General features: G+C 41.9%; 1 protein-coding gene across 1 annotated transcript; it reads left to right on the top strand.

The window, feature by feature from the left end:
• Window positions 1-27,698: 27,698 nt before the first annotated feature.
• On the top strand, window positions 27,699-66,999 carry LRFN2 (leucine rich repeat and fibronectin type III domain containing 2). The gene is made up of 2 exons (XM_009961426.2): window positions 27,699-29,071; window positions 66,081-66,999. The coding sequence occupies exons 1-2, from the start codon at window positions 27,699-27,701 to the stop codon at window positions 66,997-66,999; spliced, it is 2,292 nt and encodes a 763-aa protein (XP_009959728.1).
• Window positions 67,000-72,089: the final 5,090 nt, after the last annotated feature.

Genomic DNA, 72,089 nt, shown 5'->3' with positions numbered 1-72,089 from the left:
TGCTGAGCAAACTGCCTCTCACAGTTTTTATGGCTGGTGATATTGGCATTTTGTGTCATATTGAGGTTTATGGCTCTGGATGGGAAACAGACAGCAGCGTGAATGGGCAGCCGAGTGATGCTGGTGTGCCTCAGGGGAGGAGTAATAGCTCTGCAGGTCAGATTTTCACCATTTATGATATGACATTAAAGAAAGATAATTGAGCTGTGAAGCTAGAAATCATCAGCTCTTTTGCTTCTTGATGAGAATTTTAGTGCTGCTGAAAAGTGAGTCTGGAGTCCTTTTGTTTATCAGAGGGCAGGTAATGTATGAACAGCACAATGCGGTCTTGCTCTCCCTGAAAATTTCCAGGAAGATGTGCCTGCTTGCTTACAGTCTTTTTCAGTTTCTTTATTTTCCACTGAGCCTGCCTTCAGGGTGGTCAGTTTTACTGGTGATTTTTGTGTGTGCATTGAGTGCATAAGCTGAATTTAGGCAGGCCAGCTCCAAAGCCCACTGGTATGGATGGACAATTCTTCATTGATATAAAAGAGATTTGTCTGGAGCTCTATGAATGATGATAAGAATCCTTCAACTTATGGCCTGTAAGCTGCCCAACATCCATTTGACAACATCATCATCCAGCTGTGATTGCTGTCTCCTGAAGGGACCATAACCCAAGCACACTATCTGGCCTGCTGTCTGGTCCATCGGAATGACTCCTCCTTTCACTTGTAAATGATCACACCATATGCCTTCTAATCTCCCTTAAACGATTGCAACGCATACCAGTACCATGAACTGGCCACTACTAAACCATTGATGCTAACAGATAAAAAGTTAATTCCTGAAAGTCTTCACCTTTCTGGAATTGCAAGTAAGAGCTGCCAGATTCCAAGCACCATGAGCACGTTCTTTGCCTTCAGTTATTTCCCTTTATGTATGTGAGACACCCAGGGGATCGGGCTGCAGCCATCAAGCCCAGAAATTTCCTCTTTTCCAAGTGAAATAACAATGTAATAAAAGCCATAAGTATGTATGACTTTACTAGACACCGATTTTTTTAATTTTATTATTTTTACGGAGTAGTTCACAGAGAAAGCTGAGAGACGTATTCAAAATAACTTGCATTTTGCCTTTCCAGACTAAATAATTATTTGTTATTTATTTTGTCGCTTGGAAGGGATACTTAGGCGAATGAAGGCAGTGTCTTAGAGAAAAACCGCTCAGTCCAGTCAGCTTTATTGTGCCTAGATATCAACATGTTAAGCGTATGCTGTAAACCGATTGCTACAGTTTCCTCCGTACTGCAAGTCAGGCACCACAAAGCCTTGTCCATTCTGTCTTTTTTAATCTAACATGAGCTGAATCATCTGTAGGAGATGCCTGTTTGCTTTTTGTTTATAAAAATAGCTTAGTCAATCAGCTCTAAACCAGAGGCTTTACTTTTAAGCGATCAAAATTCGGTGACATTCTGGGGCCCTAAACACAAGAAACACTTGGACCTGTTGGATACTGTCCAGAGGGGGGCCACAAAAATAGTCAGAAGGATGGAACACCTCTCCTATGAAGAAAGGCTGGGAGAGTTGAGGTTGTTCAACCTGGAGAAGAGGAGGCTCCGGGGAGCTCTGACAGCAGCCTTTCCGTGCTTAAAGAGGGCCTATAACAAAGATGGAGACAAAGTTTATAGCAGGGCCTGTTGTGGTAGGACAAGGGGTAATGGTGTTAAACTAAAAGAGATAGATTTAGACGAGATGCAAAGATGAAATTTTTTACAATGAGAGTGGTGAAACACTGACACAGGCTGCCCAGAGAGGTGGTAGATGCCCCATCCCTGGAAACATTCAAGGTCAGGTTGGATGGGGCTTTGAGCAACTTTTTGTAGGTAAAGATGTCCCTGTCCACTGCAGGGGGGTTGGACTAGGTGACCTGTAAAGATTCCTTCTAACCCAAATTTTTCTATGATTCTATGGCAACATTCCTACCCTCAGTGTGCAGTATAATCGTTAACATGTCTAATAATGACATCTAGAAGCAACATTCACCTTCCTTGGCCAAAGTTGATGTAGTTGATGTACAAAGATTTGCTTTGTCTGAGATATTCCTGCTCAAGTGACAGAAGGAGACTTCTGCTTCACAGGGGCTAAATCTCACATCTTAGAGAACAGAAAAAATTTACTTAGAAAACCTAAACTGAATGAGTTGATTGATAGGGAACCACTTAACTTATTGTAATACATCCCTTTCTCAGCTGTTTCTTTCCAACTGCCATAAAATGAAGTCTTGTTGTTGACTATGGCTTTTTTGGTGGATTTTTTTTACTTTAAAAAAACTTTTAACTTTATAAGAAGTGCACACTTCAAAGTTTGTATGAAAATTTAAAGGGTTGTTTCGGTGTATCAGAACTGTGCGGCTAATGTTTCCTTGTTTTGGGTTGGTCCTTCCTGTTTGAATTAGGGAGCTTAGATCTTCTATACCCTCCTGAGAGTGAGTGTTTAGGTATTCAGAGAAATCAAAGTTTAAAGGATTCTCAGGGATTTCGAAAATGGACATTTCCTAAAATAATGAAGTCCTGAAATCATTGGTCAGAATTATGGGCTAAAAAGCAAAGGTAGGCTGAGCATAAAATGAAAGAGTGAAAGAAAAGAATCAAAGTTTATGCACTTGTGAAAAAGCCTCTTAGTATTTAAGGTCAAAACTCATCTGTTTTTCCCATCAGCTTAGTCTCAGTAATAGAAATAACTAAAAAAAAAAAAAAAATCATAGCAGAAACCTCACTGCTCTGATTTAGAAAGAGTTAAGAAAGGTTTTAATCCACTTGGCTTGTGCGTAAGTATGAACATAACACATGCTTTGAAGGATCCTTCATGTTCAAAATATAATCCGGTATCTGGACAGCAGAGCCACAAAGACAGAAGCTGAAAAATGTGTTACCAGTTAGTCATCTTTTCTGCCCCTTGTTAGAGCAAGACCGTTGCTGGCTAGTCATTGAAAACCTATTTTTCCTTGTTATGTATGACAGACCTCTTTCCTTTTCCTGAGAAGATTTCTATAATTTAATTTTAGAATTTTAATGAAATTTTTTATTCATTTTATTATCTTTTCTTCTTCATTGGACCTCTTATTACAAGTTCTTTTACCCTTACTCTTCAAGTCCCTGTAGACAGCTGCCATATTCCTTTTCACATGATGGATTTACATAAGACGTTAAGTCTTTTTTTTTGTTTGTTTTACTTAGTAGGATCACTTGTAAGGTGCCTATGGACTAACTCTAGGAAAAACAAACTGGAACAGATTACCTAGAGAGCTGGCAGATGCCCCACTCTTAGAAACATTCAAGGTCAGGTTGGATGGGGCTCTGAGCAACCTGATCTCGCTAAAGATGTCCCTGCTCACTGCAGGCGGGTTGGACTAGATGAGCTTTAAAGGTCCCTTCCAACCCAAACCGTTCTAGGATTCTAAGTTTTACCTTGGTTTATATACAATAATGTGAAACATGGGGATGTGTGGAGGGTAGCATGAGTTTCCTTCACTTCCTGATGCCTATAGTGGATTTCCTCAGCCTCCAGGTTATATTACATTTTGATGCCGCATGATGAAAAGTATGTGGATGGAATCCAGGGCAGGAAATCACATCCCAAATGCAGCGCACAGAGCTCTGTTTAAATGCAGAGACTCCGAATACTGAGGAATAACAGTGGATTACAGAAGTAACACAGCTTTGTCTAGGGTGACAGGAGGGGAGGGTGAAAAAGAGGAGCTAGCATTACAGTACCAGTAATACTGTACATGAGGTATAGTAAGTTTGTGGAAAGCTGGATCCTACTTCAGCCTCAAGTAAGCACTGCATCTTTAAGCAGTAACATTTTGGCTGAGACAACAAGAAAAAGCTGTAACACAAAAAGCTTGTTTTAACCAGATTTTTGATTAGTTGTTTTGGTTTTCTACCAGGCAACTGGCTTATCACATGCCAATGCACTAAATTCATTGGGGAAAGTACAAATTCATTGGGGAAAGTACTTAGTTCCAGAGAAAAATAACGTATCAATTTACAGCTTGATGAAAAGCCCTCTTTTTCTACCTGATTGCCACAGATGCAGCTCCACTATGATGGCAGGAAACAAAGTGAAGAACGGTGGAAAAGTGAACATATATATTTTCCTCTTTGCTTTTTCCTTAAGTGCTTTAAAGCAGGATCTAATACCAAGTTCTGGTGTAAGGGTCTCCTAGAAAGAGCACTGGCTGTCAGCCACTCCATAATAAATCGACCTGTTCAGCTATCACTTCAAGAAGGTGTTGACAGCACTACAGTGAATTTAAGTGGCAAATGGTGGTTCTGTTCATCTGACTGACTTAATTTTTAGGACTGTCCCTAACAATGTCCTAGAGATCTTAAACTCCCTGAGGAGCAATATGTTGAGCTCCTACCTACCAGATCTTAATGCTCAAATTGAGCTCTGGGTGGCAATGCTTGTACAGGAGACAATCTGTCGTTTGTTGTCAGGCAGAGTGACAGATCTGAATACAAAGTAAAGAATAGGAGGGTGTGTGTTTCTTGAGGGCTTTTTGGCTAACGTAAAACACTGATTCTGATTCTCTCTAAAGTTCTGTGTGGTTTTTAAAAACTTTTGGCTTAAGATTGTGGTGGACTTAACCTTGCACCTGTCATTATTCCAGTGTGCTGCATATAACTGTGTTTCTACAATGCTGTTGGGAGGGGAGCAGAGTCGTCTTGTGAATGTAGTGTCAGGAGGGAAAAAAATGAAAATTAAATCTTTTTCACTTTTTGTTGAGTGTTGTAGTTACAGCTCTACTGGCCTGTTTTGCCAGTAACTATGGATGAATATAGTTCATCCTTTGTATGTCTAGATTTCAACCAAAGGAGTCAACAGCATTTGCCTGCAGTCTCTACGCTTGTATGTGCAACCTCAAAACTGTGCAGTGTGACTAGAACTGAAGAACACCCAAAATGACCAGAAAATGTATTCAGTAAACAATTCACAAAGTTTTTATGAAGTACTGTTCAGATTGCCAAGCTTTCACTAGCGAGATATTCACTACAGCAAACTTGATGTGCTTCTTGCTGGTAATGTCCCTGGAACTAAACCCCTTCGTAGGCATATTACTTCCTGCAGATTAGTGAAATAGTTAATTTGAGACCTCCAGAGCTACTTGAATGAATCTAGCCCAAAGATTAAAATCTCGCTGCTGGAGCAAATTCTGTGCCTCATCCCATACTGACCTAAGTGATAATGTACTAACATTATTTTAATGGATAAAGATTGTACTTCAGGGCAGCTGGCTGACATTTTCTCATCCTTTTGGGGAGAGCATAGTCATTTATGAAGGACTTGGCCTTTTTCTACTTGTTTTATCTCCCAGTAGGAAATAGAGGATCCCTTCGCGTCTAAAGTGGACAGTGCTGTTGACTAACATGAGAGAGGAGCCACAGTTCTTTTCCCTAGTAACTTCAGGAGACTTAAATGTAAAGGTCAGAGCTTTCCTTTTATGTTGAATTTCTGTAGCTTTTCAGTGGACTCTTGAAGGATTCACTGGCCAGTTCCTATCTCTTAATACTTAAGTCAAATATACACACCTCCTGCTTCTTTTCTCAAGGTCAGGCAGTTCTATTCAGGGAGCTACACAAAGAAGTTCTGCAAAGCCCATTTTTATATTAGAATACTGTCCTGCAGCTGCTCTCTCTGTTCAGTAATCTCCCTGAAGCAGAAAGCCACTCCTAGTAAAGTTGTGGGCAATAGTGTAAACCCATCAAATTAAAATTAACTTCAATTTCTGCAATTAAAACTGGCCTATGGATCTGTAACTTTTTAAGATAGTAGGTGAGGCAGTTAGAAGGCCAATATTTTTGTGTTGCCTATTAGTGTTGCTGCTGTAAGAAGAAAATAAAAAGTGTATATCCTGGGGAAATGCCTCTTTACCTTTTGCTTCCCTTTACTTGGACAAAACAGTCAGATCTGGATTCATCCTGTCTAACTTCTGGCAGCTGAGAGCGTAGTAGTCACTTTAGCCTATGTCTGTTGTCAAAGGATGGAGAGAAACACTTCCCGATGATAATTCCATTTTGAGGTGTGATGAAAAGCCCATCTGGTTCCACTGAACACTGAGAGTGACCTTAGACTTACTGTGTGTTCAACCTGACTTCCTCCAAAAAGTCCCAAGGGTTAGATGGAGTTATATGGATTAAAGCCAACAAAAGTTTCACCCGGTGACAAGAATAAAACAAATGGTTTTGTTTCTAGATATGCAATTTCTTTGCATAAATGAGCTGGGGGAAAGCTGAGAGAATGTTTTAGTTCTGAACGTGAATTCCAGTCTTCTGTCTCCATTGGAATTGCTCCTTGTTACTTGCACTTGAAAATAGGATGGGTGGGGAGAAAAAGAGAAAGAGAACTCAAATGCATCAACAAAAACACACAGGAAGTTGGATTTGGAATAAAATGTAATGGAAAACCATTGTGAACTGTCACTGAACTACTGAAAATTGATAAACAAGCCATATTTTTCTTAAAAGTGTCATGGTTCTTCCCCTCAGACAGTTATCTGCTATTTGAAACTGCAGGAACAGATCTGACCAATCTTTAAAAAAGGTGAGAACTCATGAAGTAAAGAACTATTAATAATAAAGTCTTGGTGTTCAGTAATCTGAAACCAAACCACAAATACTAATTTTTGAGAAGTCAGAATACATCAGTCAGTCAGAACCAATACTGGTGGCATATGAAGACTAAAGGAAATGTAGCTGCAGGTCTGTCACAGGAGGAATGAAGAGATGGCCTGCAAAAGTGGGAAAATAAGGAGGCGGTGTGTTTTAGTCAGGCGTCTGATGTTCTGGAGATCAGAGCTACAGAGAGATGGCAGCTACTGTGAGACACTGCCATGGGACTGGTGTTTGCCCTTCTGCCAGACTTGGCGGTAATGGGAAGCACTGTTGGTCCTAGCACACCAATAAGCATTGACAAAGTCTGATTTCTCTGAGGAGAGGGCAGGGTGGTTCCTGCCTCCTTGTCTCCTCTCTGTCTGCTAGAAATGTGGCACTGTCCATGTCAGAGACTGCTGCCAGACCCTGAAATAAGCCAGCAAAGCTCTCACAGTGACTGAGGGCTCAAGAGGACTCAGTTACAGCTCACGCCTCCGTATTTACCGTGTCCTCCTTTCTTTTAAAAGCTATAAAGTCATATCTGCGATGTTGTACTTGCACGCTAGGTGGCTTATGGACATGGAAGTCCATATCAAATAGAATTGCTCAAAGTAATTGTAGAAACCAAACCAGTTTTGTCATCAAGTGCTCACAGAGAGTTACAGACTTAGCGAGCCCCACCTAAAAAGAGAAGCTTTTCAAGGTATTCTGCTGTGCAGCGATAGAGACGGTGGTAAATAGCATTAATGATGACTGACAGCCATGCTCTCTTTTCTCCACATCACCCAGCTGTGAGGCAGTTGCCTTTATTAGGTGAAATTTTCCTTGGACTTTGCATAAACCTGAATTTTGGGCTGAATTAAGCGGTGCATAGTCAGGGGTGGGGATCTATACCTGTTGAGGCAAATGGGCTGGAAATTTCAGGTTATGCACATACACAGAAAAGAACAGAAAGAAAAGGAAGGAGCATCTGTGAAATCTGGCACACACACGATTTGTACAACCAGACATAATCCATAGAACAATCACGAGGGGAAGCGTCTACTTCAGTGAATAAGCTACTTTATTAAAAATGTAAATGGCACTGGAGCTACAGAATGAGTGCCAGCATTCCAGCTTGATTGGGAAGATGACAGGAAAGTATGATTGACAATTTTTTTCTGCAGTTTAAGTTCTCCTTTTTTCGCTATCCAAAATATAAAGCTAGGGGCTGTAGAAAGTGTTTATTAAACCTAAAAATGAGCTATTAAGACATTTGCATGAGCCACGGTACAGTGATAAATCAGGAAGAATTGAAATAACAGCAGTACCAGTGGTGGTAGTACTCTTTTCAGAAAGGATGAAAAAGGGCATTGCTTCTATGATCTTAAATATAGGGGTTGTTGTGATAGATAAACACTTGAAAAGTCATAGTATGAAAGTGTAGGTGGCAGAGCTGACGGGATTAAATCAGTATTTGATCCTGTACCTATGAGATACACAATAGAAAGTCTAAATAGCTGATGTGATTCTTCTATGTGTGTACATAACTGTGGGTGCACTTCTCTGTGCAAATAGCTTACAGACGCTTTGAGATATTCCATGATTACTGCCACTAAATAATATGAGCTGTGATTGTTATTAATCATTATTTTATTACTGTTGTAGTAAAGCTCTAGAAATAGACACATCAGATGTAAATCAGCACTGCTCTGTTGACTTTTAATTTGGTCGTGCTGATATACATCACTGAGGAGTAGTTCAGTATTTGGACAAAGGCATAAGGGCAGCAGAGAGAAAATGTTTATCTTTTACCTGAGAGATATTTGGATACCGCCTTTTCCCTCACCATTTTTAAAATGTGTACAACGAAACAGATATTTACCTGTAAAATACCAAGCATTAAGTTAACATAAATTCAAAAATTAGCAGGTGGTAAAAGTTAATTAAGAGTAATCCTGGTGTGTTGTTAGTAGATTTTATTGTATCAGCTTTCCTGCCTGATAGCAGGTGCTCTGTAAAGGGAAGATAATAGAAGCATAAAGTTCATCTTTGTTGCAAGAAAACGCAGTTTTGATTTTCCGTAAGAACGATGTGGTTTGTGCTGTGGTTTTGAGATAGTTGATCAGACCTGGTCAGATTGCTGCTCCTCCACATTGGGGAAGCCTTGCAGGGAGAGGGATGCTGTGCCAGGCAGGGTGCTGCCAGGATGGCAGGTGGGAGCCCCCATACACGCCAGGGCTGAGCCAGAGCCTCCAGAAGGCTCCAGGGCACCTCCTGCAGCAGGGTGGCTGTTCCTTTGGTGAGCCCAAGACGCCTTCTGCAAGGGTAGGGCTCACAGCTCCCATTTTCTAGCAGATTCGAGCTCATCTGTTTGCTTTTTGCTCTACTGAATCTCTCCATACAGTTTCCATAACAGAGCTCTAAAGACACGGGGCATTTGGGGGGCTTGGTGTTGAGCCGTCAGAGGAACAGCCACCTGTCAGTAAGGGGGCTCAAAGTTATTATTCCTGCATACTCAGTAGCTGCACTGCCTGGGGATCCAGTTCTTCTGGATGAAAAGAGCTATAAATGTAAGGTATTATTAGCACATGGCTTTGTAGTGAGCCACCCTCAGGCCACATTAAAGTTTTTGATGTTTCTCAGTTGCAGCCTCTGAAGGGACCTTAACATGATTTCAGAAAAGGAAAGAAGAAAAATAAAGAACCTTCAGTCTCTTTTTAAATTTTAAATAAAAATAAAAACAGTTTTATTTTGATTTTCATTTCTGTTTGCAGCTGATACTTTGTTCAGATGCAGGCTGAGCATCTTGACTATTCTCTTTTAAAAGTGACCTTGATCTTTTAAAAGTGTAAATTAAAATAAAAGATCTGGTGACCTTTTTATTGAGGTCTCCAAAGAGCTGAGAGGATCCATCCCTGTCTCCTAGTGTTGCGGGAATACCTCCTGCTAAGGAACACAATATCAGGCTGTGTTAAAAATGCCCTAAGGGCCGTATTGATGAGGGGAAACTCTCTCTCCACGGCCTTTTTAACATTCAGCAGCAGTGTAACTTGTTTGTTTCCTCTGTGTTGGAAATGTCAACAAATGTCACCCAAGTTCTTTGCTTTCCTTTCTTATCTTTTGACATATTATTTGATATGTGTGTGAAGGTGTAGAGTACATTAATAAAGGAGTTGTTTTCTCCAGTGAATTAACAGAAGTAGTATAAGGCCGTACTGAAGAGAGTTTTCTTCCATTAGTTTTGCCATTAGGAAAAAAAATGATGCTCTACAAAGTCTTGCTGAAGAGAGAGATCAGAAGAAGACCTGTTAGCTTATAGTGGTCTATCCTTCTTCTAGCATGGAGTATCTGTTCATTACTCTAGGATTTTCCTTGTGAAAAATTCTGAGTGCTTTGTCCAGACCATTTAAATATGTTTTTTAGCAATTCGACTCCCATTGCTTTCCTGGGAGACTACTTCGCAGTCAAGACTTCTGGGATCAAAGTTTCAGAAGTCTCTAACTGTCTTTTGTACCTAAATAAAGATTTCATAGATTACTTAGTTCCACAGAAATGAGATTCCCAGAGGTTCTCAATGATACCCAGGGTCTGTAGGTGCTTTAGTTGCTTTTGGAAATACGGCTGCAGCTCCTAAAGCACTAAGATTCTTTGAAATTTTAGCCTTTGCCTTTAATGAGTCTGCTGATATTCGGGTTAAATTATCCTTTGAAAACAGTAATTTATTATACATTATAGTGCTAGGTACATAATATAATCAGCATAGGTAGAATATGACATTTAACATTTATAAAGCACTTTTTGTACTAGTATAATTATTTAATTAGGGCAGTGCTGAGAGGCCCCCAAAGCAATTATAATTTGCACATACTATGTGAACACATAGAAAGAAACAATTTCAGCCCAAACTGCTTTACGTATGTGTTGACAGGACAGAAAAACTATGAGGGGTGAAAGTCTCCGTTTTCATTGTAAGGACAGAGAACTCACATAGAAAAATATTAAGAGACTTTCCAAAGGACAAATACCAGTTGTCTGTGACAAAGCCGTGAATTTAAATCCCTGTGCATGACAAGATCATCTTTCCTTTTCATCTTCAGCTGTTTTATACACAGTAAATTCTAATGATTTATATACCTCTGCAATGTGTTAAACAATTCTTTTTCATCTTTAACAGTCAGATGTTTCAACTCTTTGTAAACAGTCATTCCTACATATATTTCAGTTTTGTTTTGTTTTGTTTTTTAATTCCAATCTGTTCTCTTAAAAAAAACCCAACATAGTTCTGCTAAAATATCCCTGGATCCATCTGTGAAATGAAAATCCTGTAAAACATTTAAAGACTATGTACTAAGGATGTGCTTTCTCCTCGCTGAAATGTGCTCTGACTGCAGTTTTCAGCAGCCAAGGCGGGACGTGATGGCAAGGTGAACCTCCAGGCACGCAGCTGTGCCACTGGCAGCAATCCCCAGTCCCCTGCCTTTCTTCCAGTTTCTAGCCATGGAAATTTCCATGGAAGCCTCACAAAAGCAAGGCTACGAAAGGCCTAATACATACCTCGTCACTCCAGGATTCCTAATATCAGGTATCAGGAATCTCCTGGAAGAAATCGATTCTTGAAGTAGTATAACTTTAAACAAAGGGTGAAAAACCTCACAGGAAAAATAACAAGTTTTGTATGAGGAAAAACGTGAGGAAAAACTTCTTTACTCTGAGGTGTTCCAGAGCACTGGAACAGGCTGCCCAGGGAGGTTGTGGAGTCTCTGGCTGTGGAGATATTAAAAAGCTGCCTGGATGCAGTCCTGTGTAACCCACTCTAGGCAAACCCGCTTTAGCAGGGGGGTTGGACTAGATGATCTCCAAAGGTCCCTTCCAACCCATACTATCCTGTGATTCTGTATAATTCTATGTTCTATTAACTTGTGAACACTTTAAACCACTCTCTTAAAGCCCCATAGTTAACTTTCACCTTCCTTTTGCACTACAGGAAGGAAAACCTGTTTAAAACTTTATATATGATTAGGAGACTCAGGTGAGAAATCTCATCTGACCTTAATTCTGATGATCAAACTTTTCTGAAATGGTGGAACCAGTACACATTAATTTTTTACTGATTATTTCAAACGTAGAATGATAAACAAGGGGTTAAATGCTGAAGACTTTAACTGATTCCAGTTACAGCACACGTGCCATTGAGGCACAACTACAGTGAAGGAGTCCCCTGTTCTTTGCACTTTTTTCTCCATGTTTACTCTCCCAAACCTATCATTCAGCTCGTTTCTGTACAAAGAGAGTGCAGGGCAGCTTGGTAAAACCAGACCTGTCACCAAAGAATGTTCTCCCCATGCCAGCAATCTCTTGCAGAAATGCTGGAAAACAGCGGATAAGGCACCTGAAATGAGATAGGACCTTTTGCATTTTCTCCCAGCTCTTTGTGCTTTGATTAATTGTTTGCTTGCATTTTGATAAGCAGCTGCACCGTGTGAATGTAGCCGAACCTCGAGATGCTTGTATTATTTCAGTGTATTGCATCATCTGGGAAGCAGTTTCCAGATGCTTCCTGACTCGTATTGGTAAAGAAGTAACTCACGCTTTTACTGGATTTTAAGGGTGGTAAATTCCTAGAAGCCGAAGGTTCCTAAGCAATAGACACTTTATTAAGAGAAGTTAGATTTCTTTCATGCTTCAACGAAACAGCTGTGTTTGTCAGGTTATGAACAGTTTGACAGAGGAATTATTTTGGCAGTAAGATGGCTTTGACACAGAGAAGCAAGCTTTCTGTATTTGGGATGAAACAGGCTGTAAATACTTTGGGCTTGTGTGTCACTGCAGTGATATCTACCCTGTTTTGTTCACAGGGCCTCGTGCACTGGAGACCAGTAAAGCAATTCATAGGTGTTCCTACAAGCTCCATCAGTGATTTAGGGTGTGCCTTTCTGTTTGCAGGATTCCCCTGCAGCTCTTCTCTACCATTTTTCATTGCAGTGTCTGACCATGCTCTTCAGCGTGAGCTGTGGACAAATGGAAGATAACTTGAGGGCAATATTTCCACGTATCTGATTAGGTTCAGTCTGTTTTCTGAATGTGTTCATGTCATCCCTGTATTCTGTGTCTCTTTACATTGTGCCAGACAGGTATCTATCGCTGGAGAGGGAGCTTTTCTTTAAATGTTGGAATTCCTTGTGTTGTAGTCAGCACTTTTTCTATAAGGACATTAATATGCACTATTCCAGATGATCTTTAGTCTTCATCTTTTGCCAGAGAAGTTTTGCATGTTCAGGCAAGGCACACTGCTGCAATGAACCGTCAGGCCTGGAAAGATGAGAAGTCAGGGCAAGCCAGAGAGACTGAACTGCCTACCTTATCTCTGTACCATAATGAAGCCTATTTTATCACTGTTCTTGCTTTCCCTCCTTAAGGTGATCAACACAACCCTCCTTTCCTCGTCCCCCCTACACATTTCACTCCCACTCCTATGATAGGCTCAGGAAAAAGTGAGATGATGACTTCATTTGCTGCCACAATTTACCTAAACTGAAAAAAAAAAGAAAAGAAAAGAAAAGAAAAGAAAAAATAATTTAAAAGGGTGTAATTTAAGTTGATTTCCAAAGTGGGCAATAATCTCAAAAAAAGGAGTCTAGGACCGTTGCTTCCCTGACCATCATGTGGTTGTAATCGTTCTCAGTCATTTTAACAAAGGATTGATTTCTAACAACGGCTTTACCATAATTTATCAAACAGTGCAGTCTGACCCCCCCTTTGTGTCTGGAATATTGATCCATGAAAGCTGACTCTTCTCAACCCCTGAGCCAGGACTACAAAGTGTGATAGATGGGAGAAATTGTTAGCTTGTGTTCTGGAGAGAAGTATTTGCTATAATAAGAGCCAGTTTGACAGAATCATCTTCCTGAGAAAATAATTTCCTTATGAATAGAGTTCGTTATTGTAGAATTCACTGGTCTAGTTACTCATCTCCATTATGTTTGCAGTTGCGTGCGAGAGAGGTGATGCTGCAGACAGCACAAGGGCAGAAGCTGTTCTGGCTTTGCATCCAGATCAGGAATGCCCTTTAGGTAAGCAGCATAAAAATATGCAACCAGTTTACACCACAGAATAGTTGAGTTTGGAAGGCCCCTCTGGAGATTATTGAGTCCACCTGCCTGCTCAAAGCAGGGTCAGCTAGGAAGGCTGGCCAGGACTGTGTCCTGTCAGTTTTGAACATATCCTAGGACGGAGACTCCTCAGCTTCTCTGGGAAACCCCTTGGTGTTCAACCACTCTCATGGTAAAAACGTTTTTTCTTATGTTTAAGTGAAATTTACTGTATTAAAATTTGTGCCTATTTCCTATTGTCCTGTCACTGGATACCACTGAGAAGACCCTGGCTCCATCTTCTTTATCCCTTCTCGTCAGGCATTTCTATGCATTGATAAGATCCCCCCGGAACCTTCTCTTCTCCAGTTAATAGCTCTTAGTTAAGGTGACAGTGTATATTGGACAGGATATTTTTTGCCATTTTTTGGTGTCTTTTTTCAAGGAGTCTGTGACTCAGAGGTCCATGTCTTGAAGTCCTTACTCACATTTTACTCAGGCAAACTTCCCACAGATTTTGAGACCTCAGACCTCAGAACTTAATCCAGAAAAAGGAGGGCACAGATCAGTCTCCAGAATTCAGACAGACAGAACATCTTGCCTTGTGCCTGTTGGCTCATGGAGCGTGAGTGGGAACATATCAAGCAGAAGCTGATCCCTGCAGGATGGACTCTTCCCTCGGCCTTCCCATATTGAGTAGTCGTTTCAAGGATGGGCGTGTGTTTGTAGACCTTGGTGTGAGTGAACTCAGAAGTGGGAGAAGGAGTCGGGTGTGTGTTGGGCAGATAAGTTTCATCAGGAAACCAGGTTGTGCTGGGGTGTTATAAAATATTTCTGAGACTGAAACCTGTTACGCTGTGAGTTGCTTGGTTGAGGTAAGAGATGTGCTTCTTCAGTCATTTAAACGTATGTAGAAAAATCAGTTGGAACTGTGAGATAGTAGGACAGATAATCCAAGAATTATTTTTTCTTTATTTCTGAATTATGATTATCTGATTGTTTTAATCTCTTCTTTTATATGAACATTGATCTCCTGGGAAGAATTTCTGTGATTACTCACACCATGGGGTTATAAGCATACAGATAGCATATGGAGGAGCATATTCTCCTATATTTAAAATGAAAAACTCAACCCAAGCAATAAGTCTTCCATCAACGTGTAAGGCAACGTCTCGTGATGGTCATGATGAGGAAGGAGAGACTGTCAAGAATTCTCTGGATTTCAGCATCTCTCACATTAAAGTCCAGGTGGCAAGTGCCTCTTCTGTGACGGCAGCAGATAGGCCATCCCAGTTTCAGCCTTCTGCTTTGGGGAATGGGCGCTGTGAGCCTGAAGCAGCTCTGGTTTTATCCAGAGGCTCAGTTTCCTTGACACTTTTCTGCCAGGGTCAAGTGTAACGGTTGTGCTGAGCTCATTCAGGCTGTTAGCTTTTGGCAGCAGGCGAGGATAACGCGTTCACGCTGGTCTGCTTAGATTTGGCATCATCCTGGGGTGGAACTGGACAAAGTGGATTGAGGCATCTGTAGATCCTGTCAAGCACAGAGCTGTGTTTAATTAGCTCAGTCTAATTCAGAGAGACCTTTGCCACACCTCGTGCTCACTGAACACACGGTGACACAGTGCTGGTACTGTGCAGTTGTCACTGAGCTCTGCGTCCTTCTGGGTCTTCCCTAACTGTAGACCCTATAGAAGCAATGAATAGCAGCAATCATCATGGACATTTTTTTGCCTTTTCTTGGCTGGAATATTGCAGTTTTCCCTCCCTGGGATAAAAAAAAAATTATATTGTATTTCAGTTTTCCATAGATTGTTCTGCTGCAGATAGGAAGTTTGTACTGCTCTACTGAAGAATGCAGATGTTTGTTTGCTGTATAGGGGAGTTTTTCATGTATGTCAGACTGGTATTATTTAAACAGAGCTAGCTTCTACCCACTCTGAGTGCCATTAAGACAACGTGTTTTGCTTTGTAAAAGTTTTATAGGACTCCTGTTCTTTCTTGAAACCATACATTTGCCTTTCTACCTCAAAGCTTGAAAACCTTTCTGGTTATTTCCTGAATGGTGGCTGACAGTAGGAGAATTTAAGAAGGGAATGTCCAGTAGTGTTGGATATTGTTTTCATAATAGCCCAACAGAAATTAAATATACAGACCTCTGGGATGTGTTGCAATTTACTGAAAAATGCAATATATTCTTTGAGGACGCTTATGAACAGTGAAGCAAGCGCATCTGTTGTAGCATGAGAATACCTCTAATTGTTTCTCCTTGATTTTGTCTTAATGCATCTAGACCTAAGGGCAGGGAAGAGTGTATTGTATCCACTGCAAATAAATCAGTGCAATTGACTGCTGATATATGCAAACTGACCTTGAGAGCTAATACATGGCTGCTTCTGATATCAGGAATCTAGTTTAGAACAGGCGGTACAGGGATCTGGCCCTGGATCAATAAAGGAAATGTCTTGAACAAATTGGGACCACAGAGGTCGGTCTTCTGAAAAACATAATTAAATTGAGCCTGAACTGGAAGACTCGCACATCAAAGAACTGCACTGATCAAATGATTAGGGGATGAAGGAAGAGGGGAGGCAGCAGAAAGGGAGAAAGGAACAGCAAAGAGTGTATGAGGCAGCAGCTTTAGAGATGGTGTTTGAGAAGCAGAGAGTGTTTAGAGGTGTAAAAAAGGAAATTTAGTCAAAGGCAGGTTAAGTAAAAAAGCCAAAATGTTTGAAACCTATACCAGGGTGTGTTGGCACACATTAGAAAGCAAGGAGCATGTAAGGAAATGAGGAACAATAAAGCATGCAGAAAGACAATATTAGGAATGCAACGAGAAAATCCTTGGGTAATGGAGCCTGTTGTTTGCAATATAAATTTAAATGCAGCGTATAGCAGCTGGCCGCTCTTATCTGATAAGACTGTCATTCTGTGAGTAGTTGGTGAGCAGAAACTGCGAAGTGAAGCAGAATATATATTTGAAATATTTGGGACTTATATGTTTTATTTTATTGCATGTTTTCCCTTCATTTTAATTTTAAGAGACTTGGGTTTTTTTGCTGACTTAGTGCCAGTGAAAGGTGTTATATGGAGAGCCCTGGGGATTGGAGGCTTTTGTTTCCTCATAAATAAACATAGCGAGTGTAGCAGAAAAGCAGCTATGCTCATCTTGCCTTCCACTCTAGGCTCACCTGGAGGACTTCCCATCTTTCCTGGGACAATGTCTCTGCAGACCAGTCAGAATCTGACAGGAAAGTAGCAGTGTCTTCTATGGTTTGACATTTGAAACCTTCAGCCTCATCAGCATGACTGAAACATCGTGATACACTTGTACTATTGTTATTTATAAAGTAATAGACTAGGGATACTTTTTGTTTACCTTCTATCTGCTTTCGTGGTGCTGTTTCCCTGTGTGTTCATTTGCACTAGTGAAGTTTTCTCCACAGCCAGGAGAGTTAGAAACACACTCCACTATGTGTGAACTTATTGCGGGTGAAAACTGAGACTCTGAACTCTGGTTAAGACATTGAAGGAGAAGAATATGAGATGTCAGGGAAGCAGGTGAAGCTGTGCACAGGCATCCACCGCCTCTGACTTCTGTTGACTGCCAGCCTTGCGATGGAAATGAACCAGTGACCCAGCTAGGGGAAAGGCTGTAAAAGCTGCCTCTCATCTGCCATCTCCCTTCCTGTGCCATGACAACAGACTTCCCCATAAACGGTCTTTACACACACACAGAGTCTCCAGGTACCCTGCAAACAACTGATAAGTAGAAGTCAATAGGTGTATTTATCTTTATCTTACAGAGGAGAAAGAAAAGCTAAGTGAAACTCATCCAAGGCTGCAGATTAAGACAATGGTAAAGTCATCCAGGATTTAGCGTTAAGGCCAGATTTCTTCCCCAGAGATGCAGGCACCACAGTCTCTCCTTTCCATGTAATTATGCAAACCCTATCCGTGACACTAGATTTTTATTAACAAATTCTGCAGTGACATGCCTTACACGTGGAAATGTCACTGTGCAAAGAGAATGTATGAGAGTTGAGAGAGCTGAGTGTTCCAGGAGGGACTTGGTGAATAATCTTGGGCAGGATATTTGAGGCAGATTGTGCCTGTTCTTACTCACCTGTAAAAGGGAGGTAGTAGTAGTTGCTTCTGTAAAGTGCATTAAGAACCTGATATGAAAGAACAGGTACTACCAGGAGTCCATGCCTCCTTTCTCTTTCCTGCCCAGTGACACAGCAGTTTGGAAATATATAACTGCATAACCAGAGGTGACATAGTCTACAACTTGGAAAACCTGCTGTCACACAGTAGGAATAATGGGAGTGCTAAGTGCTCTGGAGAAGCGGTCAGTTATCCTCCTGCATGGGAATCAGAAAGTGAGAGTGACTAGAAAAAGAAATTTAACTGACAAATCTAGTTCTGTCCAAACTAAGTGAAAAGTAAGAAAATACAGTAAAAAGTTTACCACGCTGACAAAAGAGCCCAGAGGCTGTGGAGGCCTTGCGTTGTGTCATGCATCAACATAGTAGGGGCCTCACATTTCCTTCTCAGACCTCTAGTAATTCCTTACCAAGCCACGAGCCAACCACAATGATAAAGCGTTGGGGCTGTATTCCCTGTCACAGCGGACTTCGGCCACCGAATGTCCACGCTAACATGCTTAGGAATCCTAATCTGGGGCATTCAGCAAAAGTGACTTTTTTTTTTTAGTGTGGAATTCAATTTGCTTTGCCCATGTCTCAAAGCATCCCCAAGTCTTTGCATGTGACTTCCTGTGCCCAAGTAAATTGATGAAAAACACCAGAAAATGATCTTTTTGTAGGTATGCCTTGTTTTTCCTACCAGTGCCTCTTCGTATGTAAGTTGTACATGAAGGGAAAACTGCAGTCTGTATTGCAAATAAAAAATACTTCCTAAGGAATATTGGACAGAGTTTGTCTCTAAGGCTAAATGAAGGGTCAATAAAAAAAATGTAACAAGCCCAGATAAAGAAGAGAATCCCAATTTAATTATCCCCCTTTTCCTTTGATGTGGAAGGAAATAAGAATATATCAAGGCTTTTATAAGAATTAAAGTAAGCTAGGGATAAAGAGCTAGCTGAGGAGCTGCAGTTATGGCTCAGAGATGAGGGGAATTTGGATTCAGATGATGAGAACAGGCCTTCAATTGTATTTACAGAAAGCAATAGGATCTGTTGATGGACATTAGTGTTTCATACCATAGGCAATATCTCTGAGAAAGCTGCTTCTTAGTACCTTTTCAGCCTCCCTATGTGTTAAAAATGAGCAAGAGATGGAATAACTGGTAACTTCTCTATTGTGCTGATAAAGCAAAATGCAGGATTGCTGTAAAGAATCAGATAAATAAATTAGCTGGATGGCTAAAAATAGCAAAGAGTCTCAGCTTAGCTGACTCATGAGTTTGTAGATGAAATCTGATGGAGACTGGCACACAGCATTAAAACAGGAGGCAAAGATAAATGTTGGGAGGCATTAAATGAACAAAAAAAATGAATGGACCTGCAAAAGGTCTGGGGGAAAAAAACAAAGCAGCCCAAGCCATTTCTAATTAGTGCTGTTGAAAAGGCAGTTCTGCATTTCCTATGTCCCTCTCATTGGAAAGTCACCATCCTCCACAGACGTGGCTGCACTGGAAAGTTCCAGGAAACAGGTCAAATAGACCTGTCGTTGATGCAACACACTCCCGTGCCTGGAGGAATGGATTATTTCTTCACCTGGCCAGGAGCCACGGGGTAACTGCTCAGCTGCTTCCAAGCTTCTCTTACCCCTCACCTGCAGCTTTTCATCAGTTGGCTCAGGCAATTCAGGTGTCTTGCACCTGAGGAAAAATGACACTTCATGCAGCTGCAGTCACCTAAGCCTGTCCATTTATTGTCTGTCTACACTTGCATTTTCTAAACGGCCTCTTGCTCTTTGGTTTGGTTTTGTATGCTTACACGTAACTGCCTGCATGTTTAAATTTTGTGCCTATTCAGGTAGCTAAGCAGTTGTTTGTCCCAATAAATCAGGTGGTTAAAGCCTGTGCTTTCCAGTCAGTGAAGGTAGAATAATGCAAGTGCAGCTATTTTTACTGGTAAAATCACATCAGTCAACAAAATCTGACTACGATTATTAAGGTTATAATGTGTCATTCACAAGTTCTGGCTCGAGCTAGATAATCTTTTCTATTTGGCCAGAAGTTTTGCCCACTGATATCAGTCCATGTTGACAAAACCTATTTATGAGGTGGTTCAGGTTTCATGAGACCACTTTAGCAAAGGTATTAGATGAAGCATTCAAAATATTTGTTTCTAGTGTTTCTGAAATGTAATGTTTTCATTTTGAAGTGACGTGTTTTGTGTAGGTGTTTGCCTAAAGTAGCATGATTTTTAATGAATGAGTAAATCACACATGCCTATTGGATTCATCACACAGGCCTGAATTAATTTCATTACTACAATCAGTATTCAGGAACTAAAAACTGAACCATAAGCTTCAGGACAGATACAAATGAAACTGACCTTGGCATTGAAGGTAGACATAATTTTAGAGCAAAAATTTCCATCTTCCTCAGCACAAGAAATTTAGGCTAATTGCTAAGTGGAATTTTAAGCTCACGTCTCTTTTACTCTGCTCTCTGTGTGTGCATGAAGGCTTTTCAGTCCGGGCTTCAAGTGGCACGATGCCAGATCAGACAAGGTCTAGAGATTAGTTATAATGAAGTGGTGGCACCTGTTCTCTTTGGGTGGAAACTCTTATTTTGTTAACTAGATCACTGAATAATTCTCACACTTGCACGTTGTGTTTGCAGAAATAGCAGCCCCCACCAGAACAGCAGCGTAGCTATTTTCACAGAACGGTGTTGCTATCTAGAGCCAGTTCTTCAAAAAAACTGTCTGAGGAACGTGGACCTTCAAGGCCCATTGAAGTGAACTGGCCTGCAGAGTTTTCCAGACCTGCATCCACACCAGCATTTGGAACCCTGAGCTGTCTAGAATGCGCTTTTCTGTGGAAACTGGTAGAAAATCTGGCTTCCAATGGATGCGTGTCTCTGAGTGACCTGCTCCTGAATTGTACTAGGGCTACAGAGTGAGCTACTGCTTATTAGACACTGGAGAATCTGTTACAGCTCAGAGCATCTTCACAGCAGAGTGGACTGCCTCGTGTCTAAAAAGGCTGAACTCAGGTTAAAGCCTTTTCAGCAGCCAGGATATTAATAATGCCTCTCTTCCATGTGGGTTCGCTGATGCCCCATAAGAGGCAGAGTCACAATTTCCTTTGCAGAAGTCTAACAAATATAGTGAAGTCTGTCTCTGCTCTCATGAATCTTACTCTGTATTCTTGCAATGTGTGAGTAGAAAATATTTCTGAGGCTTCTGCACTTCAGATTTTATCTGAAGTGACGAAAATGTCCCAGATGTATTGTGGGGAAGTGCCAGACAGGCAGATGCTCAGAAGTACAGCGAATGTGTTCACTAAGTTTTATTTTCTCACAAAACGGATCTCAAAGCTTGACTAATTTTGCACATTTCTTAAAACTGAATGTCTTATATTAATGTCTTCATTTCAGCAAAATGCTCGTAAAAGCGAGGTGGGATCTAACACACAGAGATTAGTGTGTACACACAAACTTACAGGTTTCCTCTTAAGATCTCTTGCTGCTTTTCCTAGGAACTAGGATGCAAGCACATCCTAGGACATAAGGGCTCTAGGGTCACTGATGCTATTAGACTCACACGTTGTCCAGCAGCCTGGGGTCCACATCGTTGGCACAGAAGTATGTTTCTCCTGGATCAAAGCTACTGTGAAAAATGAAAATCCTCATGCACGCACATAGGTCAGCACATATACTTTTCCATTAGTGCTCAAAATTCCCTTTCCAGGTGATGTCTGTATGCTGCAGGAAAGTGACTCTAGGAAGGTAATTTGTACCATGCAGTCCAAGAGCTCACCTAAGCAGCATTTGCTGATAGTTTAGCTGTGTCAAACAGAAACGGGGTGCTGATATTTTTGACTGGCTGAAACTCATCTGATAAAATTTAGCGTTACTATTGTCTTTCAAATATTACAAGTGTAAAACCTTGATAGAAGTGTCCAAGGTTCTTTTTTTGGCCTAAGTAACATGAATTGTGAAGAGAGGTTGTAATCGCAGGGGTTAACTGTGCTGGAACATTAGCATATGGATTTGTTCTTTTAAGGTGTATGGAAAGTATTGCTTTTAATGGAAGAAGTGAGATGTCTTAGTAAACTAGGAGACAATAAAAGATGAAAACATTCACCTGCATTAAAGCTGTGAGGCTCCTGTGCCAGATACCATCGGTTTTATAGCCCTGTACTTCAGCAGAAAAGCTGCTGTGAGGTCAGATCGTCCCTCACCAAAACCCCACAGTGAATAGAGGTTTGTGGTGTGTAAAGAAATGTATGTTCCACCATGCTCGTAACTTGGTGATGCAAGGATGCTCGGGTTGTAAGCGGATTACGTCTGACCTAGCTCTGCACCTGGCTAGCTGCATTGGTAATTCGGGCTTTTGATGAACGCATTGCTTCAGTCTTGGGAATAGGGAAGGAGTTGGGTGAAGTTAGTGCTTAAAAAAGAAATAGCATGACTAGTGTCAGGGAAAGATTGGGAAAGCATTACAACAAATCAAAAAAAGCTTCCCAAAAATGGACACAACTAGACATGAGTTTTGCCAATGAAAGGCCTGAAAGAGACCAATATCTCTCTGTGTGAGGTGGCCCTGCCTAAGAAAATATTGGGTTATTTCCTTGGGGATCTGTTGGATGGATAAAATCAGACTTCACAAAGTGAGCCCACTTGAAAATTGTCTTTTATCGATTATCCTCACCTCTGTTCTGGGTCCAGTTAGAACCAGTTCTTTAACGACTGCAACCATAACAGAAACGTTCTTCCATTTAAGATCATCCTATGAGTCCATGTCATTTGGAGGCATGCACCTCTTTGGCCTGCCTCTTCCTAAACACTAACAAACTAGGACTGCTTCCAGGGCTGGGGAGCACAGAGCAGTTAAGACAGACCCCCAGCTGCTTGGGGAGGTGAAAACAAGAGAACAAGACTCAAATGAAACAAACCGCATAAATGAACTTCATGATGGTACAGGGGTAATGAAATATTTTTGTTTGCAACCTTGCTACAGCTGCAGTATTCAGGAAGATATTGTACAAAAGGTGATGAATTTCTTACACTTCACCCAGAGTTCCTTTTGTTCTGTTACTGTGGAAGCAATATCAGCCAAATTAATATGGATGCAGCTTAGTATAGATAGCCACAAATACTTGGAGATATGTGTGCTTGTAAGTGTTCCCCCTCTATGATTTACAAAATGTAAAGGGCTGGAGAAAGCAAGCACTGTTAGAGTTATTAATTCTTTTCAATAAAACCAGCTCCTAAAAAGGGCCAGCCAAAATCTAAGTGGCGCTGTACATGTGCACACCTGCTAACGAGCAGCTTTACCTCCAAGGACTGCAGAAGCCTCGGCAAACACGAGACAAAATTTAAACAAAAGTAGTGTTCGGTGTCCTGAGTTTGAGCCTGCAAGCACATAGGTACGTAACTGACTTTAAACACCCGAACAGCCTCACAGATGCTCACAAAGCTAGCAGTGGCTTAACAACCAACCCGTGTTCCAATGTATGTAGTACTGAGGACAGATTCAGATGCAGAGACATTTACTTTCCTTTCATTGTCATTGCTGGGTGATTTAGGCATAAACTACCTGTATGGATCAGGGAGAACATGAGACCTACCTTTCCCATGCAGTTTTTGGCGGTGCAAGGGATTAAGAAGTAGTTTTTGTCCTGACACAGTCCCATCCCGTTTTACACATTGTAGACTAAACTGATTCAGAGCATATGCATGAAACTTCACCCTTGCTGCAGTCCTTCAAGCTTTCCAGCTGGGGGGTAGATTTTCTAGTCACAGAGGTTCACTGAAAACAGAGATAAGAGAAGGTTAAGAAAACGGAAAAGGGCAGATCCCAGAAAAGAAAATCCAATTCCTCCACCTGCAGCACTTACAAAGCTGAAGAAAAGTGCATTAATGCACCTATACGGTCCCTGGAAGTTGGGGCCCAGGGCACTCAGAAACAGTAGGATCAGAGCTGCTATCCATCCACCTCTCCTTTTTAATTTTTTTTTTTTTTTTGTCTGGGTTTTTTCACAGCCTGTAGGCTGCAGCTATAGCTTACTTGTCCGACAGTTACCTTGTACTTGGTGCTGTGGTACGCAAAGGTTATTGGAATTTATATGCAAAGCTCAATGAATATAGGATTAAAAAATGCCTCAGAGACATTCCTGAAATGAGATGCCAATCTCTGAATTTGTATCTTTATGAGGAAAATTTGAATACAAAACACCAAGGTTTATGACTCCTGCACATATTAATTCATACCTATCCATGTTGTAAGAGGACTAAAGGGGCTATTTTTCATCTTGGGCTTAGACAGGAACTCTGCCAGATTTACTGACTTGCTATGAGAAATCTACTTTATCCAGCTGATAGATACCTTTAAAATGTAAATCAGAACGGTGAGCTTATCACAAGCCTACCGTTAGTAGCCCATAAAACGCTTGGTGTTGCAGGTCACAAGAGACTTTGGGAACAAGATGAGCAAACTGGTCAGCAAAACCAGACCCTAAACTTGACACTTTATTTTATGTCTTACATGAAAGTTAACAGAACTGAAATCAAAATGATTTTTATTATACATGCATCCCCTTGGCAACTAGAAATTACCATGACTTTGTGGGAGAGTCTAGATTTTCAAAGACACTATTATAATTGTGCAGACTCAAGAGTTCTTACCTCATCTGTGGCCCAGGTGCTTTGTCTGTCTGGAGAGAAAAATGGAAAACCAGCTACCCTGTGGAAAACCTAGATGTTCTCCTTAAGGAGCCCTGTCCACCTCTGTTCTCTCCAACGTCCTGTAGGTAGCCCTTTGGGGTTTTGCCCTATTTGTTGCGTTGTGAACTGGTCACTTCAGGATTACACTGTGGAGAAACTCAAGGCTCAGAAGCTTGAAATACCTATGCTGGCAAAAGATCACAAAGGCTAGAATTTTCCTCTGCAGGCACACAACGTTTACATTAATACTTTCAAATGCATTCAACAACAGGAATGACAAGCAGGCATGATATTTCCATCCTAGTAGTGTTGTTACTGATTTGTCCTCCTGCTGGTAAAAGCACATATTGCACTCTCTGTGTCTTTTTCATGCACACATGCACACATGCAAGCACACACAGGCAGATGATGTGCTTTCAAGCCATCCACAGATGGTTTCCCCAGCAGGGTATACTTTGCCATTTAGACCTCCTGCTTCACTGCCTCCTCTCGGTGTTGCAGTCCCTATTTTCTGTAATTAACTTCTGTTCCTCCCCCTATTTTTTTTTTACAAACGCTTTTCACTCTGATGCTTAGAGTCAACCGTCTCCCCAAAGCACTGTGATATTTAACAGCATCCGGAAAAAATGTGGTTAGAGAATTGGGACACTTAAAGGAGACACTGCTTTCGTAAGTGTGCATTCACATTCCTGAATAGATATTCAGAGGGTGGGAATGGAGATGAGGGAGAAGCTATGAAAGGGCTTATTACTAATTAACTGTATCTATTTCTCCCCCTTTTAGACTGCTTTTTGTTTATCATTTCAGCTGGTAGGGTAATACACTAAATTAAAGCTGCAGAACACAATTATAATTAAGACTCAAAAAGCCAATTGCCTGTTAGTAAACTACCAATTGATAATAACATAAGGGATTTTTATAGCTCTTTGTTAAGTATGCCACAGATTTGCATCAATAACATACTTGGTAATCTCCAAACATTTTATTCAGTAGCCTTTTATTTACTATTGAAGGTAAGATTACTCTTCTCAAGCCATCCTTTCTAAAAGTATCTCGCTTTCATCTTGTTTGCAGAGTTCAGCAAACACAGATGCTTCAGTCCTTTCCTCTCCTATGAAATAGTAATAACAGTGTATAATTACTAACATCACACCATACAGAAAACCTTGCCATAAAGAACTTACTATACATAGTTCAGCACTCGTAACATCTTGCATTTCTACAGCTCCATGTTTCTGTGTCATCTCACAGAATTTCTATAGAGGAGAAACCAAACCACCTTACCCAGGAGAGGAATCGGCCACCTTTGGGCAGAGTCCCAAACATAGGACCCTAGTTTTCATGCCTTTCACAGGGAGGTGGAGCAAGACCAATTTAAAGAGTTAAAAAAAAAATACTGATAGATTTTTGTGTGTGTGTGTTTGGTGTTACTGAGGGACTAATAACTTTTATAATTTATTTAATTATTACAAGACATCTGCATAACTGTCATTTCAGCTGCCTGATGAAGTGTAAATTATTGTGATGTGACTTTTTTGTGAAATGCGCTTCTTGCGTCATATGTTTGCTAAAGTTTGAGTGGCCTTGTAGTGCTAATTACTGGAGTCACCAGTACAGCGGTGAGAGAACCAGCTCAGGCACAGGTGACTGTCTGCCATCCACTGTTTAGGCACAGGAAGGGCAATTCACAAAGCATGAGGATGTCTCATCTCTTACTGTTCCCTGACTGCTCTCGAAACATGAGTGCCGAAAAGCTGCTAAGTGTACGAGCACCTGCATGACTGAGAAGGGATACGGGGTATACCAAGGCCCGAGGACAATGATGCAAGGTTATCTGGTGGGGTGATGTAGGTGAAATAGAGGCAAAATGGCCACATTGGAACTTATAGCCCGAATTGTGCCTGTAGCTGCTGCCACAAGCGAGGGGCTTGGAGACCTGAGCACACCATCCTGGCGAAAACCCTGGGAGATCCTCTACAAAAATACAGCTGCTTGTCAACCTGCCTCTTTCCTCAGAGGGAGAATGAGGGTTAGAAATGGATGATGTGCCCATTCCTCAGCTCTCCTTGATAGCAGGCTCTAGGCAAGGGAGAGACAAAGAAAACAGATTTACCTGTGTCTTGCATGTGTGGGAAGAATGTCATCAAACCTAGGTAAGAAGATATTCCCAAACCTGAAGCAAGGCTGCAACTTCTCCTAGACACAATGTAAATACATCTTGTTTATTCTTCGAAGACATATACTTTACAGCTTAAACTGGAAAAGCATGTGAGAGCTGAAAAAAAAAAAGGGAGATAATGGTGGAAAGAGAAGAGAGCAGCATGCAAGGGAGGGCTGTGGATGCAAGCAAGGGCTTCGCTGTCGCTGCAGCTGAAGGGGTTGCAGGATGGGAGCACGAGGTCATCAGAAAGCTTGCCAGGAGCCTAAGATACCACAGGTTTGCCCTGCATCCCTTCTTTTCCCGTAGGCTAGCTGAGTGCAGGGTGATCCCAGGTGACAGTTATGCAAGTGATTTCTGCTTCCTATGCTGCCTATCATGAATTTTATTATGGGTGGGAAGTGAACTGACTTGCCCCAGGAATGGCCAGATAATTACATGGTCATTACTAACCACATTACTGAAGGGTAAATATGAAGTTATTTTTATCCATAAAAACAGCTCTTTCAACCCTAAGACTAATTCCACATTATTATGCAGCAGTATATAATTACTATAAGACAGCTTCTCCCCTCAAAGAAGTAGGCGGTATTCCAAAGGAAATCTTTCAGAGTTTTAAGTAAGCCATGTAATATGATGGCAGGATTTGTCCTCTACCAGCTAACCAGTAAAAATTATAAAACTGTAACTAGAAATTAGGTAGTCACAAGACCCTATTACCAGGCAGAAGCACTAACAATTCCTACCCCATTCAGATTTGGAACCAAACCCACTTTTTTTTAGAAAGAAATGCATTATATGGGGGAATATGTTGCTATAACATTTAACCCTCCCATCCCAGAGTGCTGATCGCTTTAGGTGTGACTCTCTGGAGGCAGATGTAACACATAAGAGGAAAGGTAGTTATGTCATAACTACGGATGTTCTTGTAACTCTTTTCATTTCTTGCAGGTACTGTTGCGTGATTTACCATGGAAAAATTGCTCTGCAGCATCCTGGTGTTTGGAATGGCTGTCATGGTCAACGCTTGTCCCAAATATTGTGTCTGTCAGAACCTGTCTGAGTCACTGGGGACGTTGTGTCCCTCCAAGGGTCTCCTATTTGTACCGCTAGACATAGATCGAAGGACTGTTGAACTCCGGCTTGGGGGCAACTTTATTATTAATATCAGCCGACAGGATTTTGCCAATATGTCTGGACTTGTTGACCTTACTTTGTCCAGAAACACCATCAGTTACATACAGCCCTACTCTTTCACTGACTTGGAGAGCCTTCGGTCTTTACATCTGGACAGCAACAGGCTGCCTGACATTGGAGAGGATATTTTGAGAGGCTTAATTAACCTTCAGCATTTGATTTTAAACAACAACCAGCTAAGCAGCATCTCTGATGAAGCCTTTGAGGATTTTTTGCTGACATTGGAAGACTTAGACCTTTCCTACAATAACCTCCGAAGCATTCCCTGGGAATCTATAAGGAAGATGATAAACTTGCACCAGCTCAGTTTAGATCATAACCTGATAGATTATATTACAGAGGGGACGTTTGCAGATCTTCAGAAATTGGCCAGGTTGGATCTAACATCCAACAGACTTCAGAAGCTCCCCCCTGACCCTATATTTGCCAGATCTCAAGTAATTCCATTAGCCGTTACCCCATTTTCCCCACCTTTGTCTCTCAGCTTTGGGGGCAACCCGCTGCATTGCAACTGCGAGCTTCTGTGGTTAAGGCGACTTGACAGAGACGACGATATGGAAACTTGTGCTTCTCCTCCAGGTCTAAAGGGAAGGTACTTCTGGTATGTACGGGAGGAAGAATTTGTTTGTGAGCCTCCTCTTATTACACAACATACTCACAAGTTGCTCGTTTTAGAAGGGCAAACTGCCACACTGAAGTGTAAAGCCATTGGGGATCCCACCCCCATCATTCATTGGGTGGCCCCCGATGACCGTCTCATCGGGAACTCTTCAAGGACAGCTGTCTATGACAATGGTACCTTAGATATCCTCATCACCACCTCCAAGGACTACGGGACTTTCACGTGCATAGCGGCCAACGCTGCCGGAGAGTCCACTGCAACAATTGAGCTCTCAATTGTTCAGCTCCCCCATCTCAGCAACGGCACAGGCCGAGCGGCCCCACCGAAATCCAGGCTCTCGGACATCACCAGCTCCAGCAAGTCTAATCGTGGAGAAACAAAAGGGCCACCAGAAAGGGCTGTCCTGGTGTCAGATGTGACCACTACCTCAGCTTTGGTCAAGTGGACGGTGAGCAAGTCGGCCCCTCGCGTAAAAATGTATCAGCTGCAGTATAATTGCTCGGACGACGAAGTCCTGATCTACAGGTAAATGCAACTGCTGTTTGGTCCTCTGATGGTGGCAGGGGGCAGAAAGTGGGATATGAAGTCTTTAACTTTGAGGTCCCTGATTTGCCTTTTGAACTGAGGTAGCACACCACCAGTAGCATTAACGGTGTCTGATAAATCTGCATTGTGTCTGTCAATTTATCTGTTGGTGTGTTCATTGCTTTTCTGTCTAAGTCATACATTACAAATCTCTGTAGTATTCCTTCTCTAACAACAGCTGTTTTCAGTAAAATTTCCAATTTAGGAAAAAATAGTACTGCAGTTGGTAGCCTCCTTACTAGGCTTAACAAAGAAAGAAAAACTTGACAGGCTAGAAGTTTCCCTTTCCACCTCCTGTAGGTGGGACTGAAACATACTACTGAGAGAGGAAGCAATGTGGGAGGAAGTTTGTGCTGTCTACCCATAACACAGGCTCTAATTATTCTGCGATTCAAGATTCAGGGCTGTTAGCAGGAGATTTTTTACCTATATGAAAGAGCTCGTTTCTTACTTCACTAACATCTGTTTTACACAACTGTAATGGCTGACAACTTTGGAACATTTAATGTTTTATATCGTATAAAATATGAGAAGAGACGGAGATAATTTCAAAAGCAAGACCTGAATGCTCATTATGTTCCTCCAGTTCTACAACTCCTCCGACTTTTAATGATATAGAGAAAGAGTCGCTCTTGCAGTGAAGAAGCAATAAATTTTCAGGATTAAAAATGAGTAGGAACAGTACAGGAAAACCGTGTTACTGCTTTTTCCTTCTGTCTTGGAAGAATGATTGACACTGTATGTTCAAGCTAGTGATGAATCCCTAGAAACCCCCCTTTCCTGCCTTTTTATTGCAAAGGCAGCAATATCAAATGCATTGAGCTGAAGTCTCCCTTTGGCTGTATGTGAGCTACCAGCAGGAATCAGAATCTCATGGCAAAGTGGAACCAAACACATAAACTCCTATAGCTTTATAAGCATCCCGAAGCCAGTGGAGAAAAATTGGATCTGGTAGAGGAATAATGGGATTTGGGTTTTGACTTTAATTTGAGAAAAAAACTCTAGCCAAAACGTAGTCAAAGCCATTGATTTCCTCAGGAGGCTTAGGGCTATTATCTACTGGACTGCAGACTGCTCTGTCCTTCTCCTAGCTGCAGGGAGAGCTGAGGCACTAATCAAGTCACAGTACTCAGCCTCCAGATCCCAGAACAGACCTTGCTATTTTCTTCATCATAGCATAGTTTTCTTTACCCTGAGAAAGTGAAAACAAGGGGTAGTAAATGTTCATGTGATGTTTTTCGCTCACCCTTCTCCTCCAATGAAAAGTAATTTTAAAGTTTTCTCAGAACAGAATGCTTAGTTGACATGACTTTTATCTCAATCGGTCGCAGAAGAGAAATAATAAAGTGATTTTTTTAGCTACTCCAAACTTACTCACTCTTTGACAAAAGTAGGATTATTGACCAGCAAGTCCAAATCATATTTTTTTTAAAGGAATATTTATTCAAATACTGAAATAACCTCAGGAAATTCAGTTCTGTTCACTTCCATTCCTCCATTATAAAAATACATTGAAATTATCAAATCAGCTAGCAGGTGGAAATGATTTTCCTTGTTCTGGCTAATATCCTGTGGAACTGGTGTGTTGCAACTATGTGGAGTTAAGTAGAATGAAAGGATAAGATAAAACTAAATATTGATAGAGTATTGAGAATAGAATGAAGGAAAATATGTTAGTGTCAATTTTTCCTGAGGCAAAGCTTTTGGCAAGAACTCAGCAGTATTTAAGATCTTGAGCCCAGTGGAAGTCTGAAAAAATACTCTGAAGGATGTGTATAGTCATATGACGCCGTAGAGTGAATTTGGCCCAGTGAACAGGAATATCCCTGCAACTAGAAAGAGAAGTTTGCACAGGGTGTCAGGTATTGGAAGCGGTATTGGTCGGGTGTGTTGGTTTGCTGAGGAGGAGGATGGCCAGGGTAAATAAAACAAACACTGCAGAAGCAAACACATGCAATCTAGTGGCTGGAGGGGTGAGAATTGAGTGCCGTGAGCAGAAATGAGAGGAAGACGCTGTTTTGCCAGCTGTCAAGGTGTCAGGCAACCCTAAACTCTTATCCCCTTCCCGCTGCTGCCTCGCAGTGAGATTTTAGCCCTCTGTGGCTTTACTTGGTTGTGGCTCAGTTTTCCAGAAGCACAGCGAGGACCAGTGCTATTTCCATAAATCCCCCGTTGGGCCTTTTTGAGGATTCATGGATGATGCATAGCTCTTTTCATTTACAGCTCTCAAAAACCCTTCACCAAAGAAAACAAATTTTATTTCTCTGCATTTTGCACCGGGGAAAAATGAAGCATAGAAAGATGAAGTGAATTGTCCAGTGTGTGAGAGTTAATCAGTGGCAGTCATAATACTGAAATGAGCTTTTATGATTTTCAGTCAGGGAACCACTCAGTCCCTTAGAGTTAATTAACTAAAACTGTTTTGCTTTAATTGGTCAGATGCATATCACTGCAATGAGCATGCAGAAAAACCTAAGGGAAAAGGATTTCTACAGCGCTCTGCTCTATAAAATGCTGTGTATGTGCTAAATGGGATGTGACACTGCTTAGCTGCTGAAATGATGGGCACTTAATATATGTTAAGATACGTGGGTATGCCAGGACTGGGGCACACTGGCTGTGCTCAGCTCGAAGGAATCCTGCCTCCCTAGTAAGAAATGTGGGCACAAAAGACAAAAAATTTTCTGCATTCTCTGCATTCATTAACATTGTGCTCATAGTGAAAGAGCAAAAGCAGAAGTTCTTCCCTCGCCATTGATATTAGCATCTCTTCTGGTCATTACCTAGGACACCAGTCCCATTCCCACCTCCCTCCCAACTGGGATCTTCCACTTGCAGGAGCTGCAGATGGTGCAACAGGGACAGCGATGGGGTGCAATGGCCCCGTGAAAATTCAAAGGTGTGGGAGATAGTGGCAAATGTTGTCTGTCGGATTTCAGTGAGCTGAAATGGTGTCAGACTACAAAGTTTGGCTCTGGATACACCAGTGCCGTCATAACAAGGATTAGCAGGAGGAGCACTGTCTGCTTCCTCCAGCTGACCCTCCCTTGTGTTTGTGGTCTCAGGTCCATCGTTGAAGCTAGCAGCAGGTTTTCATCCCTTTCAGTGGATTCAGGATGCATGTTTCTGGTACTCATCTAATGAGCATGGTCCTGGATCAGCACTCTGTTCCACATGGCTTCCCAGAGTGAGAAGGAGAAGCTGGAGGGAAGGGGGTGATAACTTCTGCAAATGTCTCAAAGAGGCGTCTTGGTCAATGTCAGCTTGCAAAGCTGACTGTCCCTGAATTGGCACCAAATCAATAACCTGGGGTGCTCAGAGGTGACATGCTATATTATCTTGTCCACATCACTCACAGAAGGGAACGTTCCCTCTTTAAGCATGCACTTAACTCTCAGTGGTATGTCAGAGCCTCCTCTTTGTGCCTTGACCAGTGCTCATATTGAAAAAGATCCTACAACAGGAGCCTGCGCTGGCGTTGTGTGTCACACGCAAGAGAACACCATTGCTTTGCTGATCTGTGTGTGCTCCCAATGAGCTCTTTCTCTCTCCCTGACTTCTCCTTGCACAGTTTTTAGTAATCCTGCAGTCAAGATAATGATATTGTTTCACCTGGAACTGAACCAGGATGCCTCTTTTTCTAGGCAGAGTAAGAGGAAAGCTTGTTTTGCTTTTTGGTTTTGTTTTTTTTTTTACTTGCTTTTCTTGTTCTTTTTTTTTTTTTTCCTTGTTTTGTATTTTTTCCCTTTTCTGATTTATGTTGCTTATTCATTCAAACTTTTCTTTCCTCTTCGCTCTCCTTAACTGTCCTATTCATCTTTGTGCTATTCAAGCCCATGTTACCCTGAATGGAGAAAACAGAAATTGCTGGTAACATCATGAAGCACATCATGGTCAGCAAGTGCCACAGAGAGAAGTTAATAGGTTGCTATCTGTGTCTTCTGCTCATATACACAGGTTAAGAGAGCAGGCCCTTTCAAAGTGGAAATTAAAAGTTCTCTGAGAACTGCACGTGGTTTTTTTAAACTACTGTCACATAATAAGGTCCCTTGGCTGGCAAATGTATCTATGGTTCATGCTGCTCAAATCCAGAAAAGTGGGCACTGATGGGATGCACCCACGAGAGCTGAGGGATCTGGATGAATGTCAGTGCGAGGCCACTAACTTTGAACAACTGTGGCCCTTGGGAAAGATACCTGAGGGCTGGAGGAAAGCATATGTCACTCTTATCTTCAAAACAGGCAGGAAGGAGGACCCAGAGAACTATGGGCCAGTTAGCCTCACCTTGATCCCTGGGAGGTGATGGAGCAACTAATCCTGGGAACCCTTTCGAGGAATGTCATGTGCAAGAAGGTGATTGGGAGTCATCAGCATGGGTTCATTCACAAAGCCATGCTTTACAAACCAGATAACCTTTTACAATGAAATAACTAGGCTGGTTCACAAGGTGAGAGCCGCAGTTGACTACCTTGTCTTCACTAAGGCTTTTGCCACTGTCTCATAAGATCCTTGTAGAGAAGCTGATGAAGTATGTGCTGGATGAGCAGTGAGGTAGATTTAAAACTAGCCAAATGGCTGAGCCAGGAGGGTTGTGATCAGTGGCATGAAGTCTAGTTGGAGACCAGTAACTAGCAGTATAACCCAAGAGTCAACACTAGTCCACAACCTATTTAACATCTGATCCTATTTAATGTCTTTGTTAATGACCTACATGATGGCACACGGTGTACCCTCAGCAATTCTTCTGATGACACAAAACTGTGAAAAGTGGCGGATAGACCAGTGTCATGCTGTCACCCAGAAGGACCTCAACAGGCTGGAGAGATGGGCTGAGAGGAACCCCATGATATTCAAGAAAAGGTAATCCCAAGTCCTGCCCCTGACGAGGAGTAACCCCATGGACCAGATATATGCTGGGGCCACCTGGCTAGAAAGCAGCTTTGCAGAAAAGGATCTGGGGATCCTGGTAGACACGAGATTGAACATGAGCCAGCAACATGCCCTTGCCATAGAGAAGGCTAGTGGTATCCTGGGCTGCATCAGGAGGAGTGTTGCCAGAAGGTCGAGGGAGGTGATCCTTCCCCTCTGCTCAGCACTGCTGAAGCCACAGCTGATGTATTGTCTCCAGTTCTGGCAAAGAGCCACTAAGATGATTAAGGAACTGGAGCACCTCACATATGAGGAGGGGCTAAGAGACCTGTGACTGTTCAGCCTGGAGAAGAGAAAGCTCAGTGGGGAACTCATCAATGTGTACTAATATCTGAAGGGAGGGTTTAAGAAGACAGGGTCAGGCTTTTTTCGGTAGTGCTCCGTTCCAGGACAAGAGGCACCGTCTGAAGGTGCACGAGAGGTTCCATCTGAGCATCAGGAAGCACTTTTTTACTGCGATGGTGACTGAGCACTGGCACAGGTGGCCCAGAGAGGTGGTAGGGTCTCCGTTCTTGGAGATATTCAAAAGCCATTTGGACATGGTCCTGGGCAACTGGGTCTAGGTGGCCCTGCTTGAGCAGAGGGGTTGGACAAGATGATCTCCAGAGGTTCTTTGTAACCTCAACCATTCTGCGATTTTGTAACCCTGAATGCTACTCAGGTGAGCTTGTCATTGAAAGAGAAGATATTTGTAACTGTCCCTCTAGAAAAGTACAGTACAATTTGCAAAGGCCAGAGCCAAGGGAATTTGGGTATGCTTAGATGGTTATATGGGTTTTAGTGCAGCAGCTTTTCTATTCTTTCATCCTTTTCTGTAGTACAAACCACCCTTAAACACACACCAATGACAGTAAATGTGTATTGTACCCACCACTTTTAGCCAAGACAGAAGTTTGTTACAAAATGCACTGAAAGTCACTTCTTACTTGAAGGAAAAACATGCAGGAAGAGTAACCGATGTCCCAACAGAGCAAGGGATGGAAGAAGACTAGAGGTCTGCAAAGTAGTGTCTGTCCTTAGGCTCAGGGTTAAAGAAGCAAACACTAGGAGACCTGCTCTATCATAGGAATTCTACCTGGGAAAGTTAAGAGTACATATTTCTCAGTCTAGACCCCCCTTTCAAAAATGTTTTAGATGTTTGAGAGCATCAGACTTATGATCAGTGCAACTTAGGCACTGACATACCTAATATATTTTGAATAAGTGACGGAACTGAAATATAAAAATTCGGAAGAGAGTATCTTTAGGCCTCAGTTTCCCATCATGTAACCTGGGGTGACAGCATTACCTTGTCTCCTAGGCATAAACACGTTAGAAAATACTGTGAAACCAGGAGCCCACAGGAACGAATATGGAGGCTGTTGCTTTCAAGTCGTCGTACTGTCTGCAGAAACAGGGATAGTCATGAATGATTCAGGTGGAGCATCACGTAACTGCGACACTTGAATTTAAGTAAGGCATCTGGGGACAGAGAATGTGCCCTTTTTATGTGTAGAGCACCCTACATGATGTGGGACCAAATCTCAGTTTTGGCCATTGGGCATTAATGTAATATATAAATTCACCACTGTTTCAAAAGATGAATAAATCTGCAAGTGTTTTGTAGAGCTTCCCAGGCCATATTGAGCCTGCTGGCTGTGTTTTGAATTAAAGCAGTGATGCAGCCACTTAAAAATGTGCATCTGAAGTGCGACACTGCCATTAGATTTATGAGAGATTTAGGTCTGTTTTATTTTGTGGTATTTCATACTAAAAGTGATAAAAACAACTGTACAAATTAAGAATTACTGTAGCACTATAGCCTCCCTAGCTTATAAATTCAGCACGGGAAAAAAAAAGTATTTCATATATTTCTGAAAGCTTATTTTTTCCGTATATATTTTATGTAGCAGGCAGTCTAAACATTAAAATATGAATAAACAGCCCCACATCTCCAGCCTATTTAAACAATGGTGTCGTGGATTTGATTACTTAAACAATATAATAAGGATTTACATGTACACCGCTCCTTTTTAGTGCAAGTGCTTTACAGACTGGCTGAGCAGGGATCACTCCACCAACCACTGCTCTCCTGTCACCTCTCAGTTAAATCTTAGCTGCAGTTTGTCAGTCAGGTGACAGTGCAACTCCATTTTATGAGCAAAAAAACAACTCCAGCATTTGCACTTATGGATGCGTTAACCTAGGTCGGGAGTAATTAACTGAGTTGGAATTTCCCCACAGCAGAGTGGGATAAATATAGCCATGCACTTTTCTAGTCAACCGTGTGTCAATAAGGAAATGCTTTATGACTAAGGTGCTGCAAAATTCAGAAGTATCGAAGTTGTGAAAGGTTGTTCTCTCAAACAGCAGCGCTGCACTGAACACCAGGTCACACACCAGAGAGGATGCTACTGTCTAGATTGCTAATGCTTCTTGCAATGAAAGCCTATTGTGTGGAGGTCTACCAGCTAAAAGAAAGGAAGCCCTGCCCTGTTGCTGTTAGGGCAAATAATCTCAACAGCCTGACGCTGTAGCAAAGTGTGATTTTCTCACTGAGGGAAGTTAGAAATACGTAGTCCTGGTAATTCTAGAAAAGGTAGGGGATTAATTTATTCTCGAAGGCCTGAACATCTATCCTTATCCTTCGACAGCGGGTTCATACGAATTAAGATTTGCAGGTAAACTCCTGCCACTCTTCTACCCCTTTTTCAGTTCCACCCCTGTCTCCAATCTCGGTAGGCACAGGCCTTCCTCCATGGCTCACAGCTGGTGAAAAAACCCCTCCTCAGCCTCAACATGTGAGCTGAGCTATTCCAGTTGCATTGTATCCAGGATACAAACCTTGATTTGGTCAAAGCATTCATATATTTAAATATGAATAAAACAACCATTGGGAGGAAGGACATCACATGAAGACATTAATCATCGTGTATTAATCATTTGTATTTGACAAGTTGAGGCAGTAACTGTATAAAAATAAAAACGTGAAGTCACAGTCCCAAAGGGAAGCAAAATTTGTATAAGCAAAGCAGCGGAATGTTTGACGTGGATGTTTGGTACTTCAGGTCATTTAAGAGTGGTTTGCAGCAGTAGTTTGCATTAACTTCTAGAGGACCCTCAGAAAGTGCAGGCTGGCTGAAAGGCATCAGATGTAGCGAAGAAGCTGCTTCACAGAAGCACGTACTCTTGGACTGTGAGCCTTTTTTTTTTTTGCATCTGCTGCAAAAAAAGTCATCTAGCCTTTTCTTTTTATTTTGTCTGTCTTCCTTGGAGAAGCACAGGGACAAGTGGGATTTTAGGGTTTGTGTTTGTCTTTTTCTCCCCCCTGCCTTTTTGCAATATGAGAAATCTTTGAAGAATAAGAAAGAAAATGTGGTGAAAATGGGAAAAATTACGTGTATTGCCAGATAATGAAGAGGAAAAGAGAAAGGTAAAATATTAAATAAATATAAAAATAATAAAAGTGTGAAAATAAGCAAGAATTACAGAAAAGTAAATGTACATTTTAGTATTGTCATTGAAGTAATCCAGTAATTCTAGACTGTTGTGACAAGCTATCATTCACCTGATGCTTGTGCAGAAACTGATGAGAAACCCAACAGTCAGTCCGGTTTGCGATGAGCGGAGACAGTCCATGCAGACGCTACCCAGACCAATATTTTCTTCCTTGATAACCACCACAGAATGGTGAAATACTAAATGGCCACTTCTCCTTCCAGGAGGTATGTCCCTTTATGTGAGTATGCGAGACGCACGTGAGGGCATGTGAGAGGGCGCTTGCAGCGCTGCTGCCCACGCTGCTGTGCTCCAGCAGAGCAGAGGAGGGCAAGGAGAGCAGAGGAGGGCAGGACAGCACCTTTCGCTGCCTTGGAGACATTCCCGTTTCCTTCAAAGTTTAATAGCTGTCAAATAATATTTAGTGAGGTATGTGGAGAGGCTGTATGCTACAGCTCTACCCCTGAGCTCAGCCTCAGGTGCTGAATACAAAGGCAAAGAGCCTGAGTCTCATCTCAGCCCCTGCTGCGCTGCTGGGAAGTAATCCCACCACAGCCAGGGGTGTTGCACGGGGTGGAAAGTAAATCAGAATTGGTTTCCAGCGTAAGACAGCAGTACTCCATTTTATCTCTGCTGCTAATTATTTATTTAGCTCATCAAAGGCTCAGCATTTTTACTTGAGGGGAATCTGGGATGAACTAATGCTTGCCCATAACATCTGCCACATCCCCTCTCTCAGCTGCTCCAAACCCAAATGCCAAGAGCTGTCCCCACCCATCATTGCAACAACGAGCTACACATCTGATGCCAAAATGAACGACTGAAATAAGACTTTGATTAAGCTTTAGGTGAATCAACAATTTGATCTCTAAATGACAAGTTTTAACATACTCAGATTCTCACCACTCCTGAATATTGAGAAGCCAGCACACAGCTGCACAGTTACCGCTATCTTTCCTGTTTCAAATCTAGGGCAGATTTATAGCAGTTCATGTTCTTCTCTGTGCAAAAAAAACCTGTTGCCACTTGCTGACTGCTTAACAGGGACAACCTCCTCTATCATTCATAGTCATGCAAAGTGATAATAATTAGCACTGATAGTTACAGATGTTAACTGATCAAATGCTTGACTGAAGGATTGACTCAAACCCCTCAGAAATGAGTCGCCACCGTTGACTCCGGTGGACTTTTGTTCAGCCTGGAAATCTTGCGTTTTAGGGTTTACCATCATTTTCTAGAGAGGCAGGTGGAGGAAGAAGGAAGTTAAATACTTTGCTCAGTAAGCCAGTGGAAGAAACAACATGCTTACAGAACCCCAGCTGGGAGTAGTCCTGATTTAGCTTTCAATGTGTTCCTAATAAGGTCCTTCCTCACATTTCAAATCTGATAATTTCCACTCACAATGTCATGATTTGGGGAGAAAATACAGCTTTCTTAGTGTTGTTACTGTTGTTAAATATAGCTTATAAATGTGTTTGACTTGGGAAAGGCATCTTCAATGGTGTCAAACTCAGATCAGGTCTTCAAAGTACCTATACAACAGAGGTCTGTCGTCTCCTTAAAGGAATAGTGAAAACAATGAGGCTTGGATTCCTCCATATTTTGTGTATATAATGCACATTTAAGTGCCCAAGAGGCTCCCCTTTATGTCCAAGTTTTCACTACTTCAGGTAGTGCCTGCAGCAGGTTCCCAACACTGCTTGTCTCTCCAGCCCCGATCTGTTGAGTTGCAGGTGTTGTCAGAGATATCCCCTCTAATCCCTTCCTAATTTTGTGTCACAGCTACTGACATCTGGGTCCTTTTAGGAGACGTGGAAAAAGTATCAGTGACTGCAGAGTGTGACAACTACTCCTAGCCTTTCTGAAACTGTATCTGAAAATTTCCTCCCTCCCTTCACTTCACCCTTCATTTTAACTGGGACACCAGCAATCCAGGTAGTCTCTCTCCAGATGGCTAAGCAATCTCCTTCAAGAGTGGTGACCCTATAGTAAAAGCGGTGGCCAAAAACTATCTGCTTGGAGGATGGCTTATTTTTATCCACAGGTGTTTTGCAAGAGAGTTATAAATCGAAAAGAAAAGCTTAAAAGCATATTGTATTCCTAAAGCATATTGAGTTCCTAAAGTTCGCCTTGCCAGTTTGAGATCATTCTGCTTAACTTAGCTCCCACGTGCTCACGCGCAGGCTCCAGGCTGTGGGTAGGTGAAACTGGGTGCCTTGACAGCTCCTGCCTCCCCAGCCATCTGACACCCTACCCGGTACAGCTCCCCTCTGAAGTCACAGGAAGCCTTTTTACCCATTTCAAAGCTGTCTTTGTTTTCGGTTTTCGGTAGGAGGCATGGAGGAAGGCACCTGCTCCTCCTGCAGCAGGTTCTTGGTGCTCCCTGTCGCTCCAGCACTGAGCAGCTGAGTTCTGACTGGGGCCATTGTTTTGGGGTTCGTGCAGGAAATTGTGTTTAAATTTTTATGTAGGAATATTTTATCTATCAGATACATGAGACAGGACGAGGAGGATGGCAGGGGGAGAATAACTCAAAGTTACAAACAGCCAAAGCCTGGTGCCTTATTTCACTGCTGTAGCTACAGACTAACCTATCTGATTTCTTGTTCTGAATTCACTATTATAGCCTCTCTCTTTCATACTGGGCTTTCTGCTGACATGCTCTAGTTGTTTTCAGAAAAAAACGTATTTTTTGGTGCAGTGATTGCACTGGTTAACCCTAACATATGATGGCAATGATACAGCCTGTTTCCTTAGAGAAATGACTTAAGACTCATCATTTGAAAAATATAGGGCTGGAAAAGACACAGCACTGGAAAAATAAAGAAGAATACACCAGACTAGATAAATTATGTTATAAAATCTTCATACAAGCCTTTGTATTTGCCTGTAATAGGCAGATTTTCTGAGCAAAACACATGCACTCAGAGTGAGCAAAAATAATTCTTTTCAGGTGATCCAGTACAAGGTGAATGCAACATTTGTTTCTCATTTAAACCTGTTTTGAGGCTTTAATTGAGATGTTGATGGTGAGTAGTCTTTGTGTTAATGCTCTGGTCAGGAAAGGATGAAAGAGGAGGATTTCAGACAAGCTGAGGAACTTAAAACTTGAGGCAGAAATCAGATTCATTCTCGATGTAATTTTTTGAGTGTTGTACTTGTAGGATTTTGATGAAGGCTTGTACTACAAGGAAGTCATTTATCTTTTCTTTGTTCTTAAAAGGGCACAGGAGAAATGTAGCCCAAATTTTCAATAGTAAAGAAAGAAAATATGAGGTAATGGGTGTCTTTGAAAACATGATATGGGTTATTTCACTGTCATATTACCCTTTTCTCCTAAACGTTTTACAGTCTAATATGAGGGCACTACAGACATGTACCTTGTAATCCATGATAATCTGTGACAGGGCCAAGCACAAAGGTAACCCAGTCCTAGCTGAGGATAGCAGGCTAGTAGTGCAGTCTAAAGAAACCTTGAAACTATAATGCCGTTGAGAAATGTCTACGTTTAAAATTAAATGTTCCGATTTTCATAGCAGAGAGAAAGCAGCCCAGCGTGATCATATGAGGTCCCAGAGCCTTTGATGAGGACCCCACAAAATGATGCTGCCCAAAAAGGAAACGGGAATGGGCTTCAGTCTTTGGCCGAGGGCACTGTGGAGTGGAAGCAGAATCACCTGTGTGCCACAGCAACAGAGAAGGGTGCACTGGTGCTGGGCAAGAGAGAGCCACCTAACCTGGCACTCTCGGGTGGGGAAGAGCTCATCCACTAGAGGCTGCAGCTGTGCCTTAGGGTGGCTAAAATACCCCGTTAGACAGCGGTGTCAGGCTATACTGTAAGCCCCTTCTGTTCAGCTGCTCCTGGTTTACAGATTAGTTTATTTGCAGAGATGAACAGTTTGAGACAGCCAGCACTAGGTGTGAATTTGTGATGAATTTGCCCATCTGTCCCCCCTCCCCTTCCCCTTGCATCACTTTGAATTTGCATAGGTTTAAATTTTGTAATATATTTATTATCCCATAATTTACTTCATTTTGATAAGAAAACAAATAGAGCTGTTTGCTCAGTGCAAAACATTTTTTTTTTTTTTTTAATTATCTATATGTTTATTTAATCGGCTTGGATTGTAGAATTGGCTCTTGTGTAGACATCCCAAACCGTGCTACGATTTTTTCTCAGAGTGGGGATTGCACAGGCAGTAGCTGCCCGATAGACATATGGGCAGCTGACAGCATCAAGGCACCCCAGCAGCAGCTCTGTCGTCTGGCAGATTGCCTCGGAGAGTCAGGCTTGATGAATCAGTCCTTCTGCCGGTGCTGGGAGGGTGGGGGATGCCCACGCCTCTTCGCCAGAAGGCTGCTGAGGAATGAGAAAGACACACGGCGGTCATCTCTGCGTCTCCCCACGTGTTGTATTGCAAAGTCGGGGTGGCAGTGCCCAAGTGAATTCGGATCTTGATAATCGGACTGTGTAGAGGCAGAATTTCAGCTTGGTTCCTCTGGGGCCAGGGTGGGTCGGTAGCCTGGTGCCTGCTCTTCTCCCTGCTGCGTGCAGAGGTTCACGGCCTGGGACTGCCATGCGGAGGAGTTTGACGGTGCTGCCGAGGTTGGGCGATGGGAGAGGGGAGGAGACGTGAAGGTAATTGGCTTGAAATCATCCCGTCTCTGTGCCTTTTCCCTTTCATTCCTAAAAGGGAGCCAGATGTTCACACAAGCTGAGCAGGCCATAGAGCCATGAGGACTCCTGCTTCTCTCCTCCACCCCTTGAGCCTTGCAGCCTCCTCCGGTTGCTGTTTCAATCAATGACGTGACAGTGCTTTGCTTTCTGAGCAGGCAGAAGGAGGAATGGCCACCGTGGAAGCGGTCACCTTCAGAACCTGGCTTGTCCCACCCAGGGTCTCACAGGGCCCAGGGTGGCTGCTTTCACGGGCTGCTGGCTGAGCAGAGGGCAGTGACAGCCCCATCTTCTCTCGGTACTGTCAGGCAAACCTCCTGCACCCTCAGTGGCACCAGCAGTGCTGCAATTGCTCTGCTAGAAAACCAGTGCAGAAGGACCATTCATGAATGCTTGGCTCTTGCATGACTTGCTTAGGGAGACGAGCCACGTTGAGGACACAAAGCTGTACGTATGGCTAGTAGTTGATATTCTGTTTTCTTTCTCTGGGGATGCTTACGCCTTTTATGAGGTGAAGGACTGTTTGCAAGGGGAAGGACGAAATAAACACTGGGAGCAGGATTCACACCTGTGAAGAGTGTTAACAAAGCCTGAGGGACTGCAACAGTCGCGTTTCAGGGCTTAGTACTGCAGTACTGCGCCTTTGTACGCCAAGTTGGAGTGGGATGAAGAGGTGGCAAGACCTTGTGCTATACAAACTCTGCCTAATGGAAGCATACGAGGTTATAGCTGTTTGGTTTTCTCCCCACTAAAACATAATATTGCTGTTTGCTTCACCTTTTCTCTTTGTTTTCCCCATCCAGGCTCTCTCATGGTAGATAATTACATTTGCTGTGCTTTAATTAGTTAATTATTCTAGAGCTGGAGTATTTTTCAGAGTAAATCCTTTTATTTAGTTGTTCTTAAGCAGTTTCCATTTGGGTTTTCTCCTAGATTTTTCATTGTATTTAATTCTGTGGTAGCAAAGGTGTTTACAACAGGTTTCACTGGGGTTTATGAATATGCTGGTTATCCAAGTGGAGTGAAAAGAATAGCACTTTGGAGGGCAGAGGTGGCATATTCCTAGGAGTAGCACATTGACATAAAACTTCCTGCAAAATTTAGTTGATATTTTGGCTTTAGAGTAGAAAATAATAATAATAATAATGATATAGCTTTACTAGAGAAAAAGTGGTTTTAACCTTCATACAAACACCTTTAAAATATACATTTTATCTAGCAAGTATAAGACTTTTTGAATTTGGCCTTTGTATCTCCAAACAAAAAAAAATAAATCCATTTTCCTTAGCAGGCTTAGTTTGCCAGTATATAAATCTTGCTCCTGTTGCTAGCTGTACTCTAGGCAAAGATTTAGGTGCTCACTGAGGTGCTGAACTAGAGGTTACAGGTGAACAGGATCAAAGCTGTCCGGTCTTTCTTGAAAAACCCAAAGAAAACAAGGAGTAGCACAGAGAAGCAGGCAAGGAGACTTGCTCCTTGGCCTGATTAGCACACAAAGTGGTAAGGTTTATGTTGCTGCAACGTGGAATAGTAACATATGCTTTTTCCAGTGGTCCCTAACTCTGGCAAAGTCACAGGATGACAGAATCACAGAATGGCAGGTGTTGGAAGGGACCTCTGGAGATCATCTAGTCCAACCCCCCTGCTAAAACAGGTTCACCTAGAGCAGGTTGCACACTTTCCCTGATCTTTCTTTTGCTACTGACGTGCTTGAAGAAGCCCTTTTGTTATCCTTGACATCCCTTGTCAGCTTTAATTCCAGGTGGGCCTTAGCCTTCCTTGTCAAATTCACTGCATACTCTGACAACATCGTACAAGAACTGAAGTCCTACAACTTCCTGTCCAAATCCATATAACCTTGTAGTGGCATGGCCGATCACATTTCTCCATTCCTTATTATTTCATAATTGTTTATTTAGAGTCACTAGATGTTGTTCAACTATTGAAGGCAGTATTGAGCAAAGTCTTAGACTTTTTGCTCCCTGCTTTCACTGTGTGTAAGTGTGATTGTGCTGTAGACAGTTTTCTTCTTTCTTGGCACTCCTTGGATGTGGCTAGTCACAGTAACAAGGCCAGGGCTGGGATGAAACATTTGGAAACCAGCATTTACTATGAACTTAGTCAGGATTGCACTCTAGCTCCGGGTGGCCAAGCTGTGACCTTACAGCTGCAAGGCGCTGAGAAGTTTCCGGCTTTGCAAGTCACGGGGACCCAACTCCTCACATTTTGCTGGTCCCACTACCTCCCTAGTTAAGACTGCATTAACATGCTTGCTGAGCTTCATGTCCATCAGTTAGTGAAACTGTAATACCTGCACTGGGTTAAAACCTGTTTTCTACCCCTCTTTATGTGATTTCAATCCAGAAACTTTACATCTTTTTGGGGCAGCAAAGGGAGTCCAGGAAAAGACATAGAAGCAGACACCTTCTTCCTACTTAGAGAAAGTCCCTGAGGACATGATCTACAAGTGTTTTCCTGGCTTCTGGCATTTTCCTTTCTTCTGCTTATCCCTAGTTAAGCTTGTCAATGACAGGAAGGCACATACTCAAAAGAGCTGCAGGCTGCTTTTCAAATCTGGTCACATTTACTAGTTGCCAAACAAGAGATGTTATCTTGGAGAAAATTTGAAGCCAGTGCCTCAGTTTACCCAAAGTAAACCTTAATCTGCCATATAACGGGACAGAAACACAAAGTAATTGATTGCTCCTTACATTGAACAAAGAGCACATTTAAAAACTAATTTAAAAAAACAAAAAAACAAACAAATCCACACTAGTTGGTGTCTCAGTCATTGCAGCAGCATGCAACATCTGTCTAGCACACCATTCAGCCACCTGCCTCTGCAATGGCTGTGAAGAAGCAAACCATATATCAACTCAGTTTTATTTTCTAGCCCTGGAACAAACCCTGGAATATGTGTCCCATGGGAAATTCCAGTATTGCAACATCTGTTTCTGTCAAGAATCAGGCTGAAAATTCTCCATAACAGTTGTTTTGTTTGTTTATGGAAAGAAAACTTTAAAAGTATTTAATTTGGAAACGTGGAAACATTGCTATCAATCTCTTTCTGGCTGTTACAGCGTTGGGAGTGACAGCCCCATCCCCACCACACATCGTGCCCCTTGGGGAGTTATTCTCCTTCTGGAAGCAAAGCTCCCTAAATTCATCACATTCACTTTGCTCTCTCTCCCCTCACCACAGAGGTCTTCCTTCCCTGCGTATTGTCCCTGCTTTCAGCCCCTGCAGTGGCGAAGGGATGGTCGGGGTGTACCAGTCAAAGGGGTGGCTGTCTGTTGGGGTGTTGGAAGGGAGCGGAGGATGTGGTGGAGGAGAGCAGTGCATGGGCTGGAAGTAGAGCACCCCTCGCAGGTGCCAGGGAGAGGAAGAGCGTGGTGGCTCCCCACAGCTATAGATTTCATTTAATTTTCCTCACAAGAGACAAGGAAAAACTGGATCTAGCAGAAACCCCTATTTTAACACTAAAAGTCCATTTCATTTGGGGTATTGGGCCAGTTTTTCTGCCAGAATACCAAGGTTTGGCTAGATACACCTAGTGTTAGTGCCTGGAAGAGCTTTGGTCCAAGAGACATCCAACTAATATAAAATACTTGTGCACTTTACACAAGCTCCCTCAGGGAGGCGATGATTTGGCCTGAGTAAATGAATCCCTCTGTCAGACAGAAACCAAACGGCTCTGCCTTATGCAGCCGCAGCTGCAGGAGCAGAAAACCTCCAGCTGAAGCTCGTGTCCTGGGAGAGACCATAGTTTTCAGTCATTCTCCAACACTAGCAAGAGACATCACATTTGTCCCACCCCAGCAGCACCCTCCCCACTGAGGTTTGCCCTTAGGTGAAACAATAAGCCCCTCTCACATTTTCAGGTGATTTGCTCGATTTTTGAATGCATGATGTTTTGTCTTTTTCATTGTGGTGACAGCACAGCTTACTAGGTGACACACATTGCTGTTTGTCTGCAGTGGTGTCTCTTACATGTTGCTTTAATGATGGCTCATAAAGGCAGAGAGCTGCAAGACATTTGGCTAAAGGCAGAGGAATGAAGATGGAAGATACAGTATGAAAAGGGTGACATATGTGAACGCATAAAAAGGTACATGAAGGCAGAGGGATCGATTCTGGGGAAAAAAAATCATTATCTTTCCTCCCCCTTTCCATTCCCAAATATGAATTACATGTAACTCTGCTTAATGCAATCCTTATTTCTTTTCATTTTGTTCCCCTGTGGAGTTTTCTACCACTCAAGAGCTGAGCAGAGTTAAGTCACAACAGATCACTTGTCAGGACTGGATTCTCTATGTCCACCTGTGATTTAATCCATTACCATCTGAGACTTCTTCAGCTTTATTTTCTATTCAGAGTTATCAAGCTGGAGGTTTTGTGAGACTTTTTGCTAACTAGTAATTATGAGAGCTACGACTTTTGACTTTTGCAGAGATTTTTTGTCTAAAAGTGTATGCTAGATAAATTCTTTGGGACTGTGTTTTATGATTTGACTGGCTGCTTTTCCTTCTGCTCTCTCACTACTGAGATACCTTTTATAGCAACCATTATTTTGCTGATCACAGGTAGATGAATATATACCTAGGACACCGTTTCATCAGTTAACATACAATGTCTGAGATACACGTATCTATCATATATAGGACAGCAACTACCCTTGAGATAATCATAGGTGGAAGCAACCTTCCGTGAGGACTCAGAGATAAGGAATGCAATATTGCTTCCAAGGATGGGTTAGCACACACAGTTCTCTGAAAATTCAGTGTTTTCTCTACTCCAGCACAGGGGTAACATGAGGTACTTTCTTTGGCTGTAGAGCAGGCCAGGAATGGAAGAAGAACAGCCTATTCTGCGGGTTCAAGTCCTGGTTTGCATTCTCAGAAGCTATGGAAATTTCGCTGCTGTTCAGTCAGATTTGGATAAGTACCAAAACTTTGCAGAGACTGACTATTCAGAGAAATATTCAAGCTTTTCTTAGTTAGGCCGTTGCTAATCCTAAATATCTATAGGTAGAACAACTCAGAAAATTATAGATATTTTCCCCCAAAATGAAAAGTGAAATTATACAACACGTAGGAAAAATATGTAGGAAACAATATTCTATTCCATTAAAATTTAAATTTTTCACTGAAAAACAAGCAGTAAAAAGAGCTTCCTAAGTTCTGCTTTTGAAAATGGATAGCTGAAAAGGCTATTTTTTTTTTTAACCTGTGAACAATCTTATTAAAAAGAAAAGGTGCAAATAAAACTACTTCATTTTAATATCTTTTTTTTAAAAAAATAAACCACAGCTTCTGAGAACTACGGGAGACTTTTCTGTTATAAGCCCAGAAAAGCTCTGTTCAACTTCAAAGCAGAGCTTTATGGTGTGTAGCTGAGAGTTCCAACACTCAGCATTTTGGCACTCTCACATGCCTTCTGTTTTGTTTACAAAAAAGCTGAGTGTGGTTGACAACCTACCCAAACAAACTGCCTGGCACCCCAGGAGACACCTCCATACCACCTAGCTCCAGCAGCTAGTTGAGACAGCAATTGCCGAGGCAGCTGAAGGAGGGACGCCCTTCCTCCTCCCGCCAGCTCCAGTGCGCCCTCAGAGCAGAGTGACAGCTGCTCTCCCTTTCCCTGGGGCTCAGGTCTCAGATGGACCCATGAGCTGGACTCATCACAGCCCCAGGCAGCAGCGCTGGCCCCCCAGATTGCCAGGATGGGGCAAGATTCTTTCTCTCCCTAGTAGTAGATTTTGAGCTCTGGCCAGCCAGCAAGATGGAGCTTTCAGTGACTGAGCCATTTGTAGATTATGCACTAGCCTAAACATAGTCCAGCTCCCTCTGGTACACGAATTTGTCCTACAAAGCTCTCAGAAATAAAAACCCTTGGTGGCTAAAATCGGCAGATACATCTCCAAATGACGTGACTGATACACTACTCCCACAGGCAGTCCTTTTGAAGGCTGGCTCGTGATGTTATTATACAGCTGCTTTTGGCATAGGTCGTGTGCTTCAGAATGCGCTTCCCAGCACAACTGCAAATGAAATGACTGCTGCAGATGCAGATACTGTGAACAATAACTGATGTCTGCCTGTCTGACATTTTCCTCCTGCAAGATGAACAACATTGAACAGAAAATGACAATAACCAGCCTTAAATTACTTCTCTGATTTCTCCTATCTGTGATCTGGTTTCCCCCCTCTTGTGTTACATGCACACATTACTCCGAAAACTATAGCTTGACTTGTGAAGAAACTCCTAGAAGGCTGGCAATTTTTTGTTGGCTTGGAAGGATTTATGGATTTATCTGTTCCAAGGATGTTCCGTCATTCTCAACTGCTGAAGCTTTGAGTGAGTTATGGCCCCAAGGAGAGTGAAATACAACTATTAATCATTGGCAGCAATGGGATATCCTCTGTGGTCATCATGTGCCATTGTCAGTAGATCACAGAACTGGTGTTGACCTTGAATGGAGAAAAGTAAAGCATAAAGGTCATCTTTATTTCATCTACACAGCAAAAGTTTTGAAAATGGCTTGTCATGAAAACATTAAAGGTCTGCTGCACAAAACCCTTGGGCTGAATGATGCTGGCTTCCCTTACAGACTTTCTGATGATCAAAGTAATAGTAGAGGCACCTTAGAACTAGAGCAGTACTGTAGGAAATGTAGTTAACATGCTAAGCTGACATTAGTTTTATATTCTTCTGTGTTCATGTGGTCCTGTGGCCTTCAGAAAAAGCTACTAAATGTTTTGGGGTTTTTTTCTGTCTTTTTGAGTAGTGATAATAACACACAGAAGTACCTTACAGTCACAGACATGTTTCAGGTGGAAGTCACTGGATACAAAACAAATGACCTATCTCTGAAGATGCCAGAGCTGGCTTTAAATACCTGGGACCACCTTCTTTTTCCTTTTACATATGAAATGTCATAGTCTTTCCATGGTGTCTTTGCATCTCCTTCAATTTCAACCAGCTGTCCTAGGTCTTTTTCTATAAATAAACCCCGGATGCTTGTCTTTATCATGGCCTTGGGCAGATTGCCTGCGGCCACCTGGGCTTTCTTAAGCCTATCTCTCAATCATTTTATGAGGATCCTTTGCTATTTAACCAGTCATCTTGGCCAATTACAGACCATCCGTCACCCATGATGTTATTCTTTTTACTCCAAACATCTGCAATCCCTGCCCTCTTCCCCGAAATATAGAAGCTCATACCATCCTCTGACTCTTCCAAAAGCAAAATTCTCAACTTTAATAATTCACAACAGCTTTAAATAGGACAACTTTGTCTCCAACCTGCATCAAAGTCTGTTGTTTGCTTATTGGTTTGTCTGTATGTCCAGATGTGTAAACCACTCTTTATATTTCTCAGGCTGAAGTGAAGGCTTATACATTCAAACTGTCAATCAGAGTCTTCTGATAAAGTCAGCAGGTTCAGTAAAACTGAACATCTCAATGTACACTAATGCTACAACTATATGCATTAAGATTTCAGTTGCCTTAACTTTTGTGGGTGTGAATATTCATTACTTTAACTGGCAGTCATGTCACAGCAGTTGTATGCTGAATGGATCTTCTTAAGCTGTATCAAAAATGGGTATTACATGGCCTCATCTTCCTTGAGAACTAAGAAGAACCTGTTTAACTGTCATCATAGAAGTCTGTTGAGCTTTCAGTCAGTGCTTGTCTCCAAGTACCAACCCTCCTCTGACAGTCCTGAAAGTCAGGTTGATGGAAACAACTGGTACTGATCATTTCAGAGACTCCTGGTCTAGAACTCTGGTAGGAAAGATCCTACCAAACCTGAAGAAATGTCACAGATGCAGAAAGCACATGGCAGGATCAAAGTCTCTCTCTATTGTTGTTTATTCCCTGGGTAAGCTATTAAGTTACGATCCGTTGTCTCCTATCCTGTTCCTCTGGAATCTTTTAAATGGATTTTATCTCAATAAGATCCAGCTTTCAAGAAACATTTGTACTTGGGAGTAAACTGAGAAAAGGGTATTATGACACTGCACTGGGCTGCAACTGAGAGGAAGAAATATGAAGAAGTATACTTCTTGGTTGTTTGACTGTAGGGATGCTCTTTGCTAACCAGTCCCTTGGACAATTGCGTCCAAGGAGATCTTGGGCACTGCAGACACATCTCTCTGCCTTTCAGCCTGCCTTCTTTGCTGTTAGTCATTATGGAAGAGGTTTGGTCTAGATCTGTCTTTTGGGGTGTATTGTTGTCTGGGATGGCTAGTAGTCACCCGAGTCATTCATCAGTGTCCTCCTCTTTGCTGCTTCTGCTGGTGTTATTGATATGCCTGTGTCAAGGTCTCAAGTACTGCAATGCCAGCAGGGCTGCAGTTGAGAGATTGCAGGAGCAGGTTTCTCTTAAGAAATAATCACAGACCCAGTGCAGTGGCACTGGTTTGGTCAGGTTTAGTGAGCACAAGCACAGCCTTAGAACACTTCTGCTGATACTCACTGAAGGGAGCATTAAGGCGTAGTACCAGAAGTCTCCCTAGGACCACTGTGCTCATCCCTGTGACTCTGATTTAAACCAAGATGAATCCAGCTGATGCATTTGCATCTTTACTGTGTAATTTTTCATGGCTATACTGCCCCATATACTTCCAATTCACCTTTATGTGAGTCATCCTGCACCCACGGCAAAATTTTCTTCGTCCCATCCTTAAAAATGTACCCTCCTGACACCAGCCATCATCAAACTTGCAATCTTTGCTTAGGTAAGGGGTTTGTGTTTCAGTGAGGTTTTCTAGCTAGGTCCACTTCTGTCATGCCTTAGTAAACTTTTGTGTTGGCAACTGCAGTAACTATTGCTCTACCAAGCCTTAAATCTATTTTAGCCAATGCACAGAAGCATTGGAGGAGCCAGCTGTATAGGATTGTCTTATAGCCAAGAATACAGCCAGATGTTCCTTCAACTCAGGGTAGCTGTCTCTTGAGTTTTATAAAGGATTTCCATTAGAGACTATTCTAGTTAGACACTTTTGGATATTGGTTAAAGCATTCAGAAGGCCTCAAAGTATTTGCCTAAACCTGTAGTGAATTCCCGTGTAACAAGGACCCTTTGCTTTCATCCCATGGGTCTCTCTGAAGATGTTCATAGGTTCTTGAGGGAGACAAAACTTGTAACCTGAGAAGATTGCTTTGGGATAAAATACCATGCTGACGTCATCTCTCAAGCTGAAAGCAGCATAGAAATTTGTAACTTTGAAAATCTGTCTTTTCACGTGATTACAGGTTGCTCTCTTCAGAGACAAAAAAAAAAAGTGGCATAATATCAGATGGAAATGATGAACACAGAAAGGAGGGTAACATTCGTACGTTTGCTTTTGCATCTTACACAACTAGTCCCTGGCAGTAGAGAGAATCCAAGTTTGCTGAGCAACACATGAAAGGCCAGTTGTAATGGGAGTGGGCTTTCCTCTCTCGAGGAATCATGAGTGTGTTGGAAAGCAGCATACAGAAAAATGCTGAACATGAGCAGTTTGAGCAAGAAAAAACGATGCCATCTCCTAAATCCTCTGTTGGGGACTGTGTGATAAGTGATCCCTACAGATACACTCCTACAAGATAACTTTTTTTAGGTTGTACCATATGTTCAGGAGCAGCAATCACATTTGTCTTCGTGCTGGAGGGAGGGTGGAGTGATTCATTTCATAGCAAGGTAACAAAAAAAAAAAAAATTCCACATAGCAGTGGATTCAGAAATATGTCTGTGAAAGTTCTGGGACACTTCAGAGAATAAAAAGGCCAGTGTCTGCAGACAAACCCAGAGCACACGTGACAAAAAAAGACCTAAGTGAAATCTGTGTCTGACCACCACGTATTTACACTATGGAGTAAGAAATTACACTTTCGGTTACAAAACCATTTTCGTCCATTTACTTTTTCTGTCTCACTGCAAAAAGTTGCCATCATGGTCATTAAAACCCAACTAATTTTCTGAAACATAGGTATGATGTTTAGTCATGACGGAATAAATTCTTTTCTGCTGCTGAGGTTTTAAAACCAATTAAGCATTCTTCAATATTTCACTGAAATTTAATCAAAGTGAGCCAGAGTTACACCTTCATTAGGTGCACAGCTACATGAATTTAGGACCAGACTCATCTTTGACTTGTGACTTATCGTCAGGCTAATGTGGAAGAGAGAAACACATGCGTTGTGGGGAATGATTTGGCTCTGTCTATAGTTTCTGTTGGCTGTGATAAGTTAATTTTAATCTGCCTACAAGGCACATTAGATAGTAACTTCTCCAAGTTATGTAAAAGGCAGCAGCTCATAGAACTTTTCTGCAGTGCCACAGCTATCTCCACTTCTTCCCTGAATGCAGCACTTTCAAACCACCAATTAATCATTTGTGGCAATGTCACGGTAAGGCCAGTATTTCCCAAGTCAGGTCTTGGAAAAAGATTTGCACTGAACGTGGGGGGATACTACAAATGCACACCTGCAAAGATGGTGTGTACCTGGCCAGCAAAGGCCTACACCCTAAATGTCTTTTCTGAAAGCAATCCTGAACCTTAAAGTGGATAAAAAGCCCTTCAGGTTCTTGGACACAGGATTTCTCTTACCTTTATGATCTGCTGCAAAAGGCATAAGGAACGAAACAGGGCTGTGTTCTGCTTGAGATGTCTCCAGGGACTGTGGAAGCAAAGGCAGCCCTCCAGCAGACTTTAACGACAAAAGACAGCTCTTGTTAGACCATTCCAAATTTGGTTCTTTTGCTACATCTTTTGGGGGAAATGCAGGGATTCCTCTTCCAGACACTTGGGTACAGGCCGTGTCCTCCCCTTCTGCTTAGTCAGAGTTGCTGTTCAGCAGGTTTGCAGCTTCGTTTCTTCTGCTGGTGACTCTCCTCCTCCTGTCGTTTTGGTGAGGCAGAGGAACAAGGAAGGAAAGCAAACTTAGAAATGGAAATGCTTTCACTCCGAAGCTGGCTGACTTCCCCAGCAAGAAAGTAGGAAAGGTCATCTCATCAGTCAAGGTGCTCAAGTCTGGCCCTCATTCTCTCCCCAAGCAAAAAGACAGCCGCTGTGCCTTGCTGAAGTCCTGCCGCAGACTGATGGTAGTGCTTACCCAAATTTCACACGCCACATGGACAGCACTGTCTTGGCACAACCTACAGAGGACACTCAATCATCATTTAGAGGAGCGACCTTGGAGCCCAGCAGCTGTGTATCAAGCGGTGCAGAGGCAAGTTTAGGGCACCTTCTAACCCAGCCCACCGCAGAGACGCCACAATGAGCAGTTCTGCTAGCGGAGCACAGCTTCGCCGTACTTCATATGGAAGTAAAGTTCTTGTCTGCTTTATTCCCTTGCTCATACGCTCTGAGCTGCACTCCAGTACTTCTTGTGTGATCATTTATTGAGGAAAGAAAGGAGAATGCTTTACTGAGGGCAACTGATTTTGTTCTTTCTTGACTGCAAATGTAAGGAACTCTCCCAGGCCATGTAGTAGTTAAGGAGCCACATGCTTAAGTTTCCTCTGAAGGATTACATTCGTTATCAGAAATGTTGAGATAAATGCCCTATTGATAGTACTCATGATAAGTATATGTATGGGAAAACAGAGTCATAGAACTAATGTGCCCTAGAATGCAGTGCTGGCTGCGCTCTTCAAGAAGCCTGGAATCTTGTATTTCTATGTAATGATTTTTTTAAAGTATTTATTTTACCCTCCTTTCTAGGAATGATACAGTCTGGCATTTTAACCCTTAGTCTTTTCAGAGGGGTCGCACTGAGGTTTAGATGCTGCTTGATGTTGTGGATCAACGTGCAGTTCATCTGTTTTGCTCCTAAACATCAATGAACATTTGGCAAATTTCTGCCATTGCTCATTTTGACAGGATGGGGACAGCATTCCCCTGTCTGACAGTAGAAATGACGAGTGATTCTGTATTCTCCAAGCAGGCGAAAATTGTGGGTTTAATATTATTGTATATTTGATTTGCACTTTATTCCATGCTCTCCTTTTTTTAGCTCTCAGGGTCATTTTTGCATGTCCTACGTACTTATGCTGTCTGGAGTTACAGCAGGAAATCTTAGAGAAGATTTTACAGAGTGAAGAAGAGAGAGTTTTGCAGGTTTTGCACTTAAAACTTTGCAAAGCAGAGAAATTTGCCAGTCCCTTCCTTCATTACTCACTGCTTTGAAAGTTTTTCAAGCAAAGATAAAGAAAAACCCATTCTTTCATTTCACTTTCAACTGCACAGGGCACTCTTACACACATGAATCCACAGTATTTATAGAATTTTTCAATGAAATTATTCACAAGCTGTTTTCCATTGTCTCAAATGGCCTCATAAAGATGCCTATAACATGTAGAAGCTTTTGTTCTGCTGGTGGACAATGAAATATCCACGACTGCAGATACCTTCAGGTATGATGACTAATAATTAATCATGGTAAAGAAGCAATAAACCTAGCAGATCTAGATGTAGCTGTATCAACAGACTGATGGCACATCCAGCTTTTGTTGTGGTTGGTTTTCATGTGAAAGCTGATTAACTTGCTGATCAACTGCTCATTGTCTGAGTCTATTTGATCCTAACACCACATTCAGCAAAACTGTGTAACTTAAGCGGTAAGTGGGTAAATCTCAGGAGCTGGGTAGAACTTCAGTCAATTTGAAACATGAGAAGAAATTCTAGTCACTTCTTAAAGTCACATCATCAAACCTAAACAGATCAGTTGTGGTTCTCTGAAATAAAAAGCAGACACCAAATTTGAGCAGTCTTGTAATTGTAAACTCATTCAATTAGTAACCTTACTTAAAGGCAGGATTTAATTCCTTTCCAAGTACTTAAACCTTCTGTGTACTTTCCACGAGTGAGAAGTAACATGAGGAGGGCTGAATACATATTTGCGAAGTATATGGCTAGTGCCTGGAAGAAGAAAATCCAGTAAGCAATGCTCATGCTTTCCTGTTTGCAATGGGTTCACTGTTGGGATGCACAGCCTGGGATTTGGACGGCTTACATTCAGTTTTTAGGTCATGCCATTTGCCTGATTTATGGCAGCTTCCTTCAGCTTTCTGGGTCTCATTTGTAGCATGCAAGGAAGTAGTAGACTGCTTTTTAGTACGCTTTGTTCATATACTAGAAATCTGTGGCACTTGCCGGGATCCCTTAGCAGAGAAACATATGTCTAGGCGATGATACCACGCTACTATTGGAATCGAGCATTGACTTTTCCTTTTCTCCCTCCTGGGGTCATTATAAATTAAAACTTGTTTTCTTAGCGGATGGGGTTTACCTTCCTTTTCAGTAATGTATTTGGCACTCTTCACACAGTATGGTTTCAGTCCAGGCTTGGCTTTGAAAGAAGCAGGGTGTCTCTGGTTGCTGAGAAATGCTTTTATCTAATTTTGGTACCACAAACTGAAAGGATGGAACTGTGTTCTGGCGTTTTGCAGAGCATTCTGAAATTCACTGCCCCCATGTCTTACCAGTCTATGCAGTCCTTCTAGCCTTCCTTTTCCTTCTCCTTTGCTTTATATGCAATACCCAGAAAGTGGCAAAATGTCAAATCTCTTCTTTAGGAAACGCCTTTGTTATGTATTTATGCTGCTTCTTTTGCCCCCCTGCTTCCTTCCACCCACCCCAGGAGACAATGCTTTTCATTTTTAGTGTTTTTTGCACCCCACGTTCTCATTCTGCAACTGAAAAAAACAATTTTCCCCCCAATGTTATTGCAAACATCACCCTGAATCATCCTGGTTCTCTTTGTGCATTGTTGTGCCTGTTTCACAAAGACTGTTGTTGCAAAAGTTTCTCTCTTAATTCAGAAACTAAAAGTTTGATGGTTGATACTAAAAGCTTATTACTGAAACTTTCCCTTACAGTTTTTCAGTAAGTTTTCTTAATTTACAGGAAGTAAGCAATTCTACTGTATCCATTTTAGATAGTGGAAGTTATTTCCAATAATTTTCCATATTATTGGATCCTCAATCTTAGTTTTCCTGCTTGATTTTCAACCTACCTGTGATGGTAAAAATCTCTCCAAATAAACCCCTTTTCATGTTTTTCAGTTGTGGCTATGTTCTTCTCTAAATATAGGTGTACTCTGACTGTATCTTTGGTGAGTTGATCTTTCTTTAGCTCATTTTTTGAAAACTGGAAAACGCCATTCTCCCTTCCTTCACTGGGAATTAAACTTATTTCATCATTTCATGATAAGACAGATGCTTGAGGTTCTGGTAGATAACCATTCCTGATCTCCTGAGACTGTTCATAACAAGTTCAGTCCCTGAGGTGGGAGAACACTTACATGATATATGAACAAATTTTTTAATAGTGCATAAATTGTGTCTTAAACTGATGTTGAAGCATTTTTCTATACAGACTGATATATCAGTGTATACACAGTTTCTATGGTAGTGAGATCTCTGATTCATTTGATAAGACTCTTTTGGCTGGAATAGTTAGAATTGTCCTGTCAGCTGTTAGCTGGCACCACACTTCCCTCACCAGTGCACAAAGATTTTGTGACAGAAGAGCCTGAAACAGCATCCTGGACTTTGCTTTGACCAGTCAGTTACAAAACACAGGCGAACATAACTTCAAGCGGTGCCTGGAGTTTTTGGCATTCCAGCACAACCTTCTGGAGATAAAATTAACCTCTGTGGTAGGACACAGAGTTTCTGCAGGACACGAGTCACAATCTAGCATAAGTGCTCTGCATAGTAAGCATGAATAAAATTGCTAGTAAGTCACTGAAGATCCTTCTCTTCACCTCAGCTCACTCAAGCTCTTACAGAAAAAGGGGATGGGCAGCTGTTAACCACTACAGGATCCCAGTCAGCTCTATTTGATCCTGTCATTATAATTTGCACAGATTTCACTGCCTGGAAATAAGTGGAAAGCCCCACTTGTAACTCTCCAGAAAAGGACGGCATATAGCTGAATCTCACAGCTGTGTTCTGCCAGGAAAACAGCAGAATCTCTTTTGCAAATTAATTTCCTCTGAACTCCTAAATGTGCTCATTACTTCTAATGTTTCTTCACTTCTGGGAACCTCTGTTGGTTTGGTAGGATGACCTTTTCTGGTGTAACTGTCCAACTCTGCATAAAAGAGTTCGAAATTACCCGAGTCAGAGAAAACAAGCATGAAACTTCAGGCAAGTGTATGGGCCATTAAAAAAGTGTCCCAGGTCCCACACTCTGCTTGATGACCTGAGCATACCTTTCACGGATAACTTTCATCTCTTCTCATCTTTAGAAAGGGGGTAGTTGTAAAGGGTTATTGCGACTATCAGTAAAACAACTTACAGAGTTTAGGTGTTTTTTGATTAACCTCAAATTTACTGCCTGGCTTTTTGAAACATTGCCGTGAATTAGAATAGCTTTCTAACTCTGCATTAGCGTGATGCAGGGTGAATTTACCAGTGTGGCTACGCATTGTTTCCATAAATACTTCAGATTCACATTTGCTAACAGAAATATTGTGTGGGCTTTCAATTACTCTGTTAATGAGCTTAAACATGTTTTAGTTGGATTTGAATTAGTGTGAGGATTTTTTTCTGAGGCAGTTGGTATCTCATATACATTGAGGTGAAAGGCATTGTGTGTGTAGCTGAATAGTTTGGGTGCGACTGGATTTGTATTTTGTGCTCCCAAATGTCCCTAGGGTATGTCTGCATCCCCTTTAAATATCAAATTTAATCATCAGGGCACTAAATGCCGGCTGCTGTCATGGCCAAGTGAAAGAAAAGATAGCATAGATCAGGAAGCTTTAAAGTCTGACTTTGTGTTGTCACACCAACATTAACCAAAACGAGGTTGCCCCGGCGCTGTAGCTTGCACCTGGACAGCTGAGCTGAGCACCTTCACTGATTCAGGGCATTACAAAATGGTTCTGGTGGTCTTCAGTCATCCAGAAGTGCCTCACCTGTTCTGCCTGCCTGTGGCCCCCTATTGCCCCCTATTGCTTCTGCTTGGGAATAAGAGAGAGGGGAACATTTCCTCCTAGAGCAATGGCTAAGGGAGGGGAGCAGAATACTTTGAACCACGGTTCCCCTTTCTCAGCCTTGTGCAGGGATGTCCCCTAGAAGCCTACACTTTGTTCTGACACCTGCTGAATGATTTCAGTGCATCCCCAGCGGACACCGTTCAGCAGCCTATCAGGTATCACCAGAAATTTATATTCTCTGAGCTAGTAGCTTAATGTTTGGGTTTGTTGTTTTTTTTTTTTTTTACTTTCCCCTGTAGCACAGGGGATATATTCATTATCAGTATCTCCCTGGCTCACCATCTTGTGACAGACATATCAATTGCTTTTGGCTCTGTCTTCTTTTCCCCACCTCCCATCCCACTTTTCCAAACGAGCAGAAAAGAGCATAAGCAAATCAGGAAATAATAATGAAATACTGTGTGTTTCATTTGACAAGACAGATTCTCTGAAGGGCAGCTGGATGCATGAGTGATGAGGAGACAAGTTTCAGAAGAGCAGGAAGGGATTTGTGTTTAATAATAAATGTTCCACCTGAAGGCAAAATTATGATTGTGTGTCATAAATCCCCCCAAAACTAATAAAATAAAAAATGCAGGAAATTATTCATGCTGGGTTGAGTTAGTGTTTACTGAACAAGTCTGGCTACCTCCTGGTATTACCTGACATTTCCTTACGTTGATGTGACTGACAGAGGAATTACGCCCTGTTGCTAATATTAACAACTATCTTTCTTCCCAGGACAGCAGAAATGCAACTATCATTTTTTCAAGATGCAGGTCACAGTAGGTCTCTGTCTTTCTCAGGTTCTTAGATTAAAAAAATCTTGAATCAGGACCAAAAGGCTATGAGATCTCACACAACAATGTACTCGGCACTTTGTTTTTTGACTCTTGAGGCTTTAGGATGATATGAAGGTATATATTCATGGGCTTTTTTTGAAATTTGAAGGGTCAGAAATTAATCTCCCCTGTTATCTTAATTTTTAGTAACATTTTAGATTCTACTTTCACTCCATGACTGCAGAAACCAGCTTTTTCTAGGATAAAAATACTGCAAAGAATGACACCAGTATACACCTCAAAATGTTCAAGGAAATTACAAAAGTTGGCATCAGAGAAGAATCCAAGTATGCAGTCCAAATTTGTCAATTATTTGCTCTTGCTCCGAGGCAATACATCACGTGTGACATTTTCACTTCAATTTAGATCCTTCTAGTCTTCCTCTGATCTTTTTTGCCCTTTTCTCCAGCCTTCTTAATAGCTGTCCAACATCTGAACTCTTTCCACTGAGTCACTCGCTGTCTTTCTCATTGTCCTGGTTTTGCTGAAAGGTTGTCACCTATGTTTGATTGTAATCAACCATATACTGAGCTGGTTTTGTGATCTTGGTCCCCATTCAGTGGCTACCTGGACTTCTTCCATCATTTTGGCGGTAGCCATGTGCCTGATAGGGCTCTGCCAATGGCTGTTTTGAACCTGTTTGTCTTTCTATCGTTTTCTGTTGCTCTGACACTGCCAGAGCCGACAACATTCTTTATCCTCTTCTGTTCTTGCACCCTCTCTTACTTCAGCCTTCTCTTCCTTCTTCTTTCCTTACCTGTCCTCAATGAAATAACACCTCATCACTATCTTTGTCTCATAAGAAGCAAGATCTGTGTGCCATTGAGCTACGTCCACCAGGCTTTAAAGGATACTTTATGTGGTCCTTCTTCAGGCAGTGAACTCCATCTTCTGGTTATGCACTCTTTTTACATGTTCTTTAGCCATTCTTTTTCCCAGTATGTCACTGTTGATACGTTCCCTCTCCCCTTTCTCTACCATCCTACTTTAATCCCAGTGGCATTGACACTGCACTTGAAAAGCAGGACTCTGTCAGACCCTTCTGCAATACTTTAAAGGAGTATTAGAAGGAATCGTCTTTGGTTTAGAATTGCCTGGAATGAAAGATTTAAAAAAACTTAGTGACAAAATAAATGAACACTTTTAGCTTGAGATTTTCACTGAAAAATGAAAATTGGTCAGATTCTGATGTTAAATATTTCTGAATCAATTTCTAATTCTAAATCAGGGTAATATTTTGCACTTATGTGTGCAACTTTGTGCAAGAAGAAGTTGAAGAACAGCAATGTACATTGAGATTGATGTTTTCACACTAAGGCATTGCTACACAGGAAAGTTGGTGTGCTAACAACTAACTGGAATATGATTTCACAGAACACTAGCTCTTTCACCTTGGTACCCCTCTTCCCCTCCCTTTTCCCCTCTTCGTTACAAACTATAGTGCACAGTGACAAGGTTTAGCACTACTGTTTAGCAGTTGCTTCATAAGTCGTGCATAGGCTGCAGCTGCACTGGTAAGTTAATGAGGGCCCAGAAACATTCCCACGCCCCAGAACCCCGTCATCTATCCTGCTAATGTCTTGGTAAGATTCCTTGCATGCTTTTTCCAGCATGGTTCAGGAGCTGGTATTCCAAGGGCTATTTTTGATATACAGCTTTCTGAAGTCACTCTAGAAGAAAAGAGAATTTACCAGCAGAGATACGGACCATTTCCTACGAGGTGCCTGCCCTGGGACACAGCATATAGACACAAAATCTTACAGGAGGAGTTTGGGTTGAGCAGCTTAGGTGCAGAAAATTCACACCCAAGGAATTAGACTTTCCCCCCCCCCCCCCCCCCCAGATACAAGCATTTAATAAATTAGCATGACTTTCCATTTTAAACTCTTAGCATTCACTTCAAAAGGAGAAATCATATTGCACTGTAGATAGTATATACCCTTGATAATACAAAAAAAAAAGGGCCATGAGAAAAGCAACATAATCTAGCAGGTCATTATAAAACTGAGTCTTGGGAGTTGCAAGTGCCTTCCCAGAGGAAGTGCCTTGACAGCTCGCTGCAAGTTCTGTGATTAAAGCAGTTTCATCTAGCTAAAACTAGATGGTATCATACCCCTCTTGCGATGGAGAAGAGGAACAGAATTGCCTAGCCAATTAGCCTAATCTGTCTTTTCTCTAATTTGTCTGTTTTGCATAACCACAGTATTAACCAGCAGTTCACCTCTGCTAATCCCCAGCGCTACAAAGAAGAAAAGAACCCGTTTGTATATTACAGTGTAATCATAATATCTACTAATTTCCTTCCATACAATGCAGGTCTCTCTTGAACGGAGATTGCTGGCATTATCCCCGCTTTATAAATGAGGAGGCTCACAGAAGCCGAACGATTTCTCAGGAACTGAGAGTTACTGATAAAGTAGAGCCTGATATCAGTGTAACTGATAGAGAACAAAACTCAGGTATCCTAAATTCTCAGCACAGTTCCCTCCTTGCAAGCTTCAGTGCTCACTTGCATCTGGGATTACAAGTGAAGTCTGCAGCAAACCTCTTCCTCCTGCATTTCTAAGTAATTAATTTTCTAAATTTCTTAGTATCACCACACACTGAAGTGAATAATTACAAAATCGCTTGCTTTCTGTATGTTGTGTCTACAAGGACATAACAAGGACTTTTTAGTGGCATTGGTAAGAAAATAAGGCTGTCTTCAAAGCAGGATGCCAGCACTATCCTTCCTTTTTTTAAAAAGGGTCTCATGGTCTCCTTATGGTGCTTTGACAAAATGAGACTTAAATGCCCATGGATTGAAGGGAATGTATTGTTTGCAAAAGCCCTGCAAACTTTCATCTCAGCTTCATAGCTCTTCACACGTAAATTCTCATAGGAGCATCTGCCTATTGCTGTTCTATTTCAGACGCTTATGCCATGCCCAAATTCTGGCCATAGGCCTCCTCCTCTTCCAAAAAGTGATGCTATTGTGCCAAAGGGTGAGAGAAGAGGGCTTTTTTGTAAATTAAGAGGACTCCTATGCTCATTTCATTCCTCAGAGGCAAGATTTTCAGAGAGATCAGAACCATGTTCTTATATGAATAGTTTTTCTTGGAGTATTTTGACCTTCAGATAGGATTTACAATCTAGCTTAAGAAACAGGTAAGAAAATGCTGGCACCAAAGTGGAGGAGATCTGCCTGCTCCTCCTACCCCAAGGAAAATAAACCAGAGGAGAAAGACACAAATTACTGTATCTTATGTGTGTGGACGGTGAAATTTCCGTAGTGAGATTTTCAAATTTCCTGTTGTCCTAGCTAGGGCTACGTTTACACTTACACCGTTAACATGCTTGAGTATTTGTTTTCCCAGTCCTCACTGCTCCTGGGCTCCTTAAACTGTACACATTAAAACCTATCATAACCTACCATTAGTTTAAAAATAAGTAAGTGTTTTGCTAGTTGATCTCCTCTTGCAGTTAGTCAGCTGCTACTTTTTTTTTTCCCTAAAGAAAGGCTAGTATCAAATTTAGATCTCTATTCCTCCCCTGTGATAAGAAGCATCTCTGCAAGATCACACTGTCCTGAAAAGCAGGTGGACAACATCAGGCTCCTTGCCTCAAGATACTGCTGCAATTAAATATGTTTGCTATCTGAGGGCGAACAAATGACCACTAGGATCTGCGTTTCAAAAGCTAGGAGCTTTCAAAAGCTGTTGTTGATCTCCGATGAACAAGGCTGTGGTTTCTTGCTACCTGAAACCAATTTTATGTGTTTAGCTGATGAGTCAACCGAACAAAGCCTTGCAAGATCTCTGCCTAGACACAGTTTTACTGACCCCTTTCAGTTTTGTGGCAGGTCCTAGCTATTGAGTCCCCATGGCAGGGTGCAGTGGCCCGTGATTAATGGTCCTAGGTGTACAGAGCAGCCATGAAGAGGCTGCCCCTGTTAAGCAGCAAAGCAAAGATTAAAGTGGCATCTTGCAGCTACCCGTCTTGGAGACGATCAGAGAGTCATCAATACCCCAGAATGAAAATGTATCTGCATTGATTTTAGGTGTGGGGAAAATTAAGAGATGTCATCCATCACAGCTGACTGGCAGTATGTTTGGGGAGGGTGAGCTAAAACATGGAGGAATGCCAAAATACTCTTATAATTTGGCAACTTCATGAAAGCAAGATCGTCCTCCCTGCAAGCTAGAAAACTGAGTCTGAGATTAATTACTTAACTCCTAGTACTCTTGAACTTGGTGCTTATTCCTATGCTCAGCTGTTCTTTAACAATAGCATTAATTTGGATATTTTACAAGAACTTTTGAAGTTTATTTACGGAAGCATCCAAAATTCTTCATTTTAGATGTTTATGGAGAGTTGATTGCTTTTTCCGTAATTGGGATTGCAACTGTGATCTTTTATAAAGCTATTATTAGTCCCAATATTATCACAGCTGTAGCTTCCAGGACTGATTGAGTTTAGAAATGACTGTTTCTTTTAAGGGCTAAGGAGCTTTTAGGGCAAGTTTCAACACAGTTAACCTGGCCAAGCTTTAGGACTGGCTACAGCCTCACTGCTGCACATTTAACAGCGGACTGGCTTTACATTTCATGCCACTATCACTACCTGCCAGTCCTTGAAATATTCCAGGCAGTTACACTTCCTTGGAAGCTTGTGTGTAATTGTATTTGAAGAAAACATGTTGTAAATGATTGAAGTTACCAGTGTTCACTCTATATAAATTAGCATAGAGTGTTAGGCTGAAAGACTGTTTTCTATATGCATAAGATACACACAAAGCTATAGGCTGTGTAAACCCAGTTGTTTGCTGTTCGCTTGGAGAGAATATAAAGGTCTGTCTGTGTTTCAGCAGTGCAGAGCAAAAGGGACCGCTCTAACAGATGGTGCTATAGCTCTGTTTTTCGAGAGTTATGACCCAAGTTCAAGACTCAGTTTATAAGTCTGACTATTCTCTCTGCTAACAGTGCTACTTGTTTGTAATGAGGTTTCGCAGTGAAATATTTTTTGAATGACTTGCACACTGCAGTATTTTTTTAAGCACGTGGCTGGGAGTGGTGGTAGGAAGTGGAATATAGCACTAGGTGATACCGAAGGAGGTATGAAGCACTTGGTGAAACTGTTCAAAGAGTTTGAAGATCATATGTTTGAAGATCAATAGAGTTTTGTTATTCCATGTATCATCCTTGGTGTGTGCATATGAAATTCCTGGAACAAATCAAAAGAGTATAGGCATTGCCTCAGCTGCTGTGGCCAGTGGTGGGTCCAGGGAGAGGAGAACAATTAGAAATAACTTGAGGTCAACCATTTTGATTATTAGAAACCATTTTAGCAAATGTCTCTGGAGTTTTCCAGGAGGGCTGCTTTATGACCTCTCAGCTCATTCTGAATAGCTCATCTATGCCTGTGCAAAACATCCCCATTAGGGTGATAAATGTGCCAAGAATCTCAAATATATGATTGAGTAAACCTGCCAGGTGATGTTTATATTCCAGATGTCTCTTACCACTATTTCTTTTCCTTACAGAATTTTTGTGTGTGTTTGTTTGCTTTTTAAAAAGGAGCCACATCCTCGCCTGTGGCCAGACTGGAGGGTTGTGTAAGTGGTGTGAATGCATAAACGCAAAGATGTTCAGAAGCTCATCTTTGCAGTGCCTTGACGTTGCTGCTTCTCTGTGCAGGCCTGTTCCTTCCCACTGCACAGGAGAGCCTCTGTAGAGCTGCAATTTGTGCTAGCTGGGATGAATATCTGAGGCTAAGAGAGCCTGGCGCTCCCACAAGGAGTACGCTTTTTTCCTCTGGTCAGGCCTTACCGTCCCAGTTACAGTCACACCAGCTTGCCGTGTGGTGTAAGTGCCCGTAGGGCTCCCTCGTTGCTGGTGCTAAAGATCTGCAGCTCAAAGTCTGAATGGGCCGTTTCTAATTTCAGCTTTTTTCTCTCACTCCAGCCTGTTATATGGGAATAAAGAGAAACATGCATGGGGCATCTCTTTGGTTTTATTCTTGGCTACCCACCAGGCACTGAATCTGGGATTCTCCACTGTATTCCACTAATATGCTGCAATTTTCACCAGTTTGAAGTGGGGGTAGACCATGTTCATTCCCATCTGCTAATTTTGAATGCTAGCGATGCTCTGATATTGCATGAGTTCAAACGACTGCTTAAGATTTGTGGCAGCAAAGAATAATATCCATAAATGACCAAACTTGGAGCACAGCTTAGGCCGAGCTATTTGGTTTTTGAAAATGGATTCATATTTGAGTATAATTTTTTATTTTAAAGAAACTTTCTTGTTTCCACCCCTGCATCTTCCTACCTCTCCTCACACTTCCAAAGCACATACTGCCAATGCCAGTATTCCTTTTTCACTCACACAGAAGAAGGTGGTTTCAGCGAGAAATTTCTGGCAAAGAAGATGATAGCTGCATTTCTAGGAAATATTTTTCACAGCGGGGAGTAGGAGGCTGGGGGAAGTAGGTGGCAGAGTGGAGAAAGAGAGAGAAGTGGTTGCCTGCCTTGCATTCTCAGGGAATGAGAAAACTAAATGTAGCCCCTTGTCTTCGCAAGGTAAGCAACCTGCTGATGTTAGATAATAAATGTTCAGGCACCTGTGAGGTGATGTGACAACTGCCAGGTTCAGACTCAGCGAGTGCAAGGGTCATTAGCACACTCAGAAAAAACGGCTCTTTGTAGACATGTATTTGTATTCTGAGTTATTTGTTCGGGTTTGAATATATTCAAGATTAGGACAGACACAAATGAGGAGGAAAAAAAACGAAACTAGTTTGGTCTGCTTTTTCTTATTCTTTTTACTGCACATTCGAGAGATGGCCCTCAAAACTTGTGTGTTGCTGAATGCTGGGACGTGGGACCCACAGGCGCTGGGAAGCTTGAATGCTTGTTTGAATTTTATGGCTCTGACTCCTCTCTGCCAGTGCCCAGAACGGTAAACACCACACTGATCTTATGTCTGTTCTCATGTCTGTTCTCCGCTCTTTTCCCATAGTATCAAGAATAACCAATTTTTTTCTCTTTTTTTTTTTTCCTTTTTTTAAAGGATGATTCCAGCTACAAACAAAGCCTTTGTTGTAAACAACCTTGTTTCTGGGACAGGCTATGACCTCTGTGTCCTGGCAATGTGGGATGACACAGCCACGACCCTTACTGCCACCAATATCGTAGGATGCGCCCAGTTCTTCACCAAAGAAGACTACCCTCAGTGCCAGTCGATGCACAGCCAGTTCCTGGGTGGGACCATGATTCTGATAATTGGAGGCATCATCGTGGTGACTCTGTTGGTATTCATTGTAATACTCATGGTCCGTTACAAGGTCTGCAACAATTCCCAGGGGAAGATGTCTAACGTCAGCAATGTCTACTCACAGACAAATGGAGCACAACCAGTTCAGAATGGAGTCTTGCCCCAAGTCAACCCCAAAGTGGTCGTGAGAAATGAACTTATGGAATTTAACTGTCAGTCTGCGCGGAGCAGCATCTCCTCTTCCTCCAGCTCTGCAAATAGCCGTGACTGTGATGACTATAGCCTCCAAAGTGAACAGGGCACATTGTCCAGTAAGTGGAGGCCTCCTTCCAGGTCAAAACACAATATTGACCGGCTAATGGGAGCTTTTGCCTCCCTGGAACTGAAATGTCAGAAAAAGGAGGAGATGACAGACTCCAGAACTTCCACAGTGGCCCGCCACTCGGACAAAGAGCCACTGCTTGGCCAGCCGGAGTCCAAATTTCGCAGCCTCCTCATGTTGCCTCTGGAGGGCAAAACTAAACGTAGCCATTCTTTTGACATGGGGGACTTTGCCACATCTCAGTGTTGCACCTACCCAAAAAAGATAACGAACATTTGGACAAAGAGGAGCCTCTCGGTGAACGGCATGCTTTTGCAGTATGAAGACAATGACCTAACAGGGGCGAAAGGGACTTTCGGGAGCTCAGAGTGGGTAATGGAAAGCACAGTGTAAATACCAGTGTCTCCCCGCTCCTTTTCTCCCCTCATGTGTTATAAAGCGTGGTTTGCTGCAGGGCCATGCATTTGGAAAGAGAGGGGAGGAAACATTTTCAGTTGTACTGGCCAAAAAGATAGGTAAACAGATAAGTAACAGGGATAATAAAAGAGAAAGAAGGTCATGAAATGTGAATAAGCACGTACGGCGTCATTCTTGTCTGGCTCCAACCGAAACATGCGTGAATGTTTCAAGGAATTTGCTAGTTGTATTCAGCGTTTCTTTCCAAAAGTTACTCGGACTCTTGGTGAACCATCACACAAGATTAAACAAGAAGGATGAAAAGGGGTTTAACAGCACAAATTTAATTTTACAGTTTTTTTGGTTTTTTTTGTTTTTGTTTTTGTTTTGTTTTTTTTAAAAAGGGCACCTCTTTCTTTTCTTTTAACCACAGAAATACACTTCTGTGGATATAAGACTGGTGCTAGGATATATCTGGTTGTCATTGTAAGCGACTTTCTCAGAAGTGCAGACGGGGCATCCACAAGGACAGATCAGAGCAAATTGTTCAGCATAATCTCGCGGGGTTAACTGTGACATCTGGGAAAACAATGCTTGTTCTTTAGTGGGCTTTTGGTTGGGATTTAATGATTCCTGTTGTGTTTTGCCTTGTTACTGCTTTTGAGTTATTTTTTCACCACCGCAGAAATTATGTTTCCATGCATTTTTTCTTTCTATTTTCAATCTCATCAAATCCCCCAGCTGAAAAGAAGAATATGTACAAAGGTCAAAATTCTGATGTACTCTATAATCCACATCCAATACCTCCCCTTTGTGTCCTAGGAAAAATTACATAAGGGGGATAATAAATTAAAAAAAAAATCAAGCTCTTTCTTCCATCTTCTTCACAGTCTCTGCTTGTCAATGCTCAAGGCAGATTGCAGCAGCTATTGATATCCGTAGGGGTGTTTCTATCGAAGATGGGAAAAATAGTAATCAAGATTTCCTATTAAAGGATAAAGAAAGGGAAAACAAAAGTAGCTCCCACGAACTCACCACATTATGAATACAAATGGCTTCTAGCAAAGGTCACGCTGTCCCTCTTTTCAACTGACAAAGAAAACACAGACTTTCACCCTATTGTGACAAAAGCTTTTTTGTTTGTACAGTCACCACGACACGGCTTGACTGTATCTGTAGCATCACAGGAAACGTCTTTCTGGATTTCAGGGGGCTGGGTATGTTCCCAGTTAGCCACGGAAACAGAGTTAAACTCGAGTGTCTCAGAGCAGGGGGTTTCCCACACGTCCCCTGCATTACAGATAGCCCTTCCCCAGTCCCCAGTGCATCCCTGCCCTGCTGCCTCTCTCCCTCACTAAGGTACCTGCTAAGGAAGAACAGGAGCTCTTTAGGGCTTGTAAACTGAACCTCAAATGCGTTTTTGGGGAGAATTGCTGTGGTTGTGGAAAAGCACACGGCCCACTCAGCTGGCTTCATTGTCCTTAACGACTTTACTGTGATTTCCAGCATTCTGGTGGCTACTGCAACTGTCCTTTCATTTGTTTATTTATTTGTTGGCTCCCAATGATCAGCTACTGGGAACCATTCTGAAATTGCACATTGTTACTATGATTTTGTAAAAGATGTGGAGAAAGGGTACAAGGCACAGAGAAAATAACACACGAAAAAAATCTATGTATATTTTTTTTAAAGGTGCAGAGATATATTGTGACATGGCTGTGTACTTGATCTTGTATTCGTCACGTTTCCTATTTGGAGTTTTAGAAAATGACATCCCTGTGATCAGAATATTTTTTCCTTTATTTTCTTTCTTTTGCTACAAAATGTACAGTAAAAAACATTCTTGGGGAAAAGAAAAGTACCTGGTTTTCATTTATTTGCTGTTCTGTGGTCTACTTTGAACCAAACCTAAGTAAGAAGCAGTAACTATTTTTTAAATTATCTTGAAAGTGTAGATGTTTTCCTCAAACTATCTTTGACTTCAGGATTTTAGGTATAAATTAAGAATCAAAAAATACAGGCCTTTTTGGAATGCATGAGAAAGATCTTGTAAGAAGACATTTCACGTCTTTTTCTGTGGTTACCTTTATACAGATTTGTATCACTAGTATATTTTAAACCCTGATCCAAAATCTGCAGAAATAACAGGAAGCCTTTTTAGGCTTAGGATCTGACTTTGCAGGTTTTTGCTCAGATTATTGCTCACCAGCAATGTTAACGTACTGAAAACGGATCCAATCAAACTGTTCGCAACATCTTTCAAAGTCTCTGGTTTTCTCGTGCTTTCCAAGAGGAATGACGCCTCTAGTGCCAGAATCCACATTATCCAACTGTCCAGATGGCACCTTCATATTAACCGTTAATGACATTTACATTTATGTTGTACTGAAGACTCTTAAGTACATTCATGTAATTATTTTCTTTTCCTTGTTACACTGGGGTGAGGCTGGAGTTTTTTGTTATGTTGCTGCTTCACTTTCAACATGATGTTTGGGTTGTTTTTACTTCAGCTGTTGAGTTCATCATCAATGCTAGTCGCATATGCAGCCATGAATTTTCAAAAGCAATACCCTATACTATTTTCTTTATTAAAAAAGGAAAACATCTCTTTCACTTTCTCATACAAGATCAGAGGAAGTAAGCCAAGAGACGCTGTTTTAAAACAATGGATAGTTGCCAAAGAACCCAGGTAATAAAGTCTACAATATAACAGCTGCATTTATTACTATTAATCATGATTTTAATTCATTTAGCTTTAATGAATAAGGCTCAATCTACATCAGCAAATTTTCAAATACTGAGCAAAATGACACGAGTGCCCAGAAATTACCTCTGCTGCTCACAGCATTTGTTAGGAAGAGGACTCAGGGACTCCTACGTGAGGCAAGGAGCCCCACGGCATGTTAGCGAGTGGCCGGCCCTGAGGGACGGATGGAGCCAGCCCGGCATGGTGGTGCCAGTACCTGGACACCTGCTGGGTCGTGATCATCCTTCAGGTGCCACCAGCCACTGCCCTCCTTACACAGCCGGCCAAGCAGACCTCTGAAAATATTCTGTGGCTTCCCCTTCACCACTTGAGAGCTGCCGAAGACAGCTCTGTGTTTTGGGTTACACCCTGAGTCCATGCCCTAACTGCTAATGCACACGTGTGACCCCAGGGCCCTCCAGAGACAGTTTGACCAGTCTCGCCCTTGCCTTCGTTTTTGCCTCCATTTTCACGTGCGCACCTCTGGATTTGATTATTTTTTTCTGTAGTGCTGCTGCATAGCCTGGATTCTTCCTTGCTCCACTTCTGCAAGCCAGTGGCTGGTGAAATGATACATAGATATCCACTTACCTGGGTGTAATAAATATTTTCACACATCACCGAAGAGCTGAGCTAGTCCCCTGGCGTCGCAACCCTACACAGAAATTTTTACAGGCCTCAAGTAACAGTGCTGTCTCACAAATTCACGTGTGGTAGCGTGACATGCAGCTGCACCAACTGTGCTTTGGTTGCAAATGTCAGCTAAAGCAGATGATAGTAAGGAAGACAGCAGAGATCAACAAGAGCCTTCTGAAAGAGAAGCCTGGGAAATTAAAGGTGGTACAGAATTTAAAGTGAAGCTTGTGGGAATAATTAAAGCCAACAGCATATGCATATGTAACCCCTGTAAGTTAATTTTTTTGACATGTTTTATAATAGTGGAAAAAGCTTTTTTTTTTTTTCTAAAAATATGTGCCATTTACTTGAAAGAACAGGATATGATTCCACTGTGAAATTCTGCACACAGTCTTACTAAAAAAAGACCCAACCCTAATCCCCAAAATATCGTCCTGGAGACTATTAAAAAAGATGATGAAATGGAAATTTCTGAAATTAGTGATGATGTGGATTTCATTTGCTGTCTGCTAGGAACCAAGTGGTTCTGTGAAATGAAAATAAAAGTGTGTGTGTGAGTGTGTACGTCTGCATATGTGCGTATGCATAGCAAAGCAGACCATACTATTTGCTTACAATTTATATCCTCCTCACAGAGCTCATGAATTGGAATGTATTTCTGGTTTCAAATGTCTTTTCTGAGTTTGCCAGCTCTAGAGAACAGCAACCAATTTTCTTTCCCCTTATCCTTAGAGGAAGATAATCTTTTATATGTCTCCAAACTCCATCCAGTATTTGGTTACAATTTGGATTAATTCGCTTGTAAAGCAATGCATAACAACAAAGCAACGAAAGGTACCTCTGCCCTGCATGATGCAAGACAAGGTGGTAGCTTTTCGTTTGCTAAACCTGCTTATATGCCACGCCACGGGATTGATCCGCTGTGGAAACAGAAGAAAATAGTATTCCAAGAGACTCTGGTTGTTTCATTCTCACTCTTTGCTCAGCAAAGGGTTGCAAAGAAAGACAGATGACCAAAAAGAGCCCTTGGAGGTCTCTGAGTGAGTGCAATAAAGGCAGCAACAATTTAAGCACTTTCTAACGTGGTGGTAAATGCATCATTCCACCTGATAACTAAGACAACAGTTTAGTCTTTGAATATCTTGAATGTCACATCAGTTTGCAATCTTTGTACCCATTAACCCGCGGGTAACCCACAGCACACTGTACGGTGCCTGCAGCACCTCCTTCTACCACAAGCAGCCTATTTATCTGGAACCTTTTCTCAGTGTCTCTTTCCCCTCTGTGTTTAGTGTTTGTAATTCAATTCTTGGGCAATTCTGGATGTGTAACAATATACTGGATGCAAAATTAAGAAGTGACATTATTAACATCTTATATGTTTCACTTTAAATTCCCCTAAACATGCAAGGAGATCCTTCCAAAAGCATTAAACTAGGTTTGGTTTTAGGCTGTAGGCCGGATGAAAACTGAATCAAAGAGTACATTGAAACTCTCGCATTCAATATAGGAAATTTATGTTCTGTGGTGTGTTTTCCTTGTCCTAATTAATTACTCCTTAATTCCCAAAGATGCAGCATTCCCTAGCATCAGCTGTCAAAAGGCACTACTATAGGAAAAAGTACCAGATGCTTATTCCCAGTATTACACTCCCAACAGATGGCAAATGCCAGAGTTATAAATATATATCCAGATATAGCTATAT

Source organism: Leptosomus discolor, chromosome 2 (genome assembly GCF_034619465.1).
Source record: "Leptosomus discolor isolate bLepDis1 chromosome 2, bLepDis1.hap2, whole genome shotgun sequence".
NCBI lineage: Eukaryota > Metazoa > Chordata > Aves > Leptosomiformes > Leptosomidae > Leptosomus > Leptosomus discolor.
Note: the sequence above shows the minus strand (reverse complement) of the source record. Positions and strands in the feature narration are given on the sequence as shown.

Coding starts and splice junctions, on each gene's coding strand:
- LRFN2 (XM_009961426.2), top strand. CDS start 27,699: ATGGAAAAATTGCTCTGCAGCATCCTGGTGTTTGGAATGGCTGTCATG. Junction 29,072..66,080: donor GACGAAGTCCTGATCTACAG/GTAAATGCAACT, acceptor CTTTTTTTAAAG/GATGATTCCAGCTACAAACA.